The sequence below is a fragment of the Salvelinus fontinalis genome, chromosome 31 (assembly GCF_029448725.1).
Source record: "Salvelinus fontinalis isolate EN_2023a chromosome 31, ASM2944872v1, whole genome shotgun sequence".
Taxonomy (NCBI): domain Eukaryota; kingdom Metazoa; phylum Chordata; class Actinopteri; order Salmoniformes; family Salmonidae; genus Salvelinus; species Salvelinus fontinalis.
In genome coordinates, this window is record NC_074695.1 from 9,009,687 (window position 1) to 9,071,771 (window position 62,085).

General features: G+C 43.6%; 1 protein-coding gene across 2 annotated transcripts; it reads left to right on the plus strand.

The window, feature by feature from the left end:
• Positions 1–29,080: 29,080 nt before the first annotated feature.
• adora1b (adenosine A1 receptor b) lies at positions 29,081–59,363 on the plus strand. Of its 2 annotated transcripts, XM_055891208.1 has the most exons (6): positions 29,081–29,997; positions 30,093–30,443; positions 53,973–54,083; positions 54,274–54,376; positions 57,387–57,464; positions 57,996–59,363. In XM_055891208.1, the coding sequence occupies exons 2-6, from the start codon at positions 30,103–30,105 to the stop codon at positions 58,509–58,511; spliced, it is 1,149 nt and encodes a 382-aa protein (XP_055747183.1). In that variant the 5' UTR covers positions 29,081–29,997; positions 30,093–30,102; the 3' UTR covers positions 58,512–59,363. The 2 variants fall into 2 exon arrangements, with proteins under 2 accessions (XP_055747183.1, XP_055747182.1); XM_055891207.1 differs by having other exon boundaries at positions 29,082–30,443.
• Positions 59,364–62,085: the final 2,722 nt, after the last annotated feature.

Genomic DNA, 62,085 nt, shown 5'->3' on the forward strand with positions numbered 1-62,085 from the left:
ACGGCTCTCGACGCTCATGGCTGGCTGACGGCTCTCGACGCTCATGGCAGGCTGACGGCTCTCGACGCTCATGGCTCTCTGACGGCTCTGGCTGCTCATGGCTCGCTGGCGGCTCTGGCAGATCCTGTCTGGTTGGCGGCTCTGGCAGATCCTGTCTGGTTGGCGGCTCTGGCAGATCCTGTCTGGTTGGCGGCTCTGGCAGATCCTGTCTGGTTGGCGGCTCTGGCAGATCCTGTCTGGTTGGCGGCTCTGGCAGATCCTGTCTGGTTGGCGGCTCTGGCAGATCCTGTCTGACGGGCGGCTCTAGCGGCTCCTGTCTGGCGGGCGGCTCTAGCGGCTCCTGTCTGGCGGACGGCTCTGTAGGCTCATGGCAGACGGGCGGCTTTGCAGGCTCATGGCAGACGGATGGCTCAGACGGCGCTGGGGAGACGGATGGCTCAGATGGCGCTGGGGAGACGGATGGCTCAGATGGCGCTGGGGAGACGGATGGCTCAGATGGCGCTGGGGAGACGGATGGCTCAGATGGCGCTGGTGAGACGGATGGCTCTGGCCGGATAAGGCGCACTGTAGACCTGGTGCGTGGTGCCGGAACTGGAGGCACCGGGCTAAGGATACGCACCTTCATACTAGTGCGGGGAGCAGGGACAGGGCACACTGTACTCTCAAAGCTCACTCTATACCTGGTGCGTGGTACCGGCACTGGTGACACCGGGCTGAGGACAAGCACATCAGGATTAGTAGGGGGAGAAGATACAGTGTGTACAGGGCTCTGGAGACGCACAGGAGGCTTAGTGCGTGGTGCCGGAACTGGAGGCACCGAACTGGATACACGCACTACAGGGAGAGTGCATGGAGGAGGAACTGGGCTCAGGAGACGCACTGGTAGCCTAGTGCGTAGTGTAGGCACTGTAGGTACTAGGCTGGGGCGGGGAGGTGGCGCCGGAAATACCGGACCGTGGAGGCGTACTGGCACTCTTGAGCATTGAGCCTGCCCAACCTTACCTGGTTGAATGCTCCCGGTCGCCCGACCAGTGCGGGGAGGTGGAATAACCCGCACCCGCCTATGTAGGCGAACCGGGAAACCATGCGTAAGGCAGGTGCCATGTATGCCGGCCCGAGGAGACGCACTGGAGAACAGACGCGTTGAGCCGGCCTCATGACACCTGGCTCAATACCCAATCTAGCCCTACCAGTGCGGGGAGGTGGAATAACCCGCACTGGGCTATGCACTCGTACAGGAGACACCGTGCGCTCTACTGCGTAACACGGCACCTGCCCGAACTCCCGCTCTCCACGGTAAGCCTGGGAAGTGGGCGCAGGTCTCCTACCTGCCCTTGGCCCACCACCTCTTAGCCCCCCCCAATACATTTTTGGGTGTTACTCACGGGCTTTTTGGGCTTCCGTGCAAGACGCGTTCCCTCATAACTCCGGTTCCTCTCTCTCTTTTCCTCCACTCTCCGAGCTGCCTCCAGCTGTTCCCATGGACGGTGATTCACTTTAGCCCATGGTCCTTCTCCGTTAAATATTTGCTCCCAACTCCACAAGTCCTGTATACTTCCCCCTTGCTCCAAATTACGCTGCTTGGTTCTGGATTCTTGGTGGGTGATTCTGTAATGGCATTCCTCCTCCTCTTCATCTTCGGAAGAGGAGGAGTATTGAGGGAACCAAGGCGCAGCGAAGTTTGAACACATATTTATTTAACAAAGACACGAACTTGTATAAACTAACAAAACAACAAAACGGTGAAGACAGACCTATACGACTAACTTACATAAAACAAGAAGAACGCACGAATAGAACAATTAGACTACACAAACCGAACAAACCGTAACAGTCCCGTATGGTGCAAACAATTACACAGACACGGAAGACAATCACCCACAACGAACACTGTGACAACGCCTACCTAAATATGACTCTTAATTAGAGGAACGCCAAACACCTGCCTCTAATGAAGAGCCATACCAGGCAACCCAAAACCAACACAGAAACAGAAAACATAGAATGCCCACCCAACCTCACGTCCTGACCAACTAACACACATAACAAACTAACATAAATAGGTCAGGAACGTGACAGTACAATATTATAATTTTTTCTAAACTCTTCAAGCTCTGTCAAGTTGGTTGTTGATCATTGCTAGACAGCCATTTCCAAGTCTTTCCATAGATTTTTCAAGATGATTTAAGTCAAAACTGTAACTAGGCCACTCGGGCACATTCAATGTCATATTCGAAAGCAACTCCAGTGTATATTTGGCCTTGTCTTTTAGGTTATTGTCCTGCTGAAAGGTGAATTTTTCCCCCAGTGTCTTTTGGAAAGCAGACTGAACCAAGGTTCCTATTTTTCCTATGCTTGGCTCTACTCTGTTTCTTTTTATCCTAAAAAACTCCCTTGTCCGTGCCGATGAAAAGGCATACCCATAACATGAAGCAGCTACCACCATGCTTTGAAATATTAACAGTGGTACTCATTGATGTGTTGTTGGATTTGCACCAAACATAACGCTTTGTATTCAGGACAAAAAGTTATTTCTTTGCCACATTTTTTTGCAGTATTACAGGATGCATGTTTTGGGATATTTTTATTTTGCACAGGCTTCCTTCTTTTCACTCTGTCATTTATGTTACTTTTGTGGGGTAACCACAATGTTGTTGATTCATCCTCAGTTTTCTCCTATCACAGCCATTAAACTCTGTAACTGTTTTATAATCACCATTGGCCTCATGGTGAAATCCCTGAGTGGTTTCCTTCCTCTCCGGCAACTGAGTTAGAATTCAATGTCTGTTTTTTTTCTTCTGTTTTTTTTTTGTCTACCAATAGGTGCTCTTCTTTGTGAACCATTGGAAAACCTCTCTAGTCTTTGTGGTTGAATCTGTGTTTGAAATTCATTGCTTGACTGAGGGACCTTACACATACTGTAATTGTATGTGTGGGGTACAGAGATGGGGTAGTCATTTAAAAGTCATGTGTGAGTCCATAAGTGAGTCTATGCAACTTATTATGCGACTTGTTAAGCACATTTTCACTCCTGAACTTATTTAGGCTTGCCATAACAAAGGGGTTGAATAGCTTTTCGTGTTTTATTAATTTGTAAACATCTCTAAAAACATATTTCCACTTTGGCATTATGGGGTATTGTATGTAGGACAGTGACACGAAATCTATATCTCTTATTCTGACTATTTGTTTACAAATCAGAATTCTGTTTATACGATTGATATAGAAAAATATTACATACCCTGTATGGAGGAGTTTCTTTGTGCGAATGAGGGCTTCCTTTCCATCTTGGGCTTTCTTTTTGATCTTGGGCTTCCTTTTTCATCCTGGGCTTACTTTTCATCTTGAGCTTCCTTTTTCATCTTGGTCTTCCTTATCATCTTGGGCTTCCTTTTCATCTTGAGCTTCCTTTTTCATATTGGGCTTCCTTTTTCATCTTGGGCTTCCTTTTTCATCTTGGGCTTCCTTTTCACCTTGGGCTTAATTTTTCATCTTGGGCTTCCTTTTCATCTTGGGCTTCCTTTTCATCTTGGGCTTCCTTTTTCACCTTGGGCTTCCTTTTTCATCTTGGGCTTCCTTTTCATCTTGGGCTTCCTTTTACATCTTGGGCTTCCTTTTACATCTTGGGCTTCCTTTTTTCATCTTGGGCTTCCTTTTCATCCTGCTTCCTTTTTTCATATTGGGCTTCCTTTTTCCATCTTGCGCTTCCTTTTCATCTTGGGCTTCCTTTTTCACCTTGGGCTTCCTTTTTCACCTTGGGCTTCCTTTTTCATCTTGGGCTTCCTTTTCATCTTGGGCTTCCTTTTACATCTTGGGCTTCCTTTTACATCTTGGGCTTCCTTTTTTAATCTTGGGCTTCCTTTTCATCCTGCTTCCTTTTTTCATATTGGGCTTCCTTTTTCCATCTTGGGCTTCCTTTTCATCCTGGGCTTCCTTTTTTCATCTTGGGCTTCCTTTCCATCTTTGGCTTCCTTTCCATCTTGGGCTTCCTTTCCATCTTGGGCTTCCTTTTCATTCTGGGCTTCCTTTTCATCTTGGGCTTCCTTTTTTTCATCTTGGGCTTCCTTTTTTTCATCTTGGGCTTCCTTTTCATCCTGGGCTTCCTTTTCATCTTGGGCTTCCTTTTTTTCATCTTGGGCTTCCTTTTTCTTCTTGGGCTTCCTTTTTCTTCTTGGGCTACCTTTTCTGTATTCAGAAGTTTGCATGATTATTGAATGACACGTACATCAGTGTTACGCTGATAATGTACAATATAACAACATACCAAATACAACATGAACTGTGATAAATACAGAGTCAACTCATCCCCTTCCCTCCGTTTAATTCTCTGTGTTTTATAATTAGGTCTCTAACCAACATGACCTCACAAACCTACATCTCTAACAGTAGTTCTCTGTGTAACATGTACTGGGGAGAACACGTCTCAAAGGGAACAGGCATTATGACATGTTGGGGTCATGGTAATCCCTGGGAGGTAAAAATGACAGCTGAGGATGCATCCCAATTTGGTCTCTGGTGAAAAGTAGTGGACTATATAGGGAATAGGGATTCAGTGTAAGTCGTGCCTGTTCACTGTGAGGAGATGAGTCCCCACGGGCTCCGTCGTAAATGACACATTATTTCCTACAGTGCATTGATATAGGACCTCAACGTAGAGAATAGTCTGTGCCATTTCAGATTCCTTCACGGTTAAGCTAAAGACGTGTATAAAAGCTGTTTGTGAGACGTATGTATTCTATTGCATATAATAATAGAAGCCATTTAACAGACGCTTTTATCCAAAGCCACTTACAGTCAAGTCAAGCATGTATACATATTACATATGGGTGGTCGTGGGAATTTAACCCACTATTGCGGCATTGCAAGCACCATGCTCTGCCACCTGAGCTATGGAGGACTCCACAGAGGACCCTAACATGCTGGCTAAGTCAAACATGAAATGGCAATGACAAGCCATTTAACATTCCAGTGTTAATCTGCTAAATTGTAATTATTCGATTTATTGCCTACCTCATGCCTTTTGCACACATTGTATATAGATTCTCTTTTTTCTACCATGTTATTGACTTGTTTATTGTTTACTCCATGTGTAACTCTGTGTTGTCTGTTCACACTGCTATGCTTTATCTTGGCCAGGTCGCAGTTGCAAATGAGAACTTGTTCTCAACTAGCCTACCTGGTTAAATAAAGGTGAAATAAAAAAAAATAAAAAAATTGACATTTAGAAAAAGCAGAGAAATTGTTTTTATTGCTCTCGCTCTCTCTCTTCTTCTCTTCCTCACTTACTCTCGCTCTGACTCCCCCTCTCTGCCCACCATTTCTCTCTCGCTCTCTCTCTCTCTTCCTCTCTTCCTCACTTTCTCTCGCTCTGACTCCCCCTCTCTCTCCATGTCTTTACCGCTCCCCCTCCCCCTCTCTGCCCACCATTTCTCTCTCGCTCTCTCCCTCTTTCTCTATTTATGGGTGAAATCCAAGAGCTGTGTGAGCTACAGCTGAGCATTTCAGAGGCACAGCATTGTGTGTACACACTAATCTTATTTGTGAGTGGTGTTGCATGACACTCAGAGTCTCCCTGGAGAACTGCACCGGGAGGTCCATGGTAGCTGCACCGGGAGGTCCATGGTAGCTGCACCGGGAGGTCCATGGTAGCTGCACCAGGAGGCCCATGGTAGCTGCACCGGGAGGTCCATGGTAGCTGCACCAGGAGGTCCATGGTAGCTGCACCGGGAGGTCCATGGTAGCTGCACCGGGAGGTCCATGGTAGCTGCACCGGGAGGTCCATGGTAGCTGCACCGGGAGGTCCATGGTAGCTGCACCGGGAGGTCCATGGTAGCTGCACCGGGAGGTCCATGGTAGCTGCACCGGGAGGCCCATGGTAGCTGCACCGGGAGGCCCATGGTAGCTGCACCGGGAGGTCCATGGTAGCTGCACCAGGAGGTCCATGGTAGCTGCACCAGGAGTTGCATGGCAGGGTTTAGAGACAGAGCTGAGTCAGGAGGCCCATGGCAGGGATTTGACATAACTCTTCTATGGCCTGGCCCTCCTCCAACTGTCTCTCACTCACTCACTCACTCACACACACACACACAGACGCACACACACACAGACACACACACTACACACACCACAAGCCTCCCTACTCAACCCCACAGCCATGGGAACAACACAGTCCCAGAGAATAATGAGGATTAATCCACCTGGCTCCTGCCAAACAGCTCGTGGGGTACAACAGATCATAATTCCCTGGAAAGATCATGAAGGGAATTACCAACGAAGCCAAAACTAAAAACGATGGGGGAACGGGAACGATATGGCACCCTATTCCCAATGTAGTGCACTACTTTGGACCAGGTCCCTATAGGGTGTAGTGCACTACTTTGGACCAGGGCCCTATAGGATTTAGTGCACTACTTTTGACTAGGGCCCTATAGGATGTAGTACACTACTTTTGACTAAGGCCCTATAGGGTGTAGTGCACTACTTTGGACCAGGGCCCTATAGGGTGTAGTGCACTACTTTGGACCAGGGCCCTATAGAATGTAGTGCACTACTTTGGACCAGGACCCTATAGGGTGTAGTGCACTACTTTGGACCAGGACCCTATAGGATGTAGTGCACTACTTTTGACCAGGGCCCTCTAGTATGTAGTGCGCTACTTTGGACCAGGACCCTATAGGATGTAGTGCACTACTTTTGACTAGGACCCTATAGGATGTAGTGCACTACTTTTGACTAGGAAAGTACACTATGTAGGGAATAGGGTTTAATTTGGGATAGATCCCAACATATTATCTACCAAATGTTCTGTTGATAAACAACATAGCCGAAACAACTCATGCAACACATCAGTGAAGCATCCATGTGATAACCAGGAAGCTATAAACTACATGATGCCAATTGGGTTGCTGAGAGACCAGCTGTTGACATCACATGGTCAGCTCTGTGAGTAGTGGGTTGACAGCCAGGACACAGCGGGCGGATCAGTGTGTGTGTGTGTGTGTGTGTGTGTGTGTGTGTGTGTGTGTGTGTGTGTGTGTGTGTGTGTGTGTGTGTGTGTGTGTGTGTGTGTGTGTTGGGGGGGGTTGACAGCCAGGACACAGCGGGCGGATCAGTGTGTGTGTGTGTGTGTGTGTGTGTGTGTGTGTGTGGTGTGTGTGTTGGGGGGGGGTTGACAGCTAGGACACAGCGGGCGGATCTGTGTGTGTGTGTGTGTGTGTGTGTGTGTGTGTGTGTGTGTGTTGGGGGGGCGGGGGGGGGGGTTGATTGTCAGGACCTAGCAGGAGGGGTCACAGTGTCAGTATGGCAAACGTCTAGAGAGGGTACTGTTGGCAGCTGTCTTTCTCTGTCTGTCTCTCTATCTCTCTCTCCTCCAGGGCCGGTTCCTGGCATAACCAGTCGCTTAGGGCCCTCCAGGCTGTGTAAGGGCTATTTTACCAAGAAGGAGAGTGGGGGGGGGGAGTGCATCCACTGACGAAGGGCTCGGAGCAGGTGCAATTTGCAGTTTAAGAACAAGCAAACATATAACCCTTGGCTTGTCATGCAGAATTCAAAGTTGGGCTGTACAACATGCAAAAAAGGGTGGGCGCTTGGGTCTAGAAACGACTCGAGGTATTAAACTAGCAAAAGAGTGGATGGAATGTACAGTAAATGAACATCCTATGCATCAGACGTTAAAAAAAAAACTACAAAAAACAACGAGTCCTCAGAAAAAAAATTGAACGAAGGCGCGTTTTGTGGCAGCAAGCCTTGTAGACAAGGCTAGAGAGGACACCCAGGTTATAGGTAACAGTCAAAATGAAAAAAATAAACTACAGATAGACATTTCAGAACAGGCTTTATAGGAGGCTAAACGTCACAGCCACATGCCGGCTCATGGCTTTGAGCACTCCCAGGAGTTAAATGCAATTGACATGGGGAGAGTCATTGTGGGAGGTTTTTGAAAACTAAGGTAAGATTTTTTTATTTTTTTTTGTTTCACCTTCACAGTACAGAACAAGTTTGTAATCTGAATATGTGCGTCATATTATCACATAGGCAGGAGGCCTATATATTCTCACGTGTGTGTTCTGCTGTAGCCTACATTGATACATTTTATTTGAAGTTAGATTTCGATATTGAGATATTTATTCTACTGCTCCATGTCTTGAAAAGTATGTAAAATTTGGGTCTTGTAAACCAAACAGATGAGTATGTATCTACGTATGTTTGTATGCATATTGCGGGTGTTCTGCTTCTGCAGTGTCATCTAAAAATGTTGCTCTACATTAATGTCCAGAAAATGAGGGTATAAGAAAGTAGGACTTTCCCCGCAGCTATGCTCAAGTATGTGGGCATATTGCAGTGACGTCTAAAATGCTTTGAATTAATCAGCACCTTGGAGAGTGCTGTCCGTTTCGCCACCGTAGACGGTAGTAGGCTACTGTTTACTCTGTTTTCTATGCTGCTATGTTGTGTTCGACACTCTTTTTTCTCTCTATGTGTTCCGGTACCTCAGACCCCCCCCCGGATAACCCTCCTTCCGGCGCTCACTATGTGTTCCGGGACCTCAGACCCCCCCGGATAACCCCCCTTCCTGCGCTCACTATGTGTTCCGGGACCTCAGACCCCCCCCGGATAACCCTCCTTCCTGCGCTCACTATGTGTTCCGGGACCTCAGACCCCCCCGGATAACCCCCCTTCCTGCGCTCACTATGTGTTCCGGGACCTCAGACCCCCCCCGGATAACCCCCCTTCCTGCGCTCACTATGTGTTCCGGTACCTCAGACCCCCCCCCGGATAACCCTCCTTCCTGCGCTCACTATGTGTTCCGGAACCTCAGACCTCACTATGTGTTCCGGTACCTCAGACCCCCCCCCGGATAACCCTCCTTCCTGCGCTCACTATGTGTTCCGGTACCTCAGACCCCCCCCCGGATAACCCTCCTTCCTGCGCTCACTATGTGTTCCGGTACCTCAGACCCCCCCCCGGATAACCCTCCTTCCTGCGCTCACTATGTGTTCCGGTACCTCAGACCTCACTATGTGTTCCGGTACCTCAGACCCCCCCCCGGATAACCCTCCTTCCTGCGCTCACTATGTGTTCCGGGACCTCAGACCCCCCCGGATAACCCTCCTTCCGGCGCTCACTATGTGTTCCGGAACCTCAGACCTCACTATGTGTTCCGGAACCTCAGACCTCACTATGTGTTCCGGTACCTCAGACCCCCCCCGGATAACCCTCCTTCCGGCGCTCACTATGTGTTCCGGGACCTCCCGATTTACAAATTAAGCTATGGCCAAGACTACAGTGCATTCAGAAAGTATTCACACCGCTTGACTTTTTCCACATTTTGTTGTGTTACAGCCTGAATTTAAAATGGACGCAATGTAGATGTTTTTTTTTTTTGCCAATGATCTACACACAATATCCCGTAATGTCAAAGTGGAATTATGTTTTTTTTTAATAGTTACAAATTCATCAAAAATGAAAAGCTGAAATGTCTTGAGTCAATAGCTATTCAACTCCTTTGTTATGACAAGAGTAAATAAGCTCAGGAGTAAAAATGTGCTTAACAAGTCACATAATAGGTTGCATGGACTCTGTGTGCAGTAAAAGTGTTTAACCTGCCAACAGTGATTCTAACATGTATTGACTAGGGGGTTGAACACTTATCTCATCAAGATATATTAGTGTTTTATTTTTCATATTTTTTTTTTTTTTACAAATGTTTCTTCCACTTTGTGTAGATAGTTGACAAAAACATTGAATTAAATCCATTTTAATGCCACTTTGTAACACAACAAAATGGTGAATATTTATCTAAATAAGGTATTTCTGTTTTTTGTTTTTTTATAAATTTGCAAACATTTATAAAAACCTGTTTTCACTTCGTCATTATGGGATATTGTGTGTAGATTGATGAGGGAATAAAACAAAACAATTCATTTTAGAATAAGGCTGTAACGTAACAAAATGTGGAAAAAGTCAAGGGGTCTGACTACTTTCCGAATGCACTGTATGTATTATTTCTTTGTATTGCATAGAGCAGGGGTTTCCAGCAGGTCGATCCCAGCCCACCCATGAGTAGCTTGCCAAACAATTCCCGGAAGTATACGCAATGTTTCATGTGTTCCATCACAAGCTGTCATAAACAAATCTCACAATTATCCGACGCTGCAAGTTCTCAGCTACTATCTAATCAACGCAACTTTGACATTATCCCACCCCTGGATAGCCACTATGGAATAAAAAATCCAAACCTAACACAATATCTGCCAATTAATTTCCAGTAATATTGCCCCAGCCTGTCTGTGTGGTGTGCGCGTTTGTCATTCGCTCCAGTCGATGTGATAACCGTCTTGTGGGTTGACAGAAATACTTTCTCCCAATACCTTCTCAATTAAATGTTAACTGCAAGGTAGGCTTACCTGGCAGAAGTATATCATGAGTAAATATATTATTTGTATTTATTATTTGTTATTTGCTTATTTTGCCATGAAATGAGTAGCAGCAGTACAGAAGTTAAGGCGGGGGTAGACTATGGTTCTGCATAGCCTACTTCTCGCGGCTATACAGAACCATCGCTAGACCGATACGTTAGATGGCACATTCCTCACTCACTAGACGCGCAATTAAAGGACCAGATGCTTAATTAAAGGGGAATTACACTCAAAAATACATGCTTGTTTTCTTCTAGACCTAAATAAAAAAATGTCTTCTGATGTGATTTAACCATTGACATGGACTCAGAGCATCCAATTTCGTTGTTTCTCTATGAAAAATTGTAATTTGTATTGCTACGCCTCACGCCATTTGCAAACACTGTATATATACTTTTTTTTCTTCTATTGTGTTATTAACTGTACGCTTGATTATTCCATGTGTAACTCTGTGTTGTTGTTTGTGTCTCACTGCTTTGCTTTATCTTGGCCAAGTCGCAGTTGTAAATGAGAACTTGTTCTCAACTGGTCTACCTGGTTAAATAAAGGTGAAATAAATCAAATAAATAAAAAACTTTTTTGAGAGTGAACAATTGTTTAAATTCTAAAACCAGGAAAAATAAAACTGAGAAAACAGATTTCTTGAGATTAATTCTGACTATTTTGAGGACTGGCTACAGCGTATCAAAATGGACAAACAGTACTAATGCCGCTTTTTTCTTGTTTTTCAAGCGACTGTCTTTTAAGGAAGTATGCGTTCACACTCGTTCAGTTAGGAGCCAGTGGAACTGAAGCACGCTGGTGCCTTAAGGACCTGGGGAAGAGTTGCAGGGGAGAAGAGAAGACTGTGTCTATTTGAAAGCAAGAACAAAAATTGTAGCTCCAACATGTAAAAAAATAAAAATAAATAAAAGTAGCTCTCATGCTAGAAGAGGTTGGAGACCCCTGGCATAGAGACACAGTCACTGACCAATAACCTGCATTAAAGGGAATGGCCACTACGGCGGAACCAATAAGGTTGCTCTCTCACCTGTGCAACAGTGAGAATCACAGAATCATACGGGAAGAAGATGGAAGGGGAAGAGGAATCATGATTTTTATTTTTTATTTTATATATCTTGTGATTACATGCCCACTAAGAAGCTTGAGGATTGATCAATACTATTTTCAATGTAGCTGTTTATGTTGTGAATCAACACTTAATGTATGGAGTCAAGTAGCTGTTTATGTTGTGAATCAACACCTTACATAATGTATGGAGTCAAGTAGCTGTTTATGTTGTGAATCAACACCTAATGTATGGAGTCAAGTAGCTGTTTATGTATCAACATCTTACATAATGTATGGAGTCAAGTAGCTGTTTATGTTGTGAATCAACACCTAATGTATGGAGTCAAGTAGCTGTTTATGTAGTGAATCAACACCTTACATAATGTATGGAGTCAAGTAGCTGTTTATGCTGTGAATCAACACCGTACATAATGTATGGAGTCAAGTAGCTGTTTATGTGGTGAATAAACACCTTACATAATGTATGGAGTCAAGTAGCTGTTTATGTGGTGAATCAACACCGTACATAATGTATGGAGTCAAGTAGCTGTTTATGTGGTGAATCAACACCGTACATAATGTATGGAGTCAAGTAGCTGTTTATGTGGTGAATCAACACCTTACATAATGTATGGAGTCAAGTAGATGTTTATGTGGTGAATCAACACCTTACATAATGTATGGAGTCAAGTAGATGTTTATGTGGTGAATCAACACCTTACATAATGTATGGAGTCAAGTAGCTGTTTATGTTGTGAATCAACACCTTACATAATGTATGGAGTCAAGTAGATGTTTATGTGGTGAATCAACACCGTACATAATGTATGGAGTCAAGTAGCTGTTTATGTGGTGAATCAACACCGTACATAATGTATGGAGTCAAGTAGATGTTTATGTGGTGAATCAACACCTTACATAATGTATGGAGTCAAGTAGCTGTTTATGTGGTGAATCAACACCGTACATAATGTATGGAGTCAAGTAGATGTTTATGTGGTGAATCAACACCTTACATAATGTATGGAGTCAAGTAGCTGTTTATGTGGTGAATCAACACCGTACATAATGTATGGAGTCAAGTAGATGTTTATGTGGTGAATCAACACCGTACATAATGTATGGAGTCAAGTAGCTGTTTATGTGGTGAATCAACACCTTACATAATGTATGGAGTCAATATGAGACACAAATATGTGCTGTGGATACAACTTTAAGATATGAACATGTGTGACATGGAATGACAATGGAATTATGCATCCAGACAAAATAACTAAGATATTTGACTATTTGAAGAAGAATAACGCCTACATGTGTTTGTTTTTTTACCAGAAACAAAAGAAAGTGAATGTTTTGTGTTATGTTCTGTTAATTACTGATGTCCCCTTTAAGAATGGAGCACCCTTGGTCATGCGCAGTGTTGTTCGATGTTATTCTGGCTCTAACTGATTCCAGTAAAATGTGAAGCTCCAGTTCCATTTATTGTATTCAGAGTCTTTCTTATTAGATAAATAAGTAATAAGAGCTAAGACACTACATTTTGGGTGAGCTTGGGATATGGGTTGGTTTCTTCCTCCATCTTCTCCTTTAAGATCCAGAGGAATTTCAATTCTCATTGATAAAAAAAAGTCCCATTTAAGTCTACAGAAATGACCACAGACCCAAATTGATGTTTTATAATGGTAAAAGGAAACCTGGCACAACAACAACAAAAATGAATAAAATTTTTAAAAAAGACGACGTAAAGTTCATTAACGGTCTTATAGTAAACTATCTTAATGTTATGGGAATATTATGTTATTGTAACAGATAGAAACATCCAACTGAAGGATAATATTCATATTACTCTCATGTCCACATCTCATATTCAACAAGTTACTTTTTTCATTGTAAACTTTTCTTTCATTGACTGTCTTTCTGCATGTAAATACTTTCCTAGAATAATTACGGACCATAGACCATTGTCCTTCACGTTTAAGCTTAAACCTACTATGCCAATAACGAAGACATGACAATTCAACACAAATGTTACTTAGAGATAACGGAGTACGCCCAACTGTTGTCTGGAAATCTTTCAGAGCATATTGTACATCTAGCCAAAATAATTAAGGTATTTAATTATTTGAAGAAAAATAACGCCTAACATCTGTTTTTTTTTATACAAGAAACAATAAAAAGTGAATGTTTTGGGCGGAGCTTGGGATATGGGTTGGCGTTCGCCTCCATTACATGACAGCTTGTATCGTGTCTTAATCTTCACATAAGAAATAGAAGACCAATAAATCATTTGAAATACTAGAACAGAAAATCCGCGACTTCGAATAGAAACCACAGCTTACATGGAAATGTTGACGCCTTTCAACATGTTGAAGCTCGAACAAAACATAATAAAGCCCTGATTGCTGCCCTCCAATCGCAAACAACAATACGTTGAGTGAGATGAAAGAGCGGGAAAATGCTTGCTTGGCCAATTAAGAAAGATGGGGAGGAACGTACAAGCCACAGCATTAAAACCCCCAGATGGTAGTATAACAATGGATTATTCTTAAACGAACTCAATATTTAAGTGTATCAATCTGAAAAAAAAAGTTCAAAGAAAGATACAGACAATTTCCTTAATAAGGCCTATTTACCAATTATAAGTGAACCAGAGAAATTGTATTTGGATAGAAACATTTCCCTAAGTGAGTAGTCAAATCAATTGCTGGATATTGATGGGAACTGGAACACTGTCATACACGTCGATCCAGAGCATCCCAAACATGCTCAATGGGTGACATTTCTGGTGAGTATGCAGGCCATGGAAGAACTGGGACATTTTCAGCTTCCAGTGCATTATCATGTTGAAACATGAGGTGATGATGGCGGATTAATGGCACGATAATGGCCCTCAGGATCCTCATCATGGTATCTCTGTGCATTGAAATGGCCATAGATAAAATGCAATTGTGTTCATTGTCCGTAGCTTATGCTTGCCCATACCATAACCCCACCGCCGGCATGGGGCACTCTGTTCACAACGTTAAGGTGTCACTATAGCAGAAGTCTACAAGGGACTATTGGTATCTCTCTCTCTCTCTATTCTCTCTCTCTATTCTCCCTTCTCTCTCTTTCTCACTCTCTCTCTCTCTATTCTCTCTCTCTATTCTACCCTCTCTCTCTCTCTCTCTCTCACTCTCTCTCTACCTCTATTCTCCTCTCCTCTCTCTCTCTATTCTCCTCTCTCTCTCTGTCTCTCTCTCTCTCTGTATTCTCCTCTCCTCTATTCTCTCTCCAGTCATAGTTTATTATCATACTCAAGTGTAGAATCTACAAGGTGCAGCTGGTACTCATTTAATGTGCCTACACTCATTAGATTTTTACAGTACCAGGTAGGATGTCAGGGTAAATAAGAATGTGTTCGTAACTGACTTGCCTAGTTAAATAAAGGTTATTTTAGAGTGAATATTCTATAACGTTTTGATACTCAAGCAGTAGATGAGGTGCCACAGGTGTGCACCCACCCAATTCAACCACGATACCGTACAACTTGTTGGGTCATGTGTTGTCAATACAGCGGGCAGCAGCATGGTCTCTGTATTACAACAGTCATAGATCACAGGGGAAATAGATTACAGTAGACATGAGCTACTAAACTGGTCAGTTACATGGAACTAGGAGGTGCTGTGTGTCTCAATGATGCTGACCAACATGATGCTGTGTGTCCTGGGCTGATGCTGTGTGTCCTGGGCTGATGCTGTGTGTCCTGGGCTGATGCTGTGTGCCCTTGGTTGATGCTGTGTGTCCTGGGCTGATGTTGTGTGTCCTGGGCTGATGTTGTGTGTCCTGGGCTGATGCTGTGTGTCCTGGGCTGATATGCTGATGCTGTGTGTTCTGGGCTGATGGGCTGATGCTGTGTGTCCTGGGCGGATGCTGTGTGTCCTGGGCTGATGTTGTGTGTCCTGGGCTGATGCTGTGTGTCCTGGGCTGATGCTGTGTGTCCTGGGCTGATGTTGTGTGTCCTGATCTGATGTTGTGTGTCCTGGGCTGATGGGCTGATGCTGTGTGTCCTGGGCTGATGCTGTGTGTCCTGGGCTGATGGGCTGATGCTGTGTGTCCTGGGCTGATAGTGTGTGTCCTGATCTGATGTTGTGTGTCCTGGGCTGATGGGCTGATGCTGTGTGTCCTGGGCTGATGCTGTGTGTCCTGGGCTGATGCTGTGTGTCCTGGGCTGATGCTGTGTGTCCTGATCTGATGTTGTGTGTCCTGGGCTGATGGGCTGATGCTGTGTGTCCTGGAATGATGCTGTGTGTCCTGGGCTGATGGACTGATGCTGTGTGTACTGGGCTGATGCTGTGTGTGTGTCCTGGGCTGATGTTGTGTGTCCTGATCTGATGTTGTGTGTCCTGGGCTGATGCTGTGTGTCCTGGGCTGATGGGCTGATGCTGTGTGTCCTGGGCTGATGCTGTGTGTCGTGGGCTGATGCTGTGGGCTGATGCTGTGTGTCCTGGGCTGATGCTGTGTGTCCTAGGCTGATGCTGTGTGTCCTGGGCTGATGCTGTGTGTGCCCTGGGTTGATGTTGTGTGTCCTGGGCTGATGCTGTGTGTCCTGGGCTGATGCTGTGTGTCCTGGGCTGATGCTGTGTGTCCTGGGCTGATGCTGTGTGTGTCCTGGGTTGATGTTGTGTGTCCTGGGCTGATGCTGTGTGTCCTGGGCTGATGCTGTGTGTCATGGGCTGATGCTGTGTGTCCTGGGCTGATGCTGTGTGTCCTGGGCTGGTGCTGTGTGTCCTGGGCTGATGCTGTGTGTCCTGGGCTGATGCTGTGTGTCCTGGGCTGATGCTGTGGGCTGATGCTGTTTGTCCTGGGCTGATGCTGTGTGTCCTGGGCTGATGCTGTGTGTCCTGGGCTGATGCTGTGTGTGCCCTGGGTTGATGTTGTGTGCCCTGGGTTGATGCTGTGTGTCCTGGGCTGATGCTGTGTGTCCTGGGCTGATGCTGTGTGTCCTGGGCTGATGCTGTGTGTCCTGGGCTGATGGGCTGATGCTGTGTGTCCTGGGCTGATGCTGTGTGTCCTGGGCTGATGCTGTGTGTCCTGGGCTGATGGGCTGATGCTGTGTGTCCTGGGCTGATGCTGTGTGTCCTGGGCTGATGCTGTGGGCTGATGCTGTGTGTCCTGGGCTGATGCTGTGTGTCCTGGGCTGATGCTGTGTGTCCTGGGCTGATGCTGTGTGTGCCCTGGGTTGATGTTGTGTGTCCTGAGCTGATGCTGTGTGTCATGGGCTGATGCTGTGTGTGCCCTGGGTTGATGCTGTGTGTCCTGGGCTGATGCTGTGTGTCCTGGGCTGATGCTGTGTGTCCTGGGCTGATGCTGTGTGTCCTGGGCTGATGGGCTGATGCTGTGTGTCCTGGGCTGATGCTGTGTGTCCTGGGCTGATGCTGTGTGTCCTGGGATGATGGGCTGATGCTTTGTGTCCTGGGCTGATGCCGTGTGTCCTGGGCTGATGGGCTGATGATGTGTGTCCTGGGATGATGCTGTGTGTCCTGGGCTGATGCTGTGTGTGTGTGGGGGGGGGGGGGGGGGGGGGGAGAAAGTGATAATACACTCAGCAGTTCCTCCACAGGAAATTGCCTCCAAAACCTTCACCATTCATTCTGCACAGCGGTTTACAATTATAAAAACAGAGCAAAACAACTGAGTTATTGTTGTGTGTGTGTTTGTGTGTGAGAGAGAGAGGGGTGGGGGAGACAGAGATGGGGGGAGATACAGAGAGAGAGAGAGAGATGGGGAGGAGATACAGAGAGAGAGAGAGAGAGAGAGAGGGACAGAGAGAGGGACAGAGAGAGAGACAGAGAAAGGGAGGGGGGAGAGACAGAGAGAGAGAGAGAGAGAGAGAGAGACAGAGAGAGAGAGAGAGAGAGAGAGAGAGAGAGAGAGAGAGAGAGAGAGAGAGAGAGAGAGAGAGAGAGAGAGAGAGAGATAGAGAGAGAGAGAGAGAGAGAGAAAGGGAGGGGGGAGAGACAGAGAGAGAGAGAGAGAGCGAGAGAGAGGGACAGAGAGAGAGAGAAAGGGAGGGGGGAGAGAGAGCGAGAGAGAGGGACAGAGAGAGAGAGAAAGGGAGGGGGGAGAGACAGAGAGAAAGAGAGAGCAAGAGAGCATTTGTACTCATGCGGGGCTGTGCGAGATTGTGCTTTTACAATTATGTACCCTTTCTGGCAAATTTTCATGTAGTTTACATAAACACACATTTATCCCCGAAGGATATCACAGGGTTAGTCCTAATTGGCACCCTATTCCCTATATAGTGCATTTACTCATAGGGCTCTGGTCAAAAGTAGTGAACGATATAGGGTGCCATTTGAGATGTAGTTACACAGCTGAGAGGCCGTTTTACTGAGTGTGTTCAGGCAATACATGTGAGTGGCTGCTGACTCTTCTATTTACTGCTAGGCCTGTGGTTTTCAATGCCGGATCTTTTCATTGACATTGGGGAACTGTTGGTCTGTGGTTTTCAATGCCGGATCTTTTGATTGACATTGGGGAACTGTTGGTCTGTGGTTTTCAATGCCGGATCTTTTGATTGACATTGGGGAACTCATTCATCACACACAGTGTTGCCTTTCCTCCTTTCTTTAAATGTACACAGTCACAAACATTGTTAGATGCTAGTAACACAAGCATTTAGCTGCTCTGTTAGGAGCTAGTAACGCAAGCATTTAGCTGCACTGTTAGGAGCTAGTAACACAAGCATTTAGCTTCACTGTTAGGAGCTAGTAACACAAGCATTTAGCTGCTCTGTAAGGAGCTAGTAACACAAGCATTTAGCTTCACTGTTAGGAACTAGTAACACAAGCATTTAGCTGCTCTGTTAGGAACTAGTAACGCAAGCATTTAGCTGCACTGTTAGGAGCTAGTAACACAAGCATTTAGCTTCACTGTTAGGAGCTAGTAACACAAGCATTTAGCTGCTCTGTTAGGAGCTAGTAACAAACGCATTTAGCTGCTCTGTTAGGAGCTAGTAACACAAGCATTTAGCTGCACCGTTAGGAGCTAGTAACACACGCATTTAGCTGCACTGATAGGAGCTAGCAACGCAAGCATTTAGCTGCTCTGTTAGGAGGTAGTAACACAAGCATTTAGCTGCACTGTTAGGAGCTAGTAACACAAGCATTTAGCTGCACTGTTAGGAGCTAGTAACACAAGCATTTAGCTGCACTGTTAGGAGCTAGTAACACAAGCATTTAGCTGCACTGTTAGGAGCTAGTAACACAAGCATTTAGCTGCTCTGTTAGGAGCTAGTAACACAAGCATTTAGCTGCTCTGTTAGGAGCTAGTAACACAAGCATTTAGCTGCTCTGTTAGGAGCTAGTAACCCAAGCATTTAGCTGCACTGTTAGGAGCTAGTAACACAAGCATTTAGCTCCACCGTTAGGAGCTAGTAACACAAGCATTTAGCTGCTCTGTTAGGAGCTAGTAACACAAGCATTTAGCTGCACTGTAAGGAGCTAGCAACACAAGCATTTAGCTGCACCCGCTATAACATATCCTAAACTGTGTACGTGACCAATAAATGTTGATTTGATTTCACCACGCACATGCATGCACACACACACACACACACACACACACACACACACACACACACACACACACACACACACACACACACACACACACACACACACACACACACACACACACACACACACACACACACACACACACACACGTACACACACATACCCACACACACACACACACGTACACACAGTGCCTTTTCTTTAAATGCCCCCTGCAATACCACAGCAATATCACCGCTCTGTCCAACATGTCTTGTTTGAGACGTCTGGTTGTTTGTTTTCAAGGTGTTTGACAGCTGGGATAACTAAAGCCATAACCTTGAGTCAGTTATTATCGTGTCTTAAAGGTGTCTGACAGCTGGGATAACTAAAGCCATATCTGTGAGTCTGAAATGGCACCATTTTCCCTATATATAGTGCACTTCTTTAGACCAGGGCCTACAGTGCATTCCATGCATCAGAAGTAGTGCACTATATAGGGAATATGGTGCCATTTGGGACACAGCCACAGATGTAGGATCTTAATTTGATCACCCTGTTGCAGGAGAACTTTCCTGCAAAGCAGCACATTTTAAATGTGTAGTGTGTTTGATGTTTAAAAGGCTTCTGAAGTCCCACTTTCCACTTTGAAATGTTAGACTAGATTTTCCATTATGAAAAATGTATCAACCCCTACAACAATGTACATTAATTATAATCCACATAATAATTCATATTTCCAGTTGCTGCAGGATTATTTTCCTGCTGTGGCAAACTGGCTCAAATTAAGATCCTACATCTGTACAGTGGGTCCCATTGAACCCACTTGTACAGCATTGACAGCAGTAGCAGTTCATTGGCTGGGCTCTACTAATGACTGAGCAAATGTTGGCTCTGTCAGTGATTCCCTTGGCCCTGTTGAAGACACAGCAGCCAGCTGAGGGGACAGGAGCAACACGCTTGATCTCCTTTCAGCTTCTCAGCTCATCTCGTTACAGCACTGGGGCTGGCTAAGTCAACACACAGCCCAAGCACAGCAGCACAGCAGCCAGCTGAGGGGACAGGAGCTGATCTCCTCTCAGCTTCTCAGCTCATCCCGTTACAGTACAGGGGCTGGCTAAGTCAACACACAGCCCAAGCACAGCAGCACAGCAGCCATTCAAAACATTCAAATTCCAGAGAATGCGTTTCCACTGCTAGAGTCCAATGGTGGCAAGCTTTACATCTCTCCAGCTGACGCTGGAGGCAGCATGGAACTGAGTGTTGCAACCGAGTACAGACAATTTTTACACTCTATGCGCTTCAGCACTCACACGGTCCCGTTTTGTGAGCGTGTGTCACGTTCCTGACCTGTTTTCTGTTGTTTTTGTATGTGTATGATGGTCAGGGCGTGAGTTTTGGGTGGGCAGTCTATGTTTTCTGTTTCTATGTTGGTTTTGGGTTGCCTGGTATGGCTCTTAATTAGAGGCAGGTGTTTTGCGTTTTCCTCTAATTGAGAGTCATATTTAGGTAGGGTGTTCTCACTGTTTGTTTGTGGGTGATTGTCTCCTGTGTCGTAGATGTCTGTACCATACGGGACTGTTTGGCTGTTCGTTCGTTTGATGTAGTCTGTTCCTGTCCGTGAGTTCTACGTTTTAGTTATGTAAGTTCATGTTCAGGTTTCGTCTACATCGTTTTCTTATTTTGTAATTTTGTAAGTGTTTTGTTTTCGTTTTGCCGTCGTATTCAAATAAAGAGATGGCTTATTTTCCTACTGCTGCGTATTGGTCCACTGATCCTTCTCTCCTCTCCTCGTCCGAGGAAGAGGAGGACAACAGCCCTTACAGAGTGCGCCGCCTACCACTTTGAGGCCAAGCTGTTGTTGCTTCTATTTTCCCTAACAAAAAAAATTGACAATTAGCACAATTGTGAAAATTCTGTGCAGCTTCTGCCGCACATTTACTATGAAGACTGAAGGCTTTCAGTTACAGTTATAACAGTGGCCAAGTAGGCTACTGGGGCTAATTGATCATAATGTAGACTTATCAGTGGCCTACCATCAAAAAACAATGGAGATGAATCTGTTCTATCATTCAACCTACAGTAGCTGTAACGGCTTTCCTCCTCCTCTTCATCCGAAGAGGAGGAGCAGGGATTCAACCAAAACGCAGCGTTTGAATATGACATGATGTTTAATTAAACAAAACAGAAAACACTAACAAACACTTGAAGTTACAAAACAAATAAACGATGTAGACAGACCTGAACTACGAACTCACATGAAACACGAAGAACGCATGAACATGAAAACTGCCTACATAAAACGAACAAACAAAACCGAAACAGTCCCATGTGGCGCAACGACATACACAGACACAGGAGACAACCACCCACAACAAACAGTGTGAAAACATGTACCTTAATATGACTCTCAATCAGAGGAAATTAAAAACACCTGACTCTAATTGAGAGCCATATTAGGTCACCCTTAAACAAACATAGAAACAGAAAACATAGACTGCCCACCCAAACTCACGTCCTGACTAACTAACACATACAAAAACTAACAGAAACAGGTCAGGAACGTGACAGTAGCAGCCAATGTGTGGTGTTCAATATAGGCCTACATTCCATGAAACTTTTGAAAAATACATGTAGGGGTTGACATTAACCTGTTAATCCACTTGTCCATCAGACAAGGTGACTGAACATGTTCTGTTGTTTGATGCAAGAAACCACTTTACAAAATAAAAAATTCATTATTATTTCCAAACCGTTATTACAGAGAATCAGACAAATTATGCTACCTTCTGCCTATTGGCTACTTACTCAAGCCTGTCTCAAAATACAACACTGCCCCTTTAAGACAGAAAAAAAAGCTTTTTACCTGACTTGTATTTCTATGATGGCTAGAAATGCACATGCTTTGTGCTCTTGTAGGAAGCAACCACTCCCCCATTGCTGACTAGAAATTAGCTATAACTGGACCAATAATTCACTTTCTAACAAAGAATATGAACAAATGTGCATGCAGCTCTCACTTTGATCTCAAAACAAGCGCATCTACTTGCGAACAATCATGCTGTAAACACAGTCCAGTTCAAAGTAAATGGCACAGATCAATATATGGCAGTGGTATATTTGCAGATAGGGATACTGCAGCTTTGATTGGTTATGGCGCACCAGTCTGTGTAGAGTATGGGCCTGAGGCGTGCCTGTCAATGCAATAGAATTCTACTCCAATGCGACCAATGGGGCCAAAGCTATTGCTCACCAACGACTATGAATTTAAATATCGTGGTGAATGGTTATGGTCTTTCTGTCACCAAAGCAGTTCCACTTTCCCCTGGAATACATGGGAAAATCTGTTTGTTTAATAGAGAGCCTGTTATAACTTTTCTGTTCTTGTATGGGAGAGGATATTGGTGAGATACAGTATAATTTCCTCTGGTATATAAAGCCTGTCTAACCAGATACAGTATCACTGCCTCAGGTATAGCTTATCTGACCAGTCAAAAAGTCTGGCTTGAAAATTGACGTGTTATTCAAGGCTCAGATAGCTATCAACGATTCCTTCATTTCCTTCACAAACAGACTATGGCAGGTATATGAAGTAAGTGATGTCTTCAGTGAGAATGCTCCATGGAATTCCTCCCTCTACTCTCCTAGTAACATAACAAATAAAATAAAAATGGACACAAGATGTATTCGATTAAGGAGCTCTGTTTACTCCATGTTGAGCACAGCACCTCAATTCCTTGGCTCCCGCTCTGGGACTCAATAAAGCTGTGGAAAACAATTGTGTCCCAAATGGCACACTATTCCCTATGTAGTGCACTACTTTTGACCGGAGCCCTATGGGATTCCAACAATTACTTGATGGCTCGAAAAACACTATTAAGCTTAAATTAAGCTTAAAACAGCAGGTCACAGTTTGACGTAACTTAAACACATCATCTCCTTGTGTAATAACATTACACTATAGGAGTACACTGGCTAGTCACTATTTTTATATTAAAAACAGTGATTCATCTTCGTTACTGTGTCCCCTGTTGTTTTTTTAGGCAACGCCCAGTGCAGAATTACAGCATAGTGAGTCTGTAGGAAAAGAGTACACACACGCACACACACACACACTGCTCTATTTTAACAAACCTAACTCAGGTGGTAGCTCTACAGGTTCATGGGTGTGGCAGAAATATTTTTTGCTATTTTCACTATCACAATTATCGGGGCACTTGCTGGGGTTGGCGCGAGGAAGAAACCTAGAGAGGAATCAGACTCTGATGGGTGGGCAGTCCTCTTCTGGCTGTGCCGGGTGGAGATTATAAGAGTACATGGCCATTAAGGCCAGATCGTTCTTCAAGATGTTTATAGATGACCAGCAGGGTCAAATAATAATCACAGTGATTGTAGAGGGTTGCAACAGGTCAGTTGCAGAGTAGATGTAAATGTCAGTTGGCTTTTCATAGCCGAGCAAAATAATGTGGCACTGTGTAATGCTCAAAGAGTGAATGGGTGTGGAGTCAGGCGCAGAGAGGATATGGGGAAAAACACGCTGTCCAACCAAAAAAGGTACAAAAGATAATGCCAAACATAGGCGTAATACACTCCACCTAAGTACACTCTGGTATCAAAACCGGACAGCGGAAAACCCATATAAAGAAAGAACACCTCTCACAATACAGAAACAAGCCCGCACAAACACAAGTGGGCTAATCGAACTTAAATAACAACCACCTCAAAACCCCAACAAGGAACAGGTGAAAACAATTAGACAGACACCAAACGAAAAGGGGTAAAGGGATCGGTGGCAGCTAGTAGACCGGTGACGACGACCGCCGAGCGCCACCCAAACGGGAAGGGGAGCCACCTTCGGTGATATTCGTGACACACTGTCTATACTGAATAGATGAAAAGGGAATGTCAGCTCACTGTTTACTCTGAAACTTGATAAAGCTTTGGTGCTTAAGATTCATTTCCTTTATCGACAGTCTTGACTTCTTCGTGATTGCATTAGGCAGACAAAAAAAGCCTTAATTGAGAGGAGGGGATGCTATGCTTGGTTTTTAATCAAATAAAATGAAATGGGGGAAAAAACATTATTTTTTTATGTTTCTAAATACAAAACTATTACAGGCACCAAAATCACATTAGTCTACTCTTGTTCCATGTCATATGGTCAGTGTGCGTCACAGCTGGATAGGCTGCGTTTCCGCTTGTCAAAATTCATACCATAACCAACTTTGTTACTTCTAAAACCAGATTTTGATTGGTCTAAAATATCCCTATCAGCGCTGCCTGAAATTCTGTTGGAAATTAGCACTTAATAAAGGGGGCCTCAAGGAGAGGCGTGGGGGCCTTCGAGAAAAACAATGGCCTGGTGTGGGGGCCTTCGAGAAAAACAATGGCCTGGTGTGGGGGCCCCGAGAAAAACAATGGCCTGGTGTGAGGGCCTCGAGAAAAACAATGGCCTGGTTGTGGGGGCTTCGAGAAAAACAATGGCCTGGTGTGGGGGCCCCGAGAAAAACAATGGCCGGGTGTGGGGGCCTGGAGGAACACAATGGCCTGGTGTGGGGGCCTCGAGGAACACAATGGCCGGGTATGGGGGCCTTCTACCCTCAAGCCATGAAACTGCTAAACAAGACAACTAAATAGCGAATTAAATGGCTACCCGCTGCTACTATCTATTATCTATCCTGTTGCCTATTCAGTTTACCCCTACCTATATGTACATAGCTACCTCAATTACCTCGTAGCACTGCACATGGACTCAGTACTGGTACTCCCTGTATATAGCCATGTTATTAACTTATACCCCTGCACATGGACGCACTACTGGTACTCCCTGCATATAACCATGTTATTACCTGGTACTTCCTGTATATAGCCATGTTATTACCTGGTACTCCCTGTATATAGCCATGTTATTACCTGGTACTTCCTTTATATGGTCATGTTGTTACCTGATACTCCCTGTATATAGCCATGTTATTACCTGGTACTTCCTGTATATAGCCATGTTATTACCTGGTACATCCTGTATATAGTCATGTTATTAGCTGGTACTTCCTGCATATAGCCATGTTGTTACCTGGTACTTCCTTTATATAGCCATGTTATTACCTGGTACTTCCTGTATATAGCCATGTTCTTACCTGGTACTTCCTGTATATAACCATGTTATTACCTGGTACTTCCTGTATATAGCCATGTTATTACCTGGTACTTCCTGTATATAACCATGTTATTACCTGGTACTTCCTGTATATAGCCATGTTATTACCTGGTACTTCCTGTATATAGCCATGTTATTACCTGGTACTTCCTGTATATAACCATGTTATTACCTGGTACTTCCTGTATATAGCCATGTTGTTACCTGATACTCCCTGTATATAGCCATGTTATTACCTGGTACTTCCTGTATATGGTCATGTTATTACCTGGTACTTCCTGTATATAGCCATGTTATTACCTGGTACTTCCTGTATAAAGTCATGTTATTACCTGGTACTTCCTGCATATAGCCATGTTGTTACCGGGTACTTCCTTTATATAGCCATGTTATTACCTGGTACTCCCTGCATATAGCCATGTTGTTACCTGGTACTTCCTTTATATAGCCATGTTATTACCTGGTACTTCCTGTATATAGCCATGTTCTTACCTGGTACTTTCTGTATATAACCATGTTATTACCTGGCACTTCCTGTATATAGCCATGTTATTACCTGGTACTTCCTGTATATAACCATGTTATCACCTGGTACTTCCTGTATATAACCATGTTATTACCTGGTACTTCCTGCATATAGCCATGTTATTACCTGGTACTTCCTGTATATAACCATGTTATTACCTGGTTCTTCCTGTAGCAATGTTGTTATTTTTACTTGGGATTGTTTTTCATTATTCACAGTGTATTTATTCTTCATGTCATTATTTCTATTCTACTCTGTATCGTTCTCTCTGTATTGTTGGAAAAGGACCCGTAAGTAAGAATTTCCCTGTTAGTCTACAGCTGTTGTTTACGAACATTATCTGATTTTGATTTTGATTTTCCATCGCTAAAGCACGTCCACCATGCCTGCCTGCCTCCTGGCCCTGACCAGACCATGACATACACCCTGACCCTGACCAGACCATGACATACACCCTGATCACTGTTATGTTATATTGCCAAGTTCTGTTTTTGTATCTCTCTGTATCACATTTCATCCACTGGAGAAAATGGCACCTCTGCCCCTGCCTGAGCCTAGCTCCCTGCCGGCCTCCTGCCTACTCCATGTTATGTAAGTGAGTGTCAGAACGCAGTGCAGTTTATCATCTGGGACCTCTCTCTCCTTCTTTCTGTACAGTATACCAAACCCACACAGCATTGCCCATGACACCTGGGTTCAAATAGTATTTGAAAGTTTTCAAATACCTTGTTTGTTTGTCTGAGCCTGCATAGAGTGCCTGTTGGACAGGGTTTGCACTTGTGGGACTATTCCATTGGCCAGGCAAGCTCAATCAAGCCCATCTAAAGTATTTGAAAGAGAACAAATGATCTTCAGCCTAGCCCAGGCCTCCCTGCTAGGATTACCAGAGAACACAAGTTCTGCTGTGGATGGAACTCAACTCACACTGCTCAGCTGAGTTAAAGTGCCTTCAGGAAGTTTCATACCCTTTGACCTTTTCCACATGTTGTGTTACAGCCTGAATTTGAAATGGATTAAATTGAGATGTTGTGTCACTGGCCTACACACAATACCCCATAATGTCAAATCTGAATTATGTTTTTAGACATTTTTACAAATTAAACAAAAATGAAAAGTTGAAATGGCTTGAGTCAATAAGTATTCAAACTCTTGGTTATGGCAAGCCTAAATAAGTTCAGGAGTAAACATTTGCTTAACAAGTCACATAATAAGTTGAATGGACTCACTCTGTGTGCAATAATAGTGTTTAACATGATTTTTGAATGACTGCCTCATCCCTGTACCCCACGCATACAATTAACTATATCTAAGGCCCCTCAGTCGAACAGTGAATTTCAAACAAAGATTCAACCACAAAGACCAGGGAGGTTTTCCAATGCCTCGCAAAGAAGGGCAACTATTGGTAGATGGGTAATTTATTTATTTTTAAACACATTGAATATCTGTTTGAGCATGGTGAAGTTTATTAATTATGTTGTGGATGGTGTGTAAATACACCCAGTCACTACAACGATACAGGCGTCCTTCCTAACTCAGTTGCCGGAGAGGAAGGAAACCGCCAATGGTGACATTAAAACAGTTACTGAGTTGAATGGCTGTGATAGGAGTAAACTGAGGATGTATCAAGAACATTGTAGGTACTCCACACTACTAACCTAATTGACAGGGTGAAAAGAAGGAAGCCTGTACAGAATACAAATATTCACAAACATGCATCCAATTAACATGCATCAAATTAACATGCATCCAATTAACATGCATCCAATTAACATGCATCCAATTAACATGCATCCAATTAACATGCATCCAATTAACATGCATGCAATTAACATGCATCTAATTTGCAATAAAGCACTGCAATAAAAACTGCAAAAAATGTTGCAAAGAAATGTACTTTATGTCCTGAATACAAAGCATTATGTTTGGGGCAAATCCAACACATTACTGAGTACCACTCTTCATATTATCAAGCATGGTGGTGGCTGCATCATGTTATGGGTATGTTTGTCATCGGCAAGGTCTTGGGAGTTTTTTAAGGATAAAAAGAAACAGAATAAAGCTAAGCACAGGCAAAATCCTAGAGGAAAACCTGGTTCAGTCTGCTTTCCAACAGACATTGGTAGACAAATTCACCTTTCAGCAGGACAATAACCTACAACAAAAGGCCAAATATACACTGGACTTGCTTACCAAGAGGACATTGAATGTTCCTGAGTGGCCTAGGTACAGTTTTGAATTAAATCGGCTTTGGCATGACATAAAAATGGCGGTCTAGCAAATGATCAACAACTTAACTCTTAGAGACTTACCCAGAAAGACTCACAGCTGTAATCACTGCCAAATGTGATTCTAACATGTATTGACTCAGGGGGTTGAATACTTATCTCATCAAGATATATTAGTCTTTTCTTTTTCATATTCTTTTTCTTTTTTTTTACAACTGTTTTGCAACTTTTTCTTCCACTTTGACATCACAGAGTATTTTGTTTAGACCGTTGACAATTTAAAAAAAAAGAAGTACATCTATGTTATTCCCACTTTTTAACACAACAAAATGTGTAAAAAGTCAAAGGGGTGTGAATACTTTCTGAAAGTCGCTGTAGTTAATCTCTCTATGGTGACCTCAGCCCTCACATTGCCGAGTGTCTCACAGATGGCTGCTCAGAAACAGTCAAACTGGACGAGATAAGAATCTGTCTGTATCCTAAATAGCACCCTATTCTCTATATAGTGTGCGGGCCCTGGAGCCCTATTGGCCATTGTCAAAAGTAGTGCACTATAAAGGGAATATGATGCCATTTGGTATTCAACCCATGCAAAAATGCCTCGATTATCCTACACTGTGACTGGAAACACTTATTTTGTCTATAATGTTAAACAATCAGTATTGATTTCTGATTATCTTCCTTAAAACCAGGCCTGGAAGAATAATAATGAGCAAATGGAATTTAATTTTGATCAATTATACAAAATAAATGATTGTTTCCTATGTGCTAAGATGAACATAATTAATTTAACTTCATTTGTAATGATCATTCATGACCTTGAAATCAATATGCTTATAGTTAAGTAGTCTATTCTGGAAATGACATTATGATTGGTCTATTGGATGACTGTAGTCACTATAACAATAGTAGGCTTACTGCTAGTCTTAACACTGTTTTACAGACTTGTAACAGTGTAATACATGCATTATAGTAGTCTAGGCTACCATACAAAATCCTCTTCCACTTTTCCTTGTGTTTTACTTATTGTTTCCTACCGACCTATCCCATCAGAGCGATGTGATTCGACCCACTCACTCCCTATCATAACGTCACCAATGAGCTGTGGCTGTGAGACACCCTGTTGATTGTTTGAGAAACGTTTTACACAATCGAATTGACACCGGAGCAGATAGGGCGTAGAAGGGAGAATAAATACATTCCAAATAAATAGTTCTAGGATATGCTAGGAATAACTCTACTAGATCAATCAAAGAAAAAGTTAAATCACAATTCGCCCTATAGGCACAAAGAGAGAGACGTCTCCGGGACGGTCCTGGCAGCACAACAACAGTTAGGGCGAATTGGAAGAAATCCATTGGAAATCCTCTCTCCATTGGAAGAAACAAGGCACCTGCAATGGCAGTTCACAGAGTTGGAATTATGGCGAAATGGGCTTCAAAATAAAACACTTTGGGATGTGATAAATAAAACGGACAAGGAAAATCAGAGCGTGTGTGACCAAAACATATCAGAGCGAGAGTAACGCGCTGAGAGCTATATTGGGTCACCGCATTGCTGCTTTGACTCTCAAAGCAACCGGAACGGAAATAGCACGGCGCACGAGCACGGGCGCCTGGTTGCATTTGATTTAAGCCGCCGCCTACCCCAGCAGGGAGACCGTTCTGTTTCGTCCACTAAATGACTATCCATGACAGATTTGTTTTATTTTTAACTACGACCTGTTTTTCAACTGGTAACCGAGAAACCGTAGATAAAATAAGATGTTAAAGTGATTACCAGGGGTAAATAATAAACAATACCGGGCAAGCAAGGTGCCTTCCCCGAGCGCAGGTGGATCCAACGGAGTGGTGGAACAGGGTATTGAACGAGGACAGGAACTGCAGCGTACAACGATAACCTCGGGACTACTAGCCTACTACTACCTTCAAAGAATAGGTCTAACTATTCATTCCTATATCTGCTTTTTGGGGTCCATATGATGCTAAATTGTTTCACAAACTGGATGTGTATCAGAACATCATTATGGTGGAAATAGAATAACCCAAGTGATGTAGAACGCATAACGTACTTGGACTAAAAGGTGTGTAACTCTAATTAAATTATTGTTTTGTAGGCTTCCCAAGCTTGCTTTTGTTGAAATAATACCTAGTTCTCTCTCATGTGGACCTATAATAGTCTGTAAAGGATGCCTGAAGCACTCGCTCCAGCCCAGGCGGTCTACATCGGCATGGAGGTGGTGATTGCCGTCTTCTCCGTCCTGGGTAATGTGATGGTGGTCTGGGCGGTGAAAATTAACAAGTCGTTGAGAGACACAACATTCTGTTTCATCGTTTCTCTGGCCTTGGCGGATATCGCAGTGGGAGCCCTCGTCATCCCCTTGGCGATAACTATCAGCATCGGACTTCAAACTCACTTCTACAGCTGCCTGATGGTCGCGTGCACGGTGCTGGTGCTGACGCAAAGTTCCATCCTGGCGCTCCTGGCTATCGCGATTGACCGCTATCTCAGGGTCAAGATTCCAACCAGGTAAACAACAACACCTCATCATGTCTTATACCTACACTGACCAGTTATACTCTTATTGAGCAGGTGGATAAAATGCACTACTGAGGAGGATGATGATGATGATGATGATGAGGATGAGGGGAAGGTGGTGTGGCGTGGGAGCGGGAGGTGATGAAGAGGGTGTAATGATGATGATGATGAGGAGGAGAAGAAGGTGTGGCGTAGGAGGAGGAGGTGATGAAGAGGGTGTAATGATGATGATGAGGAGGAGGAGAAGGTGTGGCGTGGGAGGAGGAGGTGATGAAGAGGGTGTAATGATGACGATGAGTGGAAGGTGGTGTGGCGTGAGAGGAGGAGGTGATGAAGAGGGTGTAATGATGATGATGAGGATGGGAGAAGAAGAAGGTGTGGAGAGGAGGAGGAAGTGATAAAAAGGTGTAACGATGATGAGGATGAGGAAGATCTGATTACCAGGTGGTTATCATGGTGGTCATCATAACACCTTTTGGTTCCATGTCACTAGGATGCCTACATCCTCACTGCCAGGCCACATGGAGAGGGGAGGTGTCTGACATTCTGGTATTAACATGACAGCACACACACACACACACGCACACACACACACACACACACACAGACAGACAGACCGAAAGACATGTACACAAATGTGTGAAGACACACACACACACACCGACAGCTTACCATAGCAGAGCGATACAAGCATCTCTAATTAGCTGTTATGTCCTCAGGAATGCAGTGAAGGAAGGATGAGAGACTAACAAGGCATCACTGTGAGGAAGAGTGGAGAAATCACATCTCTGTTCTTCTCTGCTGTCAATGTGAGGAGGAGTGGAGAAATCACATCTCTCTTCTCCACTGTCAATGTGAGGAGGAGTGGAGAAAATCACATCTCTGTTCTTCTCTGCTGTCAATGTGAGGAGGAGTGGAGAAATCACATCTCTCTTCTCCACTGTCAATGTGAGGAGGAGTGGAGAAAATCACATCTCTCTTCTCCACTGTCAATGTGAGGAGGAGTGGAGAAATCACATCTCTCTTCTCCACTGTCAATGTGAGGAGGAGTGGAGAAATCACATCTCTCTTCTCCACTGTCAATGTGAGGAGGAGTGGAGAAAATCACATCTCTGTCTGTCTTACTCTTTCTTCTCTGCTGCCAATGTGCTGCTTTTTGCTGTTCAGCTTAAGGTACTTGACCATTTTCTAGGGAACGTATTCAGAGATATTAGAGGAGAATACAACAGAGGATACCATTGAGGTCAAAACACGTCAGGCTAGTTAAATATTCAAAGAGCACCTATGCATTTAAAAATGAATTTGTTGTTTCAGGCTTTTTGGGAGATGCCATCATCCTTTTTTTTTTTGAAAGATGAGGATGTATTGGTTTATGTTTCAGTGGAATTGAGTGAGTCTGTGACAGTGACAGAGATTACATTTTTAGTAATGCATATTGAATGTTAATTAACAGCCTCTGGTGCTGTGGTGCATGTACTAGTGCTGCCAAAGTAGAGCTGCCATGTCCAGGGTGAAACAAAAGGCTTGGGGCTGTGCTGCTGAGAAGAAGCAGAAGGAGACTGAGGAGAAGAGAAGCCTAGTAGCAGAAGGGAGTTTTTCCATTCTCCATTTGTTGGAGAATATTCTTAGACAGTGATCGACTTGCTTTTAATCCTTTTTTAACGAAGTCACTGACTTGGGAGAGAGATTGTGAATGGTTCATTTGTCATACGAGAGAGAGGAGATAGAGAGGTTGGGAATTTGTTATGCACTTGTCTTTTCCTGGCAGGGGTATAGCTGAATGTCATTGTTGACTCTTTGATTTCCTTGTCTATTATTAAACCGTCTCAAGTTCTCAGTCAGCTCATACTCATACCTGTCATCGCCTCTTTCACACCACGTTTACTACTTCTACAGAAAATAACACCGAGGCAGTGTACTATAAGCTATAATTTAACTTTTTCCAATTATAAATCAATTAATGATTCCTTGATTATACAGTAGTTATTCTGTATGAGGACACCAATATTGGATTACAATTGAATTCTGGATTTTACAGGGATTTGTCTGCCGTTATAATCCATGGACATGCAGCCTAAAATTTTTGGGGGGACACGTTAGTCCTCTACAATGTCGGGTTGTATGGGAGAGAGTCTCAGTCTTAAATCGTTTTCCACACACAGTCTGTGCCTGTATTTAGTTTTCATGCTAGTGAGGGCCGAGAATCCACTCTCACGTAGATACGTGGTTGCAAAGAGCATCAGTGTTTTAACAGCGCGATTTGTCAAGGCAGGATACTGAGCGCAGCCCAATCCAGAAATCTGACAGTGGCTTCTGATTAAATTCAATTTTCACAGAACCGCTTGTTGGAATTTAGATGAGGCTCTCTTGTTCAGATATTGGTAAGTGGACTGGAGGCAGGGCATGAAAGGGTTATATAACGTATCCAGTTGTTTGTGTCATCCGTTTCGGGAAAGTACCTGCGTAATTGTGCACCCAACTCACTCCGGTGCTTCGCTATATCACATTTGACATTGTCCGTAAGCTTTTCAACGTGACGGTGCCCAAATTGAAAACGTGCAGCGGTTGTGAGATATGAACATGAGACTCACATGCTTTTGAAAATATAGATGGCTATTATTTTCTATCGGTATCATGATGAAAACCCTACAACAGCTCCCTAACAAAGTGGAGTGAGGGTAGGAAAGAGATTAAACGTGGATCAAAAAATCATGGCCTCTGTTTGAAAACATTCCTTTTCAGCGGTTCCACACGTTCCTGTGACGCAGGATGTGTGGGAAAAAATATTTGTGGTATTTTATTTTGTAATATTCCATTATATTCTTACTATAATATGTATGTGTGTTGACTGTGATCGGGTAGTTGTGTCTTGTCTGTTTAATGAACAAAATAACCAACTATTGCGTTAATTTGAATGGTGCAGCCAGGCTAATTCAACTCAAAACATGCTGTTCTGTTGTTTAGAAAATACATTTTATTAGTCTTATAATGTTTTCTCAGGACCTGTCTAAATGAATTAAGAATGGATGTCTTTTTAATGGTGTATCTCCTTAATGGATTATTCAAATAGACGCCCAACCGACATCTACACACCACAACTACCCCTCATCTCCGGCATGCTGGCATACAGGGAGGTATAAGGCAAAATACCATAAATTCTATGTGAAAGCATTATAAGACACTGGACGCTGCGATGTTCACAAAGCACTTGGTAAACCAAAATGTGAGTCGGAACCAGTCCAGAACCGCTAAGTCCCCTAAATAGGGATAGGATTGAATTAAACAGCAAAACATTCTCTCAGCTCCATGGATACATTTGTAGAATTGCAAGAAATTGGCAAAAAAATTAAAAATAAAATGTGTCTCCACCGCCAAGATGGGGTTCCCAAAGATGTTTTCTAAAATTCAGTAGCGTCCACCACCTATGACCCTTTTTGATACAGAAAAAACCCTGGATTACATCATATGATCATTCTTATCGTTGTCCTACATGTAAGACAGTATTACCCAATCAGACAACAGGTGGGTCTAATCCTAAATGCTGATTGGTTAAAACCACGTTCCAGCCGGTATCTATTCCACAAATTACCGGCAAAGGATGTTACATTGAAATGCCAATTTACTCTGTTCCATCAGACTGTGCAATCTACTGTCTTATCAGCCCAGCCAGGCAATTTAGAAACTTGATCTTCACTGTAAAAAGCATCTAGACATTTTCTCCCTTTTTTTTTTTTTAGACTAGCATTTGGTTTTGAACAACAGAGATTTGTATTGCCCTTGCTGTCTGTCTTGCCTACATTGGCAATACTGTTTCAATATTGAAATTCAATCTCCAGCTGTCTGATAGTAATGGACGAGACAGACAGTCTGGCAGCTTTTCTCAGCCAGTTTGCTGTCATTCCAGATTCAGTTTGAAGTGATTGTGTTAGCCGTGTTGTTGGCCAGCTCCTCTGAACAACAGTGTCCTGACGAGAGAGCACATTTTCTATGCCAGGAAAAAATGTGCATCATTAGCTCAATGTTATGGATGTACCCCCCCCCCCCCCCCCCAAAAAAAACCCCAACAACAAATCACTAGAAAACAGATTAAACAAACACAAATGCAGCTACTTTGTTGTTATTCTGGCTGCACTGTTTGACGTGACTGTGTTAGCAAAGTTGGCTAGCTAGCAAGCAAGGGATAAGAACATTGCCAGACATCAGGGTAACGGAACATTGAGAACCAACGACTGGATGACGTCCATAGATTTAGAAAAAAAGACTTAACGACTGCGTCTCTGGCAAGCGAACCAATAGAACGAACGACCAGCCGGCTTGGGTAGCAACCCTAGATTTGTGTCGGGACGATATCTCGTGGAAGGATGAAATAGTATCAATACATTCATTAACATCAAGAAAATATGAATGAAAATGAATGACAATATGTCAATCCTCATTTGAATATGTTGGTAACCCGTTGTATAAAAGTGAGAATGCCCTCGAAGACGATATATTGGCAAGGTTTGACTTCGTCTCGGGCCTAACAACACGCATGCCAATATATCCTCCAAACACCGGCATCTCTGGCACTATCACTTAAATAATGCATCAATCTAAACCAGACCTGTAAAATATACCCAGGCCTATAGAGCTCAAAAGAGGGTAGTTGAAATGCCACTCCAACCACCTCTCACTATTCTACATTATACTGTACATGGACATAGTTATGCAAGAGGAAACAATACCCAGTGTGGATCATTTGGATAAGAAGCAATCTGTATTTTTATTAAACCATCAGGTTGTTATGGGAACCCTGTGCGTAATCTACACTAGACCGGGTGTGTGTGTGTGTGTGTGCGTGTGCGTGTGCGTGTGCGTGTGCGTGTGCGTGTGTGTGCGTGTGTGTGTGTGTGTGTCTTAAGCACACACTAGACACTCCCTGGCTGCTATTTGAACTGTTATCAGTTTGTATCCATTAGTAGTCTTTCTTATGAACAATACTCACTAGTGTTCAGTTCAAGTGCTTATCACTACACTTTTTTCATATCAAATCAATTGGCCAATTTATTTAACCTTTATTTAACTAGGCAAGTCAGTTTTAAGAACAAATTCTTATTTACAATGATGGCCTACCAAAAGGCAAAAGACCGCCTGCAGGGACAAGGGCTAGGATTAAAAATAAATAGCATATAAATATAGGACAAAACACATATCATGACAAGAGAGACAACACAACACTACACAAAGAGAGACCTAAGACAACAACATAGCAAGCCAGAAACACATGACAACACCGCATGGTAGCAACACAACATGGTAGCAGCTCAAAACATGGTACAAACATTATTGGGCAAAGTCAACAGCACAAAGGGCAAGAAGGTAAAGACAATAATACATCACGTAAAGCAGCCACAACTGTCAGTAAGAGTGTCTATGACTGAGTCTTTGAATGAAGAGATTGAGGTAAGAGTGTTTGTTGCAGCTCGTTCCAGTCGCTAGCTGCAGCGAACTGAAAAGACGAGCGACGGATGTGTGTGCTTTGGGGACCTTTAACAGAATGTGAATAGCAGAACGGGTGTTGTACAGTATGTGGAGGATGAGGGCTACAGTAGATATCTCAGACAGGGGGGAGTGAGGCCTAAGAGGGTTTTATAAATAAGCATCAACCAGTGGGTCTTGCGACGGATATACAGAGATGACCAGTTTACAGAGGAGTATAGAGTGCAGTGATGTGTCCTATAAGGAGCATTGGTGGCAAATCTGATGGCCGAATGGTAAATAACATCTAGCCACTCGAGAACACCCTTACCTGCTGATCTATAAATGATGTCTCCGTAATCTAGCGTGGGTAGGATGGTCATCTGAATCAGGGTTAGTTTGGCAGCTGGGGTGAAAGAGGAGTGATTACGATGGAGGAAACCAAGTCTAGATATAACTTCAGCCTGCATCTTTGATATATGCTGAGAGAAGGACAGTGTACTGTCTAGCCATTCTCCCAAGTACTTGTATGAGGTGACTACCTCAAGCTCTAAACCCTCAGAGGTAGTAATCACACCTGTGGGGAGAGGGGTATTCTTCTTACCAAACCACATGACCTTTGTTTTGGAGGTGTTCAGAACAAGTTTAAGGGTAGAGAAAGCTTGTTGGACACTAAGAAAGCTTTGTTGTAGAGCATTTAAAACAAAATCCCGGGAGGGGCCAGCTGAGTATAAGACTGTATCATCTCCATATAAATGGATGAGAGAGCTTCCTACTGCCTGAGCTATGTTGTTGATGTAAATTTAGAAGAGTGTAGAGCCTAGGTTTGAGCCTTGGGGTACTCCCTTGGTGACAGGCAGTGGCTGAGACAGCAGATTTTTTGACTTTATACACTGCACTCTTTGAGAGAGGTAGTTAGCAAACCAGGCCAAAGACCCCTCAGAGACACCAATACTTATTAGCCGGCCCACAAGAATGGAATGGTCTACTGTATCAAAAGCTTTGGCGAAGTCAATAAAAATAGCAGCACAACTTTGCCTAGAATCGAGGGAAATGGTGACATCGTTGTGGACCTTTAAGTTTGCAGCCCAACAGGTTGAAGCCCAACAGATCTGCATTCTGTTTAAAGCTAGAGCAGCATACATTATTTTCAGATATTTATATCTGAACTGAGTTGTCCACCATATCTGTACATTACATATACGTTATGCTTTTTTATTTTACAAGAAAACAATAGAAGAGGTACAACAAGGCTAACACAAGGCTAACAGTGCAACCAATCAACATAGCCTGCAGCCATGGACATGGTAATGTGAGTCCCTGTCTGACTATCTTCATTTTTATCATTCCCCAGGCCATCAGCTCACCCCAATACACTGACACACACAATTTCTCTCTCTCTCTCTCTCTCTCTCTCTCTCTCTCTCTCTCTCTCTCTCTCTCTCTCTCTCTCTCTCTCTCTCTCTCTCTCTCTCTCTCTCTCTCTCTCTCTCTCTCTCTCTCTCTCTCTCTCTCTCTCTCTCTCTCTCTCTCTGTCTCTCTCTCTGTCTCTCAATTCAATTCAATTCAAGGGGTTTTATTGGCATGGGAAATATGTGTTAACATTGCCAAAGCAAGTGAGGTAGATAATATATAAGTGAAATAAACAATAAAAATGAACAGTAAACATTACACATACAGAAGTTTCAAAGGAATAAAGACATTACAAATGTCATATGATGTATGTATGCAGTGTTGTAACGATGTACAAATGGTTAAAGTACACAAGGGAAAATGAATAAGCATAAATATGGGTTGTATTTACAATGGTGTTTGTTCTTCACTGGTTGCCCTTTTCTTGTGGTAACAGGTCACAAATCTTGCTTCTGTGATTGCAGCAGTTTATCAAGATTGGGTTTGTTTTCGAATTCTTTGTGGATCTGTGTAATCTGAGGGAAATATGTGTATCTAATATGGTCATACATTGGGCAGGAGGTTAGGAAGTGCAGCTCAGTTTCCACCTAATTTTGTGGGCAGTGTGTACATAGCCTGTCTTCTCTTGAGAGCCATGTCTGCCTACGGCTGCCTTTCTCAATAGCAAGACTATGCTCACTGAGTTTGTACATAGTCAAAGCTTTCCTTAAGTTTGGGTCAGTCACAATGGTCAGATATTCTGCCACTGTGTACTCTCTGTTTAGGGCCAAATAGCATTCTAGTTTGCTCTGTTTATTTGTTAATTCTTTCCAATTTGTCAAGTAATTATCTTTTTGTTTTCTCATGATTTGCTTGGGTCTAATTGTGCTGTTGTCCTGGGGCTCTATGGGGTGTGTTTGTGTTTGTGAACAGAGCCCCAGGACCAGCTTGCTTAGGGGACTCTTCTCCAGGTTCATCTCTCTGTAGGTGATGGCTTTGTTATGGAAGGTTTGGGAATCGCTTCCTTTTCGGTGGTTGTCGAATTTAACAGCTCTTTTCTGGATTTTGATAATTAGCGGGTATCGGCCTAATTCTGCTCTGCATGCATTATTTGGTGTTCTACGTCGTACACGGAGGATATTTTTGCAGAATTCTGCATGCAGAGTCTCTCTCTCTGTCTCTCTCTCTCTCTCTCTCTCTTTCTCTCTCTCTCTCTCTCTCTCACTCTCTCACTCACACACCACCTCAGCATCCACAACGTGTGTGTGTGTGTGTGTGTGTGTGTGTGTGTGTGTGTGTGTGTGTGTGTGTGTGTGTGTGTGTGTGTGTGTGTGTGTGTGTGTGTGTGTGTGTGTGTGTGTGTGTGTGTGTGTGTGTGTGTGTGTGTGTGTGTGTGTGTGTGTGTGCGTGCGAAGCTACACTGCCAGTTCTGCAGTCTTAATGAGACTGACAGAAGTCAATGTGATACCAATGAGCCTACTTTTTCTTAGCAGTCAGATATGCAAGCCAGCAACCGGGAATAAGCGAACTGAAAAATCTGTTGGGAAGTGAGCTGGCAACTGGAGGGTTGCTGGTATCAAATCCTAGATGCCATTGCCTGCTGTTGTGCCCTTGAGCAATGCACTTAACTCCCCACAACAACAGCCCCCCGGTAGCTGTGTGGCAGCCTCTTGCAACTCTCCAGGGGGGTTGCGGGGGGGTTGGAACCAAAATTATTTTTGAATTGCTTAATTCTGAACAGAACCATATTTTTTTTTCTTTCTGTTCCACTGTTCCGACCAGTTAAATAAAGTTCTGAATCGGTTCGAAACAAAGAAAAGTACCGGTTTATATCTTTCCTTTCTGTTTCTTTTTAAACCTATGAAATTGTTTTTTTTTAAACATTTTATTTAGCTCAACATAAATAAATCATTTCCCCAGTCATGCAGTGCGGATAGAGCAGTTTGCTGTGGAGGGGGCAATATATAGCTCAGAGAGATGTTTACATGCACCATGGAAAGACAGTGCAAGATGCAACTGGACTTTTGCAGGTGGGGAGAGAGAGCGAGAGAGGGTGGAGGAGGAGGCTTGGCTTTATGCGCTGGGTATTTTGTAATGGCATGTATTATCTGAATTAGACCCACTGAATTATACCTACGGAGGAGCGGTTTCTATGGAGGAACTTAGAATGTCTTTAAACTTCAGAGTTGGCCTAACGTTGGACCAGAGAAGCTAGCTGACAAGCTTGCTTGTGCAGAGTGGTACCAGAATTAAAAACAGTTCATTTTGTAGTTAATAAATCAAATGTGAAATGAGATAACTATATTATCCCTAACTAGCATTGAAAAAGTGAATCTATTCTTCTGTAATAAAAAAATCTTTCTCCCTATCTTCTGAATCACTTGTAACGTCAGTAGGTTACAGCTATGCTTCGGAGGGGGAGGGGCTTGTAACGTCAGTAGGTTACAGCTATGCTTCGGAGGGGGAGGGGCTTGTAACGTCAGTAGGTTACAGCTATGCTTCGGAGGGGGAGGGGCTTGTAACGTCAGTAGGTTACAGCTATGCTGCGGAGGGGGAGGGGCTTGTAACGTCATTAGGTTACAGCTATGCTTCGGAGGGAGAGGGGCTTGTAACGTCAGTAGGTTACAGCTATGCTGCGGAGGGGGAGGGGCTTGTAACGTCAGTAGGTTACAGCTAAGCTTCGGAGGGGGAGGGGCTTGTAACGTCAGTAGGTTACAGCTAAGCTTCGGAGGGGGAGGGGCTTGTAACGTCAGTAGGTTACAGCTAAGCTTTGGAGGGGGAGGGGCTTGTAACGTCAGTAGGATAAAGCTATGCTTCGGAGGGGGAGGGGCTTGTAACGTCAGTAGGTTACAGCTATGCTTCGGAGGGGGAGGGGCTTGTAACGTCAGTAGGTTACAGCTATGCTTCGGAGGGGGAGGGGCTTGTAACGTCAGTAGGTTACAGCTATACTTCGGAGAGGGCGGGGCAGATTGCCTACACACATACAGTTGAAGTCTGAAGTTTACATACACTTAGGTTGGAGTCATTAAAACTAGTTTTTCAACCACTCCACTAATGTCTTGTTAACAAACTATAGTTTTGGCAAGTTGGTTAGGACATCTACTTTGTGCATGATACAAGTCATTTTTCCAACAATTGTTTACAGACAGATTATTTCACTTATAGTTCACTGTACCACAATTCCAGTGGGTCCGAAGTTTACATACACTAAGTTGACTGTGCCTTTAAACAGCTCGGAAATTCCAGAAAATTAATTAATGGCTTTAGAAGCTTCTGATAGGCTAATTGACCTATTTGAGTCAATTGGAGGTGTACCTGTGGATGTATTTCAAGGCCTACCTTCAAACTCAGTGCCTCTTTAGTTGACATCATGGGAAAATCAAAAAAAATCAGCCAAGACCTCAAAAGAATAATTTTAGACCACACAAGTCTGGTTCATTCTTGGGAGCAATTTCCAAACGCCTGAAGGGACCACGTTCATCTGCAATGACCCCAAGCATACTGTGCCTAAGTTGTGGCAAATGGCTTAAGGACAATACAGTCAAGGTATTGGAGTGGCCATCACAAATCCCTGACCTCAATCCCATAGAACATTTGTGGGCAGAACTGAAAAAGCGTGTGCGAGCAAAGAGGCCTACAAACCTGATTCAGTTACACCAGCTTTGTCAGGAGGAATGGGCCAAAATTCACCCAACCTATTGTGGGAAGCTTCTGGAAGGTTACCCGAAACGTTTGCCCCAAGTTAAAGAATTTAAAGGCAATGCTACCAAATACTAATTGAGTGTATGTAAACTTCTGACTGTAAACTTCTGATAAAAGCTGAAATAAATCATTGTCTCTAATATTATTCTGACATTTCACATTTTTAAAATAAAGTGTTGATCCTAACTGACCTAAGACAGGGAATTTGTATTAGGATTAAATGTCAGGAACCGTGAAAAACTGAGTTGAAATGTATTTGGCTAAGTTGTATGTAAACTTCCGACTTCAACTGTACTTACTGGCAAAGATGTTCAGCTATCAGGCAGACTCTGGAAGAAGATTCTGAATGACAGAGGGAGGGCTTTGAATAGGCGCTTTGTTGCGTTTTTTTGTGGAACAGAATATTTTTAGCCTGGAACATAAAACAATGTTATTAAACAGTTCTGTTCCGGAACGGTATAGTTCACTTTCGTTCCCGGTTGTGATTATGTTCCTTGAAAAATGTCATTATTTTCCAGTTTTCAGTTCTGTTCCCTGAACCGGTTCCAACCTCTGGTATGTATATACAGCATGTGTGTGTGTGTGTGTGTGTGTGTGTGTGTGTGTGTGTGTGTGTGTGTGTGTGTGTGTGTGTGTGTGTGTGTGTGTGTGTGTGTGTGTGTGTGTGTGTGTGTGTGTGTGTGTGTGTGTACATGCAGTATACTGTATGTGTGTGTATGTACATATATGTGTCTTTCAGAGGGGTTGGGTTAAAAGCGGAAGTCAAATTTCGAGTTGAACCTTGTGTGCAATTGACCAATAAAGAGATCTTAAGCTATTGTGCTGCCTACTGAATGAAGAATCATTGCAGTCTGTCTCTGTTCAGCGCACAGTTTGGAGGATACATTAGTACTGTAATGTATGAGGATATTGAAATGTAGTCAGTTTGGAGGTTACATTAGTACTGTAATGTATGAGGATATTGAGATGTAGTCAGTTTGGAGGATACATTAGTACTGTACTGTATGAGGATATTGAAATGTAGTCAGTTTGGAGGATACATTAGTACTGTAATGTATGAGGATATTGAGATGTAATCAATTTTTAGAAACCATGAATCACCGTCATTGCTTCGAATGAAAATAAAAAAAGAATCCTGGAACGCAGTGCTGGGAGGGAGGGAGGGAGGGAGGGAGGGGGGAGGGATGGATGGATGGAGGGAGGGAGGGAGGGAGGGAGGGAGGGAGGGAGGGAGGGAGGGAGGGAGGTGAAATAGAAGGCATGGAATGAGGATTGCTCTTTTCTTTATGTTGAAAAGCTGTATTAAATACAGGTTTAACATGTCCGCTGCCATGCTATTCTTGTTTGTGGTGCAGGGAGTTACAGATCTTGTTGTAAACGTTTCGGTAATTGTAAACGCTTTTTTTAAGACCAAGTGAGATTTACACAAACATTTGTGTGATTCAAACTTTGTCTTGCAGCTATAGGTGTGTGGAGAACTAACTATTTGTGTTACGGTAGAGGTGACTAACTTCTTGTGTTATTGTAGAGGAGACTAACTCCTTGTGTTACGGTAGAGGTGACTAACTCCTTGTGTTACGGTAGAGGTGACTAACTCCTTGTGTTATGGTAGAGGTGACTAACTCCTTGTGTTACGGTAGAGGTGACTAACTCCTTGTGTTACGGTAGAGGTGACTAACTCCTTGTGTTACGATAGAGGAGACTAACTCCTTGTGTTACGGTAGAGGTGACTAACTCCTTGTGTTACGATAGAGGTGACTAACTCCTTGTGTTATGGTAGAGGTGACTAACTCCTTGTGTTACGGTAGAGGTGACTAACTCCTTGTGTTACGGTAGAGGTGACTAACTCCTTGTGTTACGAAAGAGGAGACTAACTCCTTGTGTTACGGTAGAGGTGACTAACTCCTTGTGTTACGGTATAGGAGACTAACTCCTTGTGTTATGGTATAGGTGACTAACTCCTTGTGTTACGGTATAGGTGACTAACTCCTTGTGTTATGGTAGAGGTGACTAACTCCTTGTGTTACGGTAGAGGAGACTAACTCCTTGTGTTATGGAAGAGGTGACTAACTCCTTGTGTTATTGTAGAGGAGACTAACTCCTTGTGTTACGGTAGAGGAGACTAACTCCTTGTGTTACGGTAGAGGTGACTAACTCCTTGTGTTACGGTATAGGTGACTAACTCATTGTGTTATGGTATAGGTGACTAACTCATTGTGTTATGGTAGAGGAGACTAACTCCTTGTGTTACGGTAGAGGTGACTAACTCCTTGTGTTACGGTAGAGGTGACTAACTCCTTGTGTTATGGTAGAGGTGACTAACTCCATGTGTTTTGGTAGAGGAGACTAACTCCTTGTGTTACGGTAGAGGTGACTAACTCCTTGTGTTACGGTAGAGGTGACTAACTCCTTGTGTTACGGTAGAGGTGACTAACTCCTTGTGTTACGGTAGAGGTGACTAACTCCTTGTGTTACGGTAGAGGTGACCAACTCCTTGTGTTACGGTAGAGGTGACTAACTCCTTGTGTTACGGTAGAGGTGACTAACTCCTTGTGTTACGGTAGAGGTGACTAACTCCTTTTGTTATTGTAGAGGTGACTAACTCCTTTTGTTATTGTAGAGGTGACTAACTCCTTGTGTTACGGTAGAGGTGACTAACTCCTTTTGTTATTGTAGAGGTGACTAACTCCTTGTGTTACGGTATAGATGACTAACTCCTTGTGTTATGGTAGAGGTGACTAACTCCTTGTGTTACGATAGAGGTGACTAACTCCTTGTGTTACGGTAGAGGTGACTAACTCCTTGTGTTACGGTAGAGGAGACTAACTCCTTGTGTTACGGTAGAGGTGACTAACTCCTTGTGTTACGGTAGAGGTGACTAACTCCTTTTGTTACTATAGAGGTGACTAACTCCTTGTGTTACGATAGATGTGACTAACTCCTTGTGTTACGGTAGAGGTGACTAACTCCTTGTGTTACGGTATAGATGACTAACTCCTTGTGTTATGGTAGAGGTGACTAACTCCTTGTGTTACGATAGAGGTGACTAACTCCTTGTGTTACGGTAGAGGTGACTAACTCCTTGTGTTACGGTAGAGGTGACTAACTCCTTGTTTTACGGTAGAGGAGACTAACTCCTTGTGTTATTGTAGAGGTGACTAACTCCTTGTGTTACGGTAGAGGTGACTAACTCCTTGTGTTACGGTAGAGGAGACTAACTCCTTGTGTTATTGTAGAGGGGACTAACTCCTTGTGTTATGGTAGAGGAGACTAACTCCTTGTGTTACGGTAGAGGTGACTAACTCCTTGTGTTACGGTAGAGGTGACTAACTCCTTGTGTTACGGTAGAGGTGATTAACTCCTTGTGTTACGATAGAGGAGACTAACTCCTTGTGTTACGGTAGAGGAGACTAACTCCTTGTGTTATTGTAGAGGTGACTAACTCCTTGTGTTACGGTAGAGGTGACTAACTCCTTGTGTTACGGTAGAGGTGACTAACTCCTTGTGTTACGATAGAGGAGACTAACTCCTTGTGTTACGGTAGAGGTGACTAACTCCTTGTGTTACGGTAGAGGTGACTAACTCCTTGTGTTACGGTAGAGGAGACTAACTCCTTGTATTACGGTAGAGGTGACTAACTCCTTGTGTTATGGTAGAGGTGACTAACTCCTTGTGTTACGGTATAGGTGACTAACTCATTGTGTTATGGTATAGGTGACTAACTCCTTGTGTCATGGTAGAGGAGACGAACTCCTTGTGTTACGGTAGAGGTGACTAACTCCTTGTGTTACGGTAGAGGTGACTAACTCCTTGTGTTACGGTAGAGGTGACTAACTCCTTGTGTTACGGTAGAGGTGACTAACTCCATGTGTTTTGGTAGAGGAGACTAACTCCTTGTGTTACGGTAGAGGTGACTAACTCCTTGTGTTACGGTAGAGGTGACTAACTCCTTGTGTTACGGTAGAGGTGACTAACTCCTTGTGTTACGGTAGAGGTGACTAACTCCTTGTGTTACGGTAGAGGTGACTAACTCCTTTTGTTATTGTAGAGGTGACTAACTCCTTTTGTTATTGTAGAGGTGACTAACTCCTTGTGTTACGGTAGAGGTGACTAACTCCTTTTGTTATTGTAGAGGTGACTAACTCCTTGTGTTACGGTATAGGTGACTAACTCCTTGTGTTATGGTAGAGGTGACTAACTCCTTGTGTTACGGTAGAGGTGACTAACTCCTTGTGTTACGGTAGAGGTGACTAACTCCTTGTGTTACGATAGAGGTGACTAACTCCTTGTGTTACGGTAGAGGTGACTAACTCCTTGTGTTATGGTAGAGGTGACTAACTCCTTGTGTTACGGTAGAGGAGACTAACTCCTTGTGTTATGGAAGAGGTGACTAACTCCTTGTGTTATTGTAGAGGAGACTAACTCCTTGTGTTACGGTAGAGGAGACTAACTCCTTGTGTTACGGTAGAGGTGACTAACTCCTTGTGTTACGGTATAGGTGACTAACTCATTGTGTTATGGTATAGGTGACTAACTCATTGTGTTATGGTAGAGGAGACTAACTCCTTGTGTTACGGTAGAGGTGACTAACTCCTTGTGTTACGGTAGAGGTGACTTACTCCTTGTGTTACGGTAGAGGTGACTAACTCCATGTGTTTTGGTAGAGGAGACTAACTCCTTGTGTTACGGTAGAGGTGACTAACTCCTTGTGTTACGGTAGAGGTGACTAACTCCTTGTGTTACGGTAGAGGTGACTAACTCCTTGTGTTACGGTAGAGGTGACTAACTCCTTGTGTTACGGTAGAGGTGACTAACTCCTTGTGTTACGGTAGAGGTGACTAACTCCTTGTGTTACGGTAGAGGTGACTAACTCCTTGTGTTACGGTAGAGGTGACTAACTCCTTGTGTTACGGTAGAGGTGACTAACTCCTTGTGTTACGGTAGAGGTGACTAACTCCTTGTGTTACGGTAGAGGTGACTAACTCCTTGTGTTACGGTAGAGGTGACTAACTCCTTGTGTTACGGTAGAGGTGACTAACTCCTTGTGTTACGGTAGAGGTGACTAACTCCTTTTGTTACTATAGAGGTGACTAACTCCTTGTGTTACGATAGATGTGACTAACTCCTTGTGTTACGGTAGAGGTGACTAACTCCTTGTGTTACGGTATAGATGACTAACTCCTTGTGTTATGGTAGAGGTGACTAACTCCTTGTGTTACGATAGAGGTGACTAACTCCTTGTGTTACGGTAGAGGTGACTAACTCCTTGTGTTACGGTAGAGGTGACTAACTCCTTGTTTTACGGTAGAGGAGACTAACTCCTTGTGTTATTGTAGAGGTGACTAACTCCTTGTGTTACGGTAGAGGTGACTAACTCCTTGTGTTACGGTAGAGGAGACTAACTCCTTGTGTTATTGTAGAGGGGACTAACTCCTTGTGTTATGGTAGAGGAGACTAACTCCTTGTGTTACGGTAGAGGTGACTAACTCCTTGTGTTACGGTAGAGGTGACTAACTCCTTGTGTTACGGTAGAGGTGATTAACTCCTTGTGTTACGATAGAGGAGACTAACTCCTTGTGTTACGGTAGAGGAGACTAACTCCTTGTGTTATTGTAGAGGTGACTAACTCCTTGTGTTACGGTAGAGGTGACTAACTCCTTGTGTTACGGTAGAGGCGACTAACTCCTTGTGTTACGATAGAGGAGACTAACTCCTTGTGTTACGGTAGAGGTGACTAACTCCTTGTGTTACGGTAGAGGTGACTAACTCCTTGTGTTACGGTAGAGGAGACTAACTCCTTGTATTACGGTAGAGGTGACTAACTCCTTGTGTTATGGTAGAGGTGACTAACTCCTTGTGTTACGGTATAGGTGACTAACTCATTGTGTTATGGTATAGGTGACTAACTCCTTGTGTCATGGTAGAGGAGACGAACTCCTTGTGTTACGGTAGAGGTGACTAACTCCTTGTGTTACGGTAGAGGTGACTAACTCCTTGTGTTACGGTAGAGGTGACTAACTCCTTGTGTTACGGTAGAGGTGACTAACTCCATGTGTTTTGGTAGAGGAGACTAACTCCTTGTGTTACGGTAGAGGTGACTAACTCCTTGTGTTACGGTAGAGGTGACTAACTCCTTGTGTTACGGTAGAGGTGACTAACTCCTTGTGTTACGGTAGAGGTGACTAACTCCTTGTGTTACGGTAGAGGTGACTAACTCCTTTTGTTATTGTAGAGGTGACTAACTCCTTTTGTTATTGTAGAGGTGACTAACTCCTTGTGTTACGGTAGAGGTGACTAACTCCTTTTGTTATTGTAGAGGTGACTAACTCCTTGTGTTACGGTATAGGTGACTAACTCCTTGTGTTATGGTAGAGGTGACTAACTCCTTGTGTTACGGTAGAGGTGACTAACTCCTTGTGTTACGGTAGAGGTGACTAACTCCTTGTGTTACGATAGAGGTGACTAACTCCTTGTGTTACGGTAGAGGTGACTAACTCCTTGTGTTATGGTAGAGGTGACTAACTCCTTGTGTTACGGTAGAGGAGACTAACTCCTTGTGTTATGGAAGAGGTGACTAACTCCTTGTGTTATTGTAGAGGAGACTAACTCCTTGTGTTACGGTAGAGGAGACTAACTCCTTGTGTTACGGTAGAGGTGACTAACTCCTTGTGTTACGGTATAGGTGACTAACTCATTGTGTTATGGTATAGGTGACTAACTCATTGTGTTATGGTAGAGGAGACTAACTCCTTGTGTTACGGTAGAGGTGACTAACTCCTTGTGTTACGGTAGAGGTGACTTACTCCTTGTGTTACGGTAGAGGTGACTAACTCCATGTGTTTTGGTAGAGGAGACTAACTCCTTGTGTTACGGTAGAGGTGACTAACTCCTTGTGTTACGGTAGAGGTGACTAACTCCTTGTGTTACGGTAGAGGTGACTAACTCCTTGTGTTACGGTAGAGGTGACTAACTCCTTGTGTTACGGTAGAGGTGACTAACTCCTTGTGTTACGGTAGAGGTGACTAACTCCTTGTGTTACGGTAGAGGTGACTAACTCCTTGTGTTACGGTAGAGGTGACTAACTCCTTGTGTTACGGTAGAGGTGACTAACTCCTTGTGTTACGGTAGAGGTGACTAACTCCTTGTGTTACGGTAGAGGTGACTAACTCCTTGTGTTACGGTAGAGGTGACTAACTCCTTGTGTTACGGTAGAGGTGACTAACTCCTTGTGTTACGGTAGAGGTGACTAACTCCTTGTGTTACGGTAGAGGTGACTAACTCCTTTTGTTATTGTAGAGGTGACTAACTCCTTTTGTTATTGTAGAGGTGACTAACTCCTTGTGTTACGGTAGAGGTGACTAACTCCTTTTGTTATTGTAGAGGTGACTAACTCCTTGTGTTACGGTATAGATGACTAACTCCTTGTGTTATGGTAGAGGTGACTAACTCCTTGTGTTACGATAGAGGTGACTAACTCCTTGTGTTACGGTAGAGGTGACTAACTCCTTGTGTTACGGTAGAGGAGACTAACTCCTTGTGTTACGGTAGAGGTGACTAACTCCTTGTGTTACGGTAGAGGTGACTAACTCCTTTTGTTACTATAGAGGTGACTAACTCCTTGTGTTACGATAGATGTGACTAACTCCTTGTGTTACGGTAGAGGTGACTAACTCCTTGTGTTACGGTATAGATGACTAACTCCTTGTGTTATTGTAGAGGTGACTAACTCCTTGTGTTACGGTAGAGGTGACTAACTCCTTGTGTTACGGTAGAGGAGACTAACTCCTTGTGTTATTGTAGAGGGGACTAACTCCTTGTGTTATGGTAGAGGAGACTAACTCCTTGTGTTACGGTAGAGGTGACTAACTCCTTGTGTTACGGTAGAGGTGACTAACTCCTTGTGTTACGGTAGAGGTGATTAACTCCTTGTGTTACGATAGAGGAGACTAACTCCTTGTGTTACGGTAGAGGAGACTAACTCCTTGTGTTATTGTAGAGGTGACTAACTCCTTGTGTTACGGTAGAGGTGACTAACTCCTTGTGTTACGGTAGAGGTGACTAACTCCTTGTGTTACGATAGAGGAGACTAACTCCTTGTGTTACGGTAGAGGTGACTAACTCCTTGTGTTACGGTAGAGGTGACTAACTCCTTGTGTTACGGTAGAGGAGACTAACTCCTTGTATTACGGTAGAGGTGACTAACTCCTTGTGTTATGGTAGAGGTGACTAACTCCTTGTGTTACGGTATAGGTGACTAACTCATTGTGTTATGGTATAGGTGACTAACTCCTTGTGTCATGGTAGAGGAGACGAACTCCTTGTGTTACGGTAGAGGTGACTAACTCCTTGTGTTACGGTATAGGTGACTAACTCTTTGTGTTACGGTAGAGGTGACTAACTCCTTGTGTTACGGTAGAGGTGACTAACTCCTTGTGTTACGGTAGAGGTGACTAACTCCATGTGTTTTGGTAGAGGAGACTAACTCCTTGTGTTACGGTAGAGGTGACTAACTCCTTGTGTTACGGTAGAGGTGACTAACTCCTTGTGTTACGGTAGAGGTGACTAACTCCTTGTGTTACGGTAGAGGTGACTAACTCCTTGTGTTACGGTAGAGGTGACTAACTCCTTTTGTTATTGTAGAGGTGACTAACTCCTTTTGTTATTGTAGAGGTGACTAACTCCTTGTGTTACGGTAGAGGTGACTAACTCCTTTTGTTATTGTAGAGGTGACTAACTCCTTGTGTTACGGTATAGGTGACTAACTCCTTGTGTTATGGTAGAGGTGACTAACTCCTTGTGTTACGGTAGAGGTGACTAACTCCTTGTGTTACGGTAGAGGTGACTAACTCCTTGTGTTACGATAGAGGTGACTAACTCCTTGTGTTACGGTAGAGGTGACTAACTCCTTGTGTTATGGTAGAGGTGACTAACTCCTTGTGTTACGGTAGAGGAGACTAACTCCTTGTGTTATGGAAGAGGTGACTAACTCCTTGTGTTATTGTAGAGGAGACTAACTCCTTGTGTTACGGTAGAGGAGACTAACTCCTTGTGTTACGGTAGAGGTGACTAACTCCTTGTGTTACGGTATAGGTGACTAACTCATTGTGTTATGGTATAGGTGACTAACTCATTGTGTTATGGTAGAGGAGACTAACTCCTTGTGTTACGGTAGAGGTGACTAACTCCTTGTGTTACGGTAGAGGTGACTTACTCCTTGTGTTACGGTAGAGGTGACTAACTCCATGTGTTTTGGTAGAGGAGACTAACTCCTTGTGTTACGGTAGAGGTGACTAACTCCTTGTGTTACGGTAGAGGTGACTAACTCCTTGTGTTACGGTAGAGGTGACTAACTCCTTGTGTTACGGTAGAGGTGACTAACTCCTTGTGTTACGGTAGAGGTGACTAACTCCTTGTGTTACGGTAGAGGTGACTAACTCCTTGTGTTATGGTAGAGGTGACTAACTCCTTGTGTTACGGTAGAGGTGACTAACTCCTTTTGTTATTGTAGAGGTGACTAACTCCTTTTGTTATTGTAGAGGTGACTAACTCCTTGTGTTACGGTAGAGGTGACTAACTCCTTTTGTTATTGTAGAGGTGACTAACTCCTTGTGTTACGGTATAGATGACTAACTCCTTGTGTTATGGTAGAGGTGACTAACTCCTTGTGTTACGATAGAGGTGACTAACTCCTTGTGTTACGGTAGAGGTGACTAACTCCTTGTGTTACGGTAGAGGAGACTAACTCCTTGTGTTACGGTAGAGGTGACTAACTCCTTGTGTTACGGTAGAGGTGACTAACTCCTTTTGTTACTATATAGGTGACTAACTCCTTGTGTTACGATAGATGTGACTAACTCCTTGTGTTACGGTAGAGGTGACTAACTCCTTGTGTTACGGTATAGATGACTAACTCCTTGTGTTATGGTAGAGGTGACTAACTCCTTGTGTTACGATAGAGGTGACTAACTCCTTGTGTTACGGTAGAGGTGACTAACTCCTTGTGTTACGGTAGAGGTGACTAACTCCTTGTTTTACGGTAGAGGAGACTAACTCCTTGTGTTATTGTAGAGGTGACTAACTCCTTGTGTTACGGTAGAGGTGACTAACTCCTTGTGTTACGGTAGAGGAGACTAACTCCTTGTGTTATTGTAGAGGGGACTAACTCCTTGTGTTATGGTAGAGGAGACTAACTCCTTGTGTTACGGTAGAGGTGACTAACTCCTTGTGTTACGGTAGAGGTGACTAACTCCTTGTGTTACGGTAGAGGTGATTAACTCCTTGTGTTACGATAGAGGAGACTAACTCCTTGTGTTACGGTAGAGGAGACTAACTCCTTGTGTTATTGTAGAGGTGACTAACTCCTTGTGTTACGGTAGAGGTGACTAACTCCTTGTGTTACGGTAGAGATGACTAACTCCTTGTGTTACGATAGAGGAGACTAACTCCTTGTGTTACGGTAGAGGTGACTAACTCCTTGTGTTACGGTAGAGGTGACTAACTCCTTGTGTTACGGTAGAGGAGACTAACTCCTTGTATTACGGTAGAGGTGACTAACTCCTTGTGTTATGGTAGAGGTGACTAACTCCTTGTGTTACGGTATAGGTGACTAACTCATTGTGTTATGGTATAGGTGACTAACTCCTTGTGTCATGGTAGAGGAGACGAACTCCTTGTGTTACGGTAGAGGTGACTAACTCCTTGTGTTACGGTATAGGTGACTAACTCTTTGTGTTACGGTAGAGGTGACTAACTCCTTGTGTTACGGTAGAGGTGACTAACTCCTTGTGTTACGGTAGAGGTGACTAACTCCATGTGTTTTGGTAGAGGAGACTAACTCCTTGTGTTACGGTAGAGGTGACTAACTCCTTGTGTTACGGTAGAGATGACTAACTCCTTGTGTTACGGTAGAGGTGACTAACTCCTTGTGTTACGGTAGAGGTGACTAACTCCTTGTGTTACGGTAGAGGTGACTAACTCCTTTTGTTATTGTAGAGGTGACTAACTCCTTTTGTTATTGTAGAGGTGACTAACTCCTTGTGTTACGGTAGAGGTGACTAACTCCTTTTGTTATTGTAGAGGTGACTAACTCCTTGTGTTACGGTATAGGTGACTAACTCCTTGTGTTATGGTAGAGGTGACTAACTCCTTGTGTTACTGTAGAGGTGACTAACTCCTTGTGTTACGGTAGAGGTGACTAACTCCTTGTGTTACGATAGAGGTGACTAACTCCTTGTGTTACGGTAGAGGTGACTAACTCCTTGTGTTACGATAGAGGAGACTAACTCCTTGTGTTACGGTAGACGTGACTAACTCCTTGTGTTACGATAGAGGTGACTAACTCCTTGTGTTACGGTAGAGGAGACTAACTCCTTGTATTACGGTAGAGGTGACTAACTCCTTGTGTTATGGTAGAGGTGACTAAAACCTTGTGTTACGGTATAGGTGACTAACTCATTGTGTTATGGTATAGGTGACTAACTCCTTGTGTCATGGTAGAGGAGACGAACTCCTTGTGTTACGGTAGAGGTGACTAACTCCTTGTGTTACGGTATAGGTGACTAACTCTTTGTGTTACGGTAGAGGTGACTAACTCCTTGTGTTACGGTAGAGGTGACTAACTCCTTGTGTTACGGTAGAGGTGACTAACTCCATGTGTTTTGGTAGAGGAGACTAACTCCTTGTGTTACGGTAGAGGTGACTAACTCCTTGTGTTACGGTAGAGGTGACTAACTCCTTGTGTTACGGTAGAGGTGACTAACTCCTTGTGTTACGGTAGAGGTGACTAACTCCTTGTGTTACGGTAGAGGTGACTAACTCCTTTTGTTATTGTAGAGGTGACTAACTCCTTTTGTTATTGTAGAGGTGACTAACTCCTTGTGTTACGGTAGAGGTGACTAACTCCTTTTGTTATTGTAGAGGTGACTAACTCCTTGTGTTACGGTATAGGTGACTAACTCCTTGTGTTATGGTAGAGGTGACTAACTCCTTGTGTTACGGTAGAGGTGACTAACTCCTTGTGTTACGGTAGAGGTGACTAACTCCTTGTGTTACGATAGAGGTGACTAACTCCTTGTGTTACGGTAGAGGTGACTAACTCCTTGTGTTACGATAGAGGTGACTAACTCCTTGTGTTACGGTAGAGGTGACTAACTCCTTGTGTTACGGTAGAGGAGACTAACTCCTTGTGTTACGGTAGAGGTGACTAACTCCTTGTGTTACGGTAGAGGTGACTAACTCCTTTTGTTACGATAGAGGTGACTAACTCCTTGTGTTACGATAGATGTGACTAACTCCTTGTGTTACGGTAGAGGTGACTAACTCCTTGTGTTACGATAGAGGTGACTAACTCCTTGTGTTACGGTAGAGGTGACTAACTCCTTTTGTTACGGTAGAGGTGACTAACTCCTTGTGTTACGGTAGAGGTGACTAACTCCTTGTGTTACGGTAGAGGAGACTAACTCCTTGTGTTATTGTAGAGGTGACTAACTCCTTGTGTTATGGTAGAGGAGACTAACTCCTTGTGTTATGGTAGAGGTGACTAACTCCTTGTGTTACGGTAGAGGTGACTAACTCCTTGTGTTACGATAGAGGAGACTAACTCCTTGTGTTACGGTAGAGGAGACTAACTCCTTGTGTTATTGTAGAGGTGACTAACTCCTTGTGTTACGGTAGAGGTGACTAACTCCTTGTGTTACGGTAGAGGTGACTAACTCCTTGTGTTATTGTAGAGGTGACTAACTCCTTGTGTTATGATAGAGGAGACTAACTCCTTGTGTTACGGTAGAGGTGACTAACTCCTTGTGTTACGATAGAGGAGACTAACTCCTTGTGTTACGGTAGACGTGACTAACTCCTTGTGTTACGATAGAGGAGACTAACTCCTTGTGTTACGGTAGAGGTGACTAACTCCTCGTGTTATGGTAGAGGTGACTAACTCCCTAACCGCCTGGTTTCTCTCTATCTCTACAGCTATAAGCGTGTGGTGACAAAGCAGCGAGCGGCCGTGGCGGTGGTGGTGTGTTGGACTGTTGCCTTCATCGTGGGCTTGACCCCCATGCTGGGCTGGAACAACCTCTGGAGGTAGGTAGCTATGTATTTGAAATTAGTTTTGTGTTGTTTGTTATATGCTAGGTTGACAGTGGCTGTGTCCGAAATAGCTTACTATTTCCTTATGAAAGTGCACTACTTTTGAAAAGGGCCAATAGGGGGGCCAATTTCAGGCCCCCAAATGTATTTGGTACATAACACCCCCTGTCCTCCCTCCCTGCAGGCTGCAGCAGAACGGTTCCCTGAACGACGATCTCATCATCACTTGTCAGTTTGAGAACGTAATCAGCATGGACTATATGGTCTACTTCAACTTCTTTGGCTGGGTACTATAACATCTCCCTTTATGTAGTATATCAGCTGGGTATTATAACATCTCTCTTTACGTAGTGTATCAGCTGGGTATTATAACATTTCTCTTTATGTATTATAACATCTCTCTTTATGTAGTATATCAGCTGGGTGTTATAACATCTCTCTTTATGTAGTATATCAGCTGGGTATTATAACATCTCTCTTTATGTAGTGTATCAGCTGGGTATTATAACATTTCTCTTTATGTATTATAACATCTCTCTTTATGTAGTATATCAGCTGGGTATTATAACATCTCTCTTTATGTAGTATATCAGCTGGGTAATATAACATCTCTCTTTATGTAGTATATCAGCTGGGTATTATAACATCTCTCTTTATGTAGTATAACATCTCTCTTTATGTAGTATATCAGCTGGGTATTATAACATCTCTCTTTATGTAGTATATCAGCTGGGTATTATAACATCTCTCTTTATGTATTATAACATCTCTCTTTATGTAGTATATCAGCTGGGTATTATAACATTTCTCTTTATGTATTATAACATCTCTCTTTATGTAGTATATCAGCTGGGTATTATAACATCTCTCTTTATGTAGTATATCAGCTGGGTATTATAACATCTCTCTTTATGTAGTATATCAGCTGGGTATTATAACATCTCTCTTTATGTAGTATATCAGCTGGGTATTATAACATCTCTCTTTATGTATTATAACATCTCTCTTCATGTAGTATATCAGCTGGGTATTATAACATCTCTCTTCATGTAGTATATCAGCTGGGTAATATAACATCTCTCTTTATGTATTATAACATCTCTCTTTATGTAGTATATCAGCTGGGTATTATAACATCTCTCTTTATGTATTATAACATCTCTCTTTATGTAGTATATCAGCTGGGTATTATAACATCTCTCTTTATGTATTATAACATCTCTCTTTATGTAGTATATCAGCTGGGTATTATAACATCTCTCGTTATGTAGTATATCAGCTGGGTATTATAACATTTCTCTTTATGTATTATAACATCTCTCTTTATGTAGTATATCAGCTGGGTATTATAACATCTCTCTTTATGTATTATAACATCTCTCTTCATGTAGTATATCAGCTGGGTATTATAACATCTCTCTTTATGTAGTGTATCAGCTGGGTATTATAACATCTCTCTTTATGTAGTATATCAGCTGGGTATTATAACATCTCTCTTTATGTAGTATATCAGCTGGGTATTATAACATCTCTCTTTATGTATTATAACATTTCTCTTTATGTAGTATATCAGCTGGCTATTATAACATTTCTCTTTATGTAGTATATCAGCTGGGTATTATAACATTTCTCTTTATGCAGTATATCAGCTGGGTATTATAACATCTCTCTTTATGTAGTGTATCAGCTGGGTATTATAACATCTCTCCTCATGTAGTATATCAGCTGGGTACTATAACATCTCTCTTTATGTAGTGTATCAGCTGGGTATTATAACATCTCTCTTTATGTAGTGTATCAGCTGGGTATTATAACATCTCTCTTTATGTATTATAACATCTCTCTTTATGTAGTATATCAGCTGGGTACTATAACATCTCTCTTTATGTAGTGTATCAGCTGGGTATTATAACATCTCTCTTTATGTAGTGTATCAGCTGGGTATTATAACATCTCTCTTTATGTAGTATATCAGCTGGGTATTATAACATCTCTCTTTATGTAGTGTATCAGCTGGGTATTATAACATCTCTCTTTATGTAGTATATCAGCTGGGTATTATAACATCTCTCTTTATGTATTATAACATCTCTCTTTATGTAGTATATCAGCTGGGTATTATAACATCTCTCTTTATGTATTATAACATCTCTCTTTATGTATTATAACATCTCTCTTTATGTAGTATATCAGCTGGGTATTTTAACATCTCTCTTTATGTATTATAACATCTCTCTTTATGTATTATAACATCTCTCTTTATGTAGTATAACATCTCTCTTTATGTAGTATATCAGCTGGGTATTATAACATCTCTCTTTATGTATTATAACATCTCTCTTTATGTAGTATATCTGCTGGGTATTATAACATCTCTCTTTATGTAGTATATCTGCTGGGTATTATAACATCTCTCTTTATGTAGTATATCAGCTGGGTATTATAACATCTCTCTTTATGTATTATAACATCTCTCTTTATGTAGTATATCTGCTGGGTATTATAACATCTCTCTTTATGTATTATAACATCTCTCTTTATGTATTATAACATCTCTCTTTATGTAGTATATCTGCTGGGTATTATAACATCTCTCTTTATGTAGTATATCAGCTGGGTATTATAACATCTCTCTTTATGTAGTATATCAGCTGGGTATTATAACATCTCTCTTTATGTAGTATATCAGCTGGGTATTATAACATCTCTCTTTATGTAGTGTATCAGCTGGGTATTATAACATCTCTCTTTATGTAGTATATCAGCTGGGTATTATAACATCTCTCTTTATGTAGTATATCAGCTGGGTATTATAACATCTCTCTTTATGTATTATAACATATCTCTTTATGTAGTATATCAGCTGGGTATTATAACATCTCTCTTTATGTAGTATATCAGCTGGGTATTATAACATCTCTCTTTATGTAGTATATCAGCTGGGTATTATAACATCTCTCTTTATGTATTATAACATCTCTCTTTATGTATTATAACATCTCTCTTTATGTAGTATATCAGCTGGGTATTATAACATCTCTCTTTATGTAGTATATCAGCTGGGTGTTATAACATCTCTCTTTATGTAGTATATCAGCTGGGTATTATAACATCTCTCTTCATGTAGTGTATCTTATGTTCATGAGAATGGAAGTCAGGGTGTCTGATGTTGTTTGTTGAACTCAACAGACAGCATATATACATTGATGTTAAGTAGTTGTGTAGCTCAACTAATGAGTGACTTAAACGTGGTGCTGGAGCTAACTTCACCAGGACCGGATTATGTTTCCACTGCAGGTGCTGCCTCCTTTACTCCTTATGCTGGTCATCTACACAGAGATCTTCTACATGATCCACAAGCAGCTCAACAAGAAGGTGAGGTGACCAGCCCTCCTTCTCCCATCTATGTAGCCTGGCCCCACCTCTGTTTGTACTATCTCGTACAAACATGATAATTCCATAAGGAGTTGGCAAAAGCAGAATCAGGCTAGCACCTACATTACCATCTATAACAGACTGGCACCTACACTACCATCTATAACAGACTGGCACCTACATTACCATCTATAACAGACTGGCACCTACACTACCATCTATAACAGACTGGCACCTACACTACCATCTATAACAGACTGGCACCTACATTACCATCTATAACAGACTGGTACCTACATTACCATCTATAACAGACTGGCACCTACATTACCATCTATAACAGACTGGCACCTACATTACCATCTATAACAGACTGGCACCTACACTACCATCTATAACAGACTGGCACCTACATTACAATCTATAACAGGGGGAACTATTTCCCTGCGTATCTGGGTAAAATAACTATCGTAATGATTATTCATTTATAATAACAAGAATACTAAATCAAGATAATATTTCTTCTTACAGGCTTGTACCATCAGCCACACCGACCCCAACAAGTACTACGACAAGGAACTCAAACTGGCCAAGTCACTGGCCCTGGTCCTCTTCCTGTTCGCCATCAGCTGGCTTCCCCTCCACATCATCAACTGTATCACGTTGTTCTGTCCGACCTGCGACAAACCCTTGTTCCTGATCTACATCGCCATTTTGCTCACGCACGGCAACTCAGCCGTCAACCCCATCGTCTACGCCTTCCGCATCAAGAAGTTTCGCGACGCTTTCCTGAAGATCTGGAAGCAGTACTTCTGTTGTAAGGACGTACCCGCCATTTTGAACCAGCCTAGTGAGAAGGATCGGAAGGAGGAGAACCAGAACGGGAACGGGAATCCTAATCCGATCGGGGACTCACCGCCAGCTCCTTCGCCATCACAAGAAGGGCAGCAGCTTCCACTAGAGCAGATGGTTAAGCAGCAGCTGCCACAGTCTCACGATGATGCCGACCCACAGCAGAAACCGCCGATGGAGCATAACAATATCTAACTATCCCCGGAAGAAAGGGAGTTTCTACATTGACGTGTTCAGAATCCCTTTGAGTTCCTATGTTTTTGGAGATGACTAGAGGCTGTTTGACAGGAGTCAGAGGCATCCCGATAGTAGACGTTCCCGAATGTGAGGCAACCATTGGAGGAGGAGTGTGGAAAAACATTTCATCAGTTTACTTTTTTGTACCTTGCACCTGCACCTGGATGTGACTGGATGTTTGTGTATACTACTTTGAAAGGAGTGTGACATGGTACCTACTGAATGGAAGGATTCTGGAGCAGTGTTAGGCGACTTGCAGCTTAAGGATCCATCTTACAGACTGTGAAATAAAATTTTAACATTCATGTGGAGGTGTATTTGAGTTTGAGGCAGAGGGGGGGGGGGGGGGACATTGAAAATGAGTATTAGGGTTTATACGGTAAAAACACTGAGAATTAATATTAGGATTTATACGGTAAAAAAGTGTAATCAAAAACGTGCAATAATGTAAGTCTATTTGATAATGCGACTGAGACATCTTAGTAACTAGCTGAACTGAAGCCACTAAGCTTTACCTGACAGTCAACAGAACACTGACAGTTGGACTTTTTAGCATTGTGAAATTAGAGAGGAACTGACAGTTGGTAGGATCCTCATTCAAAAAAAGTGCAAAATCGCGCACTGATGGTGAGGTTAATCAGTGTGAGATTATCAAACGTTATAAAACTGAATAAATATGTGACTTAAAAGAGTTCCAGATGTTGCAAGGTTAATCTTCCTGCTGTTTATTAAACTGTACTGATTTAAGCTAACAAAGGCTTTATATGAATGTAGTGATGCAAATTTGAATTAAATGTAGATACGGTGGCAGCTGTGAATTAACGCTCACTTCTTGATTCAGGGTCTTAGGGCACAAGAAGCACAGTGGAGGAACGAGTGGAGGTTTCCTCTCCTCTTTACACCTCTCCTCTCCCCTCTACATCTCTCCTCTCCTCTCTACATCTCTCCTCTCCTCTTTACACCTCACCTCCGCTCTACACCTCTCCTCTCCGCTCTACACCTCTCCTCTCCCCTCTACACCTCTCCTCTTCCCTCTACACCTCTCCTCTCCCCTCTCCACCCCTCCTCTCCCCTCTACACCTCTCCTCTCCCCTCTACACCTCTCCTCTCCCCTCTCCACCTCTCCTCTCCCCTCTACACCTCTCCTCTCCCCTCTCCACCTCTCCTCTCCACCTCTCCTCTCCCCTCTCCACCTCTCCTCTCCCCTCTACACCTCTCCTCTCCCCTCTCCACCTCTCCTCTCCCCTTACCCCTCTCCTCTCCACCTCTCCTCTCCCCTCTCCACCTCTCCTCTCCCCTCTACCCCTCTCCTCTCCACCTCTCCTCTCCCCTCTACCACAATTCTCTTCCCGCTACACCTCTCCTCTCCCCTCTACCCCTCCCCTCTCCACCTCTCCTCTCCCCTCTACCACGATTCTCTTCCCGCTACACCTCTCCTCTTCCATCTACACCTCTCCTCTTCCCTCTACAACTCTCCTCTCCCATCTACACCTCTCCTCTCGCCTCTACGCCGCTGGGAGGACAAATGATAAGGACAAAGAGGTGTCTGTGCTGACACCAGGGTTTTGTAAACCATTAATTGCATTCTTCCCTCCCCTCCACCCTTCCTTCCTCCCTCCAATACTCCATCCCTCCCTCCCTTCAATACTCCATCCCTCCCTCCAATACTCCATCCCTCCCTCCCTCCAATACTCCATCCCTCCCCCCCTCCCTTCAACACTCCCTCCCTCCCTCCAATACTCCATCCCTCCCTCCCTCCAATACTCCATCCCTCCAACACCTCCTCCTTCCCTCTAATACTTCCTCCCTCCCTCCCTCCCTCCCTCCCTCCCTCCCTCCCTCCCTCCCTCCAATACTCCATCCCTCCCTCCCTCCAATACTCCATCCGCCCCTCCCTCCCTCCAATACTCCATCCCTCCCTCCCTCCATCCAATACTCCATCCCTCCATCCCTCCCTCCAATACTCCATCCATCCCTCCCTCCCTCCAATACTCCATCCCTCCCTCCAATACTCCATCCCTCCCTCCAATACTCCATCCCTCCCTCCCTCCCTCCAATACTCCATCCCTCCCTCCCTCCAATACTCCATCTCTCCCTCCCTCCCTCCAATACTCCATCCGCCCCTCCCTCTCTCCAATACTCCATATGTCCCTCCCTCCCTCCAATATTCCATCCCTCCCTCCCTCCCTCCAATACTCCATCCCTCCCTCCCTCCAATACTCCATCCCTCCCTCCTCCCTCCAATACTCCATCCCTCCATCCCTCCCTCCAATACTCCATCCCTCCCTCCCTCCAATACTCCAACCTTCCCGCCCTCCCTCCAATACTCCATCCACCCCTCCCTCCTCAATACTCCATATGTCCCTCCCTCCCTCCAATATTCCATCCCTCCCTCCCTCCAATACTCCATCCCTCCCTCCCTCCAATATTCCATCCCTCCCTCCCTCCAATACTCCATCCCTCCATCCCTCCCCCCATCCTCCCCCTCCCCGTCCCATCCAATACTCCATCCCTCCCTCCCTCCAATACTCCATCCCTCCCTCCCTCCAATACTCCATCCCTCCCTCCCTCCCAATATTCCATCCCTCCCTCCCTCCTCCAATACTCCATCCCTCCATCCCTCCCCCCTTCCCTCCATCCCTCCCTCCCTCCAATAATCCCTCCCTCCCTCCATCCCTCGCCCTCCCTCCCTCCCTCCCTCCAATACTCCATCCCTCCCTCCCTCCCTCCAATACTCCATCCATCCCTCCCTCCAATACTCTATATGTCCCTCCCTCCCTCCCTCCAATACTCCATCCCTCCCTCCCTCCCTCCAATACTCCATCCATCCCTCCCTCCAATACTCTATATGTCCCTCCCTCCCTCCCTCCAATACTCCATCCCTCCCTCCCTCCAATACTCCCTCCCTCCCTTCCTCCCTCCTCCCTCCTCCCTCCCTCCCTCCCTCCCTCCTCCCTCCCTCCCTCCCTCCAATACTCCATCTGTCCCTCCCTCCCTCCCTCCAATACTCCGTCCCTCCCTCCCTCAATACTCCATCCCTCCCTCCCTCCCTCACTCCATCCCTCCCTCCCTCAATACTCCATCCGTCCCTCCCTCCCTCAATACTCCATCTCTCCCTCCGCTCAATATTGCTGATCCGCTACAGAGAGAAGAGGAGATACAGCCAAGGATAAGAACTAGAAAGCTGGGATTGAGCGAGTGAGAAATAAATATATATACACAGAGCCTTTGGGAAGTATTCAGACCACTTGACTATTTCCACATTTTGTTACGTTACAGCCTTATTGTAAAATGGATTACATTGTTTTTTCCCCTCATCTATCTACACACAATACCCCATAATGAGAAAGCAAAAACTGGTTTTTAGACATTTTTGCTTATTTAATTGAATTTACATGTATTCAGACCCTTTACCCAGTACTTTGCTAAAGCACCTTTGGCAGAGATTACAGCATTGAGTCTTCTTGGGTATGACGATACAAGCTTGGCACACCTGTATTTTGGGAGTTTCTCCCATTCTTCTCTGCAGATC

Bases quoted from the DNA above. Each gene is read 5' to 3' on its own strand.
- adora1b (XM_055891208.1), top strand. From the start codon at position 30,103: ATGCCTGAAGCACTCGCTCCAGCCCAGGCGGTCTACATCGGCATGGAG. The intron at 54,377-57,386 runs GTACTATAACAT...TTTCCACTGCAG, and splicing joins ACTTCAACTTCTTTGGCTGG to GTGCTGCCTCCTTTACTCCT. The intron at 57,465-57,995 runs GTGAGGTGACCA...TTCTTCTTACAG, and splicing joins ACAAGCAGCTCAACAAGAAG to GCTTGTACCATCAGCCACAC.